The sequence below is a fragment of the Nicotiana sylvestris genome, chromosome 5, assembly GCF_000393655.2.
Source record: "Nicotiana sylvestris chromosome 5, ASM39365v2, whole genome shotgun sequence".
Classification (NCBI taxonomy): domain Eukaryota; kingdom Viridiplantae; phylum Streptophyta; class Magnoliopsida; order Solanales; family Solanaceae; genus Nicotiana; species Nicotiana sylvestris.
Window position 1 is genome coordinate 989,703 of NC_091061.1, and position 72,089 is coordinate 1,061,791.

Genomic DNA, 72,089 nt, shown 5'->3' on the forward strand with positions numbered 1-72,089 from the left:
ATTTTCATTATTTTTCTGCAGTAATTGCAGATTTACAAGTTCAAACGAGATATTAGAAGAGTTTACCATGTACGCTCAGCATGTCAAACGAAATTAATAGGCACAAATTTCTAAAAAACAAAATAGAACTTAGAATTTTGCATTTATGTCTTATAAAAAACTTTATAAAACATACCATAAATTTGCATATATGTATGCTTGGGAATCGATAATATATGTCGCAGTCGATCCAAAGAATAAAAAAAGAACAATACGTGTCATGAAGTTAAAGTCGTAATAATGATTCTATCTTATTCGTATTATAATTGACTAGTATTAAAACTCGCGCGATGTGCGCATCATATTAAAGAATTAGAATACTAATCATTTCAAATTGTGATCTTTGTTATTTGAGCATTGATCACTTTGCTTTGAAAAATAAAAATTCAACCTCCTTTTTATTTTCAACATAATATATCTAATAAAAAATTCTATATGAAAATTTTCTATTATTCTATTTTTTTATTTTCTAAATTAATCGTTAATATCTTCGTGTATTATCTACTTACTTCATTTTTTAATTAATTCAAAGTATAAATGTCCTCATATTATATCTATCTCATTAGTTATGCATTTTTTTACATCTATCGTAAAATTTTAATTAATTTTTCGCATTTAACCTTTTTACCTATAATCAAAATAATATCATATTTAGTACTAATTTGTGATATTGAATTTGTCCAGATTAAAATTAAAGAAGTTATTTTGTTATTTTATTGTACCTCTACTAATATTTTTAACAATTTTTAATTTTGTATTACTTGGCATAACCAATTAAAACTTTCTTCCCTTTTTTTTCAATACATAAAACGTATTTCACAAAAATTCTGAAATCCGAGGGAGAAATCACACAAATATTTTCTTTACTATTCTAATATATGTCAACAACATAAATTTACCTTGTCTCTTGCATTGAGGTCAAACCAGTTAATAAGTAATCTCTAAGAGTATTGCACCATCAGAATTATTTGTTTCTGTGCCAGATTTCAATTGATAAGCATACACAAAAATTCAAAAGTTAAAGTAGTATTACAAAAAATATCTATTAATAAATTTTTTGGATTCAAAAAATCATATTACAACTTTGTGGAAATAAAGGTCTTAAAACATGCCTGAATACCTGATCAAATTAACATATGCATAAGCACATGATTAATCCTAATCCATTACTATTCAAAGACATACAATTTAACAACCTCATTAAAAGCAATCAGAACCAAGATATCATAATTAAGTGACATGATGATTTCGAAATTGAAATCTTAAAATTGTAAACAATCTCTTAAAAAAGTATCAACACATACCTTTTCTCGTAAAGGATACTTGTTAGTTGATCCAATTGTATTCATTTACCTTTGAAAATCTAGAAAGGTCAAATAGTTAGATGTTCTATATCATTTGTTTTACAAATAAAAAATTCAAATAAAATAATGTCTGAAACACTATTTATAAAAAACAATGAGTACTCACATAAAATACGTTTTTAATTGAAATTTTTTACTTACCAACTACTATAACATTAACTCGTGATTCTATTCTCATACATAGACCAGCTGATAACCAAATCTCATAGATGAATATCTGCAAGAAGATTCAAATTTGCAAAATCAAAAACTAAATAGAACACATTTACTTTTATAAACCACCAATATCGCAATTCATGATTCAATCTTAAAGTTTAATTTTTATCTTTAACAATAATATATTATTGAAAAAAGCAAATTATTCATCTTTCCTAGAATCTCAAAATTGCATTTGGAACATAATCGTACCAATGAACCTCAAAATATTTCTTTCAAGTGATTTGGATTCTTCACCATGCGAGAGACTGCATCATTGTGGCCATTCGTTGCTTCAATGAATGGACTTGAAAAAATCTGAAAAATATAAACACTAAACTTTATGATCAAACCAAAAATCACAATAAGAAACTTAGAGTAGGAAAATAACAATCTCTAGTAATTTTGCTACATCTATGACACGAACGTATTTAATTGCCTTCTCTTGATTAGTTTGACCACTTTTAATTTGGACTCCTTTGTAATCTTGAGACTTCTAGGTAATTTTAGTACTCCTTTCTTCCTGAAATAAGAATCAGTCTTGAATCTTTTTATTTTTGCCGAATGAAAGATTTTAAACTTGAACATTTTTTTTCCTTTTGTAAAATATATTATTTCATAAAATCAGCACTGTAATAAATATTCTTTGCATAATTTAGTAATTCTTCGTTGTAGTAAATATCTCCTTGCTAGATTATTTCGTCTATATAATATTTTCTTTTCTTTGTCCTTTGATTTGAATTCCCAAGATTGCTTCCCTTTCACGATCTTTTAATTTGCCAAAAGTATGCTTTCCACCTAACTTTCCCCATTTATATAGTAAATTTAACATATTTTTAAATTTTATCCTAAAAGTTCCAAGTAACTTTTTCACTACGCTTAATATGAAGCTTGACTATCTTTCTTTTAATATAATATGAAAAATATGAAAGCTATAAATATAAATTACAAATTATGATCATTTAGTTTTTCATGGCAACATAATCATATATATATCTAACATGTTTCGAAAAAAAACTTTTTTCCGTCCATTTTTATGACAATATAAAATAATTTTTATATAATGTTCTCATTACCTAAAAATTTGGCGAAAATTGTATATTTCAAAAGAAAAAATATAAGAATCTCTCTTGCCATTCTCTTAACTATATTAACTCAAAGCATTAATTCAAAAAATTCGGAGAACCTTTGCTCAACAGGAAAAGGTATTTGCATAAATTCTATTTAAAGCAATAATATAAAAGATATATTAGTTTGATACAATACAAATAAAAAATAATATTTCAAAAACAAGGAATGTTAGATATGAACTATTGATTCTGCCTGGTTTAATAGTACTTATATTCTGTTATCCAATTAATGCTTACTTTATTTTATCTTTGGAAGGAAATCATGAATATTCATTTCCTTAATTAAACTATGAATACATTATTTTCTCTAATTAATACTTACTTTAACTCACCACTTAAAGTAAATCATTTGTCATATAATATTACTCTAAATATGGTAATTATAAGTTACAGAATATGCAATTCCTCATAGATATATATTTTAATTATTAATTATATCCAAAACTAAATTTTTTCATTTTAGCTTGCCACTTGGCTTAACCACATACTTCGCTACTATCCTTTTAATATAATATCTCTCTCTCTCTCTCTCTCTCTCTCTATATATATATATATATATATATATATATATATATATATATATATATATATATATATATATTAAAGCAAGAAAGTTACCATATATAATTGACATTATGGTTAAGCCAAGTGGCAAGCTAATAAATGTCAATAGTATATGGTAACTTTATTCTATATTTGACTATTTTAGTTAAATACAAATATAATATATATATATATATATATATATATATATATATATACAGAATTTGAATTAAAAGATAATTTTAAATTTATAGATAAAGTTCTAAAATTCGACTTTAAATTAAAAAAAAAAATTATCCTTTTTTATTATGTTATCATACTTAATTCGGTTAATGATCATATGCAATCATGTTAGGAACTTTTGTTATTTTTTATAATTATTTAAATACTACTTCGCCTCTAGCAAAAAAAAAAAACTACTCCATATAACAATAAAACTCTTTCACATTTAAAATCTTATAAGTATAGTTCTTTGAAACACTGTAGTTAGATTTGAATCAAATGAAATTCTTTTAAAATAAATGTTATATATATGGTACACGTCTATATTTATCTAAATAATAAAAAAGAGTTTACAAAACCAAATAAAAGTTTACTTACATATATAATAAATAAACACACATGCTGGAGAAAGAAACCTCACAAAATTAATCAATATTAAAAACAAAAGTTGCTTCTTTTTTCTTCACGAAGAACATTTGTTTGAAGAGTCAATTTGCATAAATGGACATCAAACAAATATCAAAATTTTGGCTATACAATTGCTATCATTAATTTTAATTTAGCACATTCAAGGAATTGAAGGGTATAAGCTGAAACCTCTTTATTTAGCTGTAGTCAAGCCAATATTGCAAAGGTATAATATTTTTTTTGTTGAAGAATATTAGTTTTTTTTTTATGTGAAAGGTTTTTTTCCCAAACTCAACAAGAGATAAATTGGTTTCTAACTGATAATTTCTATTGCGACTTTTAAGTGTAACAAAGAGTATATATATATATATATAAAAAAATTGGCATGACGTGATTTTTTTTTAAATTTAAATAAATTATTTCGAAAAAACTCTTTACTTTTGTTAATTCAAAGATAATAAAAAGATAAGATACTTTTGAGCATTAATAAAGAGTTTTAAAATTATTATAATAGAAGTTATATCATGGATACACTAAAAAAAACCAAAATATTTTGGAATATTTACATAATATTCTGCCATATTTATTGTTTATTTTTTATAGCTAATATAAATAGATGATATACCGACAACACACGATTATACATATATTATATACGGATTATATATAAATTACACATCATTCAATTTTTTAATTTAAGTGGTCGGGTGAGCACCTATTTAGGTTGATTAGATAAAGCCAAAAGAAAAATATGAGATAATTTCAACCAAAGACTAAAAATATAATTAAAGTTTGCATGCAAATAATTTTTATTAAAACTCATCCTTTTATAGTGAAATAAATTAATTTTTTGTAACAAAAGAAATAATAACATAAAAATAATATAAAAGAAAATAAATATTGAAATAAATGTTAGAAAGATCTAAAAACGAGAAATAAAAGATGACAACAAATTTCTTCATATGTTTCATCTTTGTTGAGTATAAAAAACTTGAAAGTTAATCTCATCGATTTCTAATATATTTTTTTCGACTCAAATACATAGATTATAAGATAAGGATATCTTCGAATATTTTTTTAATTTACATTATGTGTCGTTTTTAAAAAATCACTATTACTAACAAACTACTATGATATTCGAATTTGAATTGGAATTGCATTTGAGTAGTTTGCATTAGGTTTAAGCCAAGTATGTTGTCGAAAAATAAACTACTTGATAATTTTAAGACAATATATGCAATATTTTATAATAATAATCAACTAATTTAATATTTAATGATTTAAAGAACAAATTTTTTGTATATATAGGGTATTAAAAATTCAAATTCTGAGGCTAGAGATATCAATAAACTTAAAGTCGAGTCATATTGAAATAAATCCGGCCAAATAATCATTTAAATTTTTAGATAGCCGATTAAAGTGAATTTTAAATTAAGGATAATATCTTCACTTGCATCATTATAAAGATAATCATATTATAAAATATATATATATAAAGTTTTAGAAATTGAAATTTCAAAATAGAAATATTTTTTGAAAGATAAAATCATATCAAATAGGAGTTCAAGTCGTAGTATAAGAGTCACGTCGTAATCAAAAAATCGTTTATATCGTGTCAACCTTTGTGCTTTGCCATAAATATGAGTTATTATTTCACTTGATGGCTATTTTTAGGTTCCAATGACACCTATGAGAATAATGCAAAAATAAAATTATCACTACAAGAATTGAGAAAATGTTAGTCTTTTTTCATGTAGTGTTTCTTAATTAATATCTGACTTATCTATAATTATTTAGAAGGTTTAAATGTTAAGGTTATTTACATATAATTCAAATAACTCAGATAATTAACATGATTAATGTCAAATATCAAAATGGAGTAAAAAAATTCACTAGCCAAAGAATATTTTTTTATATTTTTAGATAGCCAACTAAATGAGTTTTGAATTAGGAATAATATTTTCGATTACATTATTACAAAAATAATTATTATTGAAAAATAATGTTTTAGAAACTGAAATTTTAAGAAAGAAATATTTTTTAAGAGATATCAACATACCAAAAAAGAGTTTAAGTAGTAGTAAAAGAGTTAATCTTATCCAAAGAGTCATTCATTGTCTCAACATTTGATTGTTATGCCATAAATATGAGTTATTATTTTTCTTCCTTATTATTTTTAGGATCCAATGACACCGTAAAAAATGGTATCAAAAAAGAAAAATAGAAGAAACGGTTAATTTTTTCATGTAATTAATATCCAATGGTTATCTATATTTACTGAAAAATATAAATTTTAAGATTATTTATATACAATCTAAATAACTTAAATATTTAACATAATTAGTTTCCGCACATTCGCACGGGTACTAATAAAAGTAGATTATAAGAACGATGATTCTTTTTTTCCTCCTCATTCTTGCTGTCCTTGTTGGTAAAGATTCTTGATATAATTTGATCTTTCTCATTTGCGTGGCCTGCGCTAAGCCGTCCATCAATCTTCACCGTTCATTGCATCCAAATCTAGCTCTGGACCCACATTGATTTTCTTACACGTGTTCCTCTTTCTGTATGACTAAGAAAGTGCTAGTCAAGATTCAAGAGTATTCAATAGTGACAGTTCAGATTGGTTGTGGCCATGGCCAAAGCTATGTTGGTCCAAGGATAATTAATTGATCGCTATTTGCCACAAAATTATATTATGTATAAGATAAAGTATTACTTGTTATTGATTAAAAATAGGCTTTAAATATTTTTGTATAGTTTACCAGTAAAGGGTTTAAGACAAGAGGGGTTGTTCTGATGGTAAACAACCCCCACTTCCAACCGAGAGGTTGTGAGTTTGAGTCTCCCCAAGAGCAAGGTGAGAAATTCTTGGAGGGAAGGATGCCGGGGGTCTATTTGGAAATAGTCTCTCTACCCTAGGGTAGGGGTAAGGTCTACGTACACACTACCCTCCCCAGACCCCACAAAGTGGGATATCGGGGGTCTATTTGGAAACAGTCTCTCTACCCTAGGGTAGGGGTAAGGTCTGCGTACACACTACCCTCCCCAGACCCCACTAAGTGGGATTATACTGGATTGTTGTTGTTGTTGTTGTTGTTGTTGTTTACCAGTAAAGGGTGTTCAAAATTTAAATACGCTTATTGAATTTTTTGGTTTCGCCACTAGTTGTGACAACTATCAAAATGCTAACTAAATATTGTATTGCTAATACTGAAATTTATGTACGCATTATAGTGCGTTATACTTGCAGCCAAATGACCCCTTAGTTTATGGTTTATTTATTATTGTAAATGAGATATTCTGTGTTCACGTAAAGTTTAAAAAAGGACCGCACGCCAAAAAATATGATGTAGACAATATATCTTAATATTAATAATTACTTTCACAGCTTAAATTGCTCCCCTTCAGATTTATTACTCCCCTTGTGGTCCGGCATGATCCGGCCCTTCTCCAAACCCCATGCATAGCGAGAGCGCACCGGATTGCCTTTTTATATTGGCTGCAAATACTTGTAAGATGCGTTTACAATATTACATGGCGGATTTGAAATGAATAATCTAATATGGTTAATTTTCTCATTTTAAGTAATTTTCGGAGAACAAACCACGTCAGACACAAAACTAGTGGTACAATTAATTTAGCCAACAAGACCCCACGTTATAAACACGTAATTCGAGTATACGAATGACACGTAAGATAAATAGTTACATAGAAATAAATAAATAAATAAATAAATAAAATACATGAATTTTAAACGTGCCACCTCACCCCCTTATAAAAACAACTCAGCACCTTTACCTACCGTATATACAAAATAATACTCCCTCCGTTTCAATTTATGTGAATCTATTTTTTTTTTGGTCCGTGCCAAAAAGATTGATTCCTTTCCTTATTTGGAAACAATTTACCTGTATGCAATGATTTATAGCCACATAAAATATACGTGCCTCATTCTACGCCACAAATTAAAAAGTGTTCTTTCTTTTCTTAAACTCTGTGCACAGTTAAAAGAGTTCACGTAAATTGAAACTATATGTATAATAGAGTAAGCTGGTTTAGATACGTACACGTGTTTGATGACGTGGATATTGCCTTGGCTCTCCCTCTTTTCTTCTTCTTCTTTACTCAATTTCTCTCTCTACAATTTTCTCATTTTCTCTCTCTTGCCATATTTTCAGGTATGTTCATGTTCATATTTGTATTTATGATAATTTTTCTTTTTGTTGTTTTGTGAAAAGTTTTATCTTTTGAAGGTGAATTATGTTGAATTTGCTGTACTATTATTACTTTCTGCTGTTTTCTGAGTTATGATTGTGAAATGAAGAAAATAAATAACTAAAATTTTAAGTTTTTATATACGCCGTCAGTTTAAGAAACTTTTAATTATCTTTAGCTGTTGTAGCATATAATCTGTCTTATTTTCAATATGAAAATGCTTAGAAATTAAGAAAGTTTGTTAGTCATAGGAATGTAATTTAGAATTCATGTAACAGTGTTTTATTTTTCTTTTATTTGATATTTTCTAGTTGTAAATTATGTGGGTTGATGAGGACTAGTTTGTCATTACATCCTAGGTTGTTTTATAGATTCTTGGGTTTTCTAAAGTTTGTCCCTTTACTTTGTTTTGGATGAAGACTATGAATGGACTATTATGCCCCTGCTTCTCTTTCCTGATTGAGATATATCAATAAAAAGCAACTAATTTTTACAGGACAGAAGCTAATATTTGAAAATCCTTTTAAGGTGTTAATTATAAGAAAAGAAAATTGGACCATTAATATGAATTCAATGGCGAAGCAGGAAATTCAATAAGGGTATTCAAATTTTGAACGCCCTTTGTTAGTGGGCATACTAGGATGTTCAAAGTCTATTTTTTAATCAATAACAAGTAGTAATATTTTACCTTATACATAGTATAAGTTTTCGGCGGCGAAGGGTGTTCAGTTGACCACCCTTAGCCATACATAGCTTCGCCCGTGTATATGATACTTTAGATTAGACCATACTTGTATTAAGAAAGAGGGAAGTTTTTTTATGCCATCTTTGGTCTTGTGAAATTTTGTTGCTCATTGTTTAACAGGGCTGTATTTTATGCAGTTGGCATAATAATCTCGGTCGGTAGCGACGAAAGGAAGTAATCAGTTCAGCAGTAATTAGTAGAGCATCTAGTTGCTTTCTGATACATGGGAAATAGCAAGGAAGGAAAATCTTGTAAGCCTGAGAAATCATCTTCGACCGCACCAGTAAGCGAATACAGTAATAGTTATTGTTCAATCTGTATTGTGTGTTTGACATTGTTCTCCTATGCTTCAGAGTATCTGTGGTTATTGTTAATCTCTTCTTTGAAATTAGTCTCTGAGTAGTTGGAAAATTTATTCTTGTATTGACAGGACCAGAGCAGTATTCACGTGTATCCTGATTGGGCGGCTATGCAGGTTAATCATTTTTCGCCTTACTGTTAGATATATTCTTAGAAGGGGAGTGTTGGAGCAACGGTAAAGTTGTCTTCGTGTGACCTATAGGTCGCCGTTTCGAGCCGTAGAAGCACCCACTAATGCTTTCATTAGGGTAGGCTATCCGCATGACACTCCTCGAGGTGTCGCCCTTCCCCTGACCTTGCGTGAATGTGGGATGCTTTGTGCACCGGCTGCCCCTTTTTTGTTAGATATTCGTACAGTAGCTCTAGTGGTTGTTGATATTTAACGTAATCCAGTTAAATGTTCAGGCATATTATGGTCCTCGAGTAGCTGTACCTCCTTATGTTAATTCTCCTGTTGCACCTGGTCATGCTCCTCATCCTTATATGTGGGGACCGCTACAGGTATTTTCCAGGCCGAATCTTTCTTAATAATTTTTGCGATTCGTTTAATCGAAGTGTTAGGTAATAGATTATCGGGCTTTGGCTGCATTAGTGCTAACCGAGATTCTCCTTTTTTTATAGCCTATGATGCCACCTTATGGTGCACCATATGCAGGAATCTACACGCATGGTGGTGTTTATGCGCATCCTGGAGTTCCTATCGTAAGTCTCCATTCCAGCATTTCCATTCTTTTTTCGATATCATAACTGCTTTTTGATTCCTACTTAGGGCATTGGTAAACAACTTATAACATATTGAGCTAGACCCGCTAATTTCTTAAAGGAACGAGAAGAAGTATCTGGGAACTAGAATGAAGTTATAACTATTTTGAACAATAGATCGAGAGTGAAAAACAAGCAGCTAACTGATTTAGAATTAAGCCCTGGCCAACAACAAATTCCAGTATCTACACTTTAGAAGTCTACTGCTCATCCGTTGGTAAGAAGTTGGTGTATTTTCTGTGTTCTTTAATATGATGGAGCAAGAGAAGCGCATCTCGATTATTAATTTTAAAGATTAGTTAACAGATTGGCTCAAGTGAATAGTGATCATCGGTAGAGGGTATCATATGAAAACTCGAACCACCTTTACCAGTTCCTTTTTCTTTGTGCGATTGGGGCATTTTCACTTGGTAGGATGTACGTGTTATCTCAAGTTAAAATTTTATATGGAACATAGGGAACTGATTTCTTATAAAAAATAAAATAAAATATAAGGATCTTATAATTTCTGAATATACTTGGTTTTGTCATCTTAATATTAAATCTATGACTGTATGTTTACGGAGAGTTACTGTAACATGTAACTCTAGCGCCAAAGAGTTGTGGCTAAAACGTGGAGCATGCTCAATTTATGGAATATCTGTTTATCTGATTCCAGGTGTCTCGTCCTCAGGCTCATGGAATGACATCATCTCCTGCTGTCAGCCAAACCATGGTATATATTACTTTTAGTTCTTTCAGTGTTTGTGAACTTATTTGTTCCGGAAATGTATGCTGATAAAATATTCTTTCCTTTAGCTCGATGTATTGCCTAATGGTGGGATTGAAGCTAAATCACTCTACATTGTGTAGGATGCTGCCACTTTGAGTATGGACACTTCTGCTAAGTCTTCGGAGAATACTGATCAACGCACGAGTAAGTTAAAAGGTTCTAATGGGCTTGGAATGTCAATAGGAAATCGCAGTGTTGACAATGGCGATGGCACTGACTATGGAGCTTCTCAGAGGTTTGTGCAATATTTAGTTATTTAAGAACCATGCTCGACTCATATAAATAGAATATTTGCAAATACCCAGTCCTTACATTCTGGAGAACACTTTGTAATCCTGTTTAAGTTATTGACTAATTATTAGATTTCATGTCGTGACAGTGGGCAAACTGAAGGTTCAAGTGACGGAAGTAACATACACACAGCAGAGGTATGATCTTCTGAGATCTATAAATCCATTTGTCTCATTTAAATTTTTTTTTTTTAAATTTGTATTGGAAACTGATTTTTTCTCTTCATGCTCTAGGTGGGTGAGAACAGTAAGAAAAGAAGCCGCGAGACAACTCCTAACGACTGTAAGAGTTTGGTCTCTTTTTCACTTTGTGTCCAAATTTGCCTGATTTCATCTTTTGATCTCTCTGTTCTTCAAACTTTTAACAGCTGGTGATGGAAAGACTCGGACACGAAGCAGTCCACAACCTAGGGAAGTAAATGGGGCTAGCAAGAAGGAAACTTCTATAGCTGTTAGTCATGGTAACATAGCAGAGAAAGTAGTCGGAACAGTATTTTCTCCAACCATGACTCCTACTCTAGAACTGAGAAATCCTGTCGGTACACTAGTGAAAGCTAGTCCAACTAATGTTTCACGAATCAGTCCTGCAGTGCCGGGCGAAGTCTGGTTACAGGTACATACATGAACCAGGTGAACTTTGCATGCTTATTTTGACATAAACTTCGGTATCCATTTTTGTACTTGAACTTCGGTGTCTGCATTGTTGCTACCGTTTCTTTTCATCTTTCTCGAGTCGAGAGTTTATCGAAAACAGTCTCTCTACCTTCCCAGCCCCAGGATAGAGGTAAGGTCTGCGTATACGCTACCCTCCCCAGACCCCACTTGTGGGACTTCACTTGGTTGTTGTTGTTGAATTTGGTGAGAACTGTGTTTACGTTCTTATAGTTAAATGAAACTATAATTTCAGAATGAACGTGAGATCAAGCGGGAGAAGAGGAAGCAGTCTAATAGGGAATCAGCAAGGAGATCAAGGTTGAGAAAACAGGTAAGAGAGGAAATGTGTACATTATAGAATATTTATCTTTTGATTGAATCTTAATATATGGCCTACGTTTTACTGCTTTATATACTAGTTCTGATACATGTACTTTCTTTATTTCCCTCCTCCCTCCCAGGCAGAAGCTGAAGATTTGGCAATACGAGTTAAATCTTTAACCTCTGAAAATTTAGGACTCAAATCGGAGATAAATAAATTCATTGAAAACTCTGAGAATTTAAAGCTTGAAAATGCCGCTTTAATGGTATGACTTTGTTTCTTTGTTGAGTACTCTTCGTCAATTTGGTGGTGATATGTATATTCATTGTTCGGGCTTGTTAAATATGGTCTGGATTGCGCAGGAGAGACTGAAAAATAAACAACGAGGAAATGCAGAAGAGGTAACTTTTGGTAAGATTGATGATAAGAGGTTGCAACCCATTAGCACAGCAGACCTATTAGCAAGAGTCAACAACTCTGGTCTGTTGGATAGAACCAACGAAGATAGTGAAATTCGTGAGAATAATGCCTCAGGAGCAAAGCTTCATCAACTTCTTGATGCTAGCCGCAGAACTGATGCTGTGGCTGCTAGATGATCCATAGTCACAACCGTGATCCCCTGGTTCGAGATCTTGAAGTATAGTTTGATTGTGTAATTTTGGTGCAAGTTTCAAACTTACTGTTAACGCGCAGAAGTACAGTACAGAAATGCAGAATAGGACTATTAAACTTCAGAAACTCTAATTTTACCTAATTGTAACTTAGCAATGGAAGCTGAGGAATGCTCCTCCCCCCTCCCCCATTTACTTCAGAGTGCCATATTGCATGGTCTTATTTAAATTGTTAATGTTAATCACACTAGAAAACTTGACTGAGGAGTGAAAAGATTTTGGTTTGGATGTCTGAAAGTATTGCCTATGGAAGCAGTGAACAAGTGATCTTTGTGATATGACTGATGCCTTTGTTGAAAAATATTCTTCACATTGATTAAAGGGCAACTCGGTGCAATAAGCTCCCGCTATGCGTAGGGTCCGGAGAAGTACCGGACCACAAGGGTCTATTGTACGCAGCCTTACCCTGTATTTCTGCAAGAGGCTGTTTGTACGGCTCGAACCCGTGACCTTTCATGCATATTCTAATTCTTTTGCCTTTTAACGTCTCTATCATTCTTGGTATTACTCAGTTTTTCTCCAACTCCCAATTATCAATGTAATAACATTGACCTGTCAATTCGGTTTCAATTTTAAAATTAAGCTTAATCTTTCATCTTCATGCTTCTATTTAAACCTAATTTATTAGAACTTATAGGTTCAATTCCATCAATTCCTGTTGAGGTAATTCTTACAACTACTCCTAAGAGGAATGATTTGTAATCTCCATACACTGAGACAACGAAGGAGCCTTAGAGTAATGATAACGTTGTTTCCGTGTGACCTATAGGTCATAGGATTAATTGATTAGATACTTCAGACCCATAATCTTTCTAGGAACAACTTCTACAACGATAGGCAGAAAGGCATAATTAGTTCTACAAATCTTACGCACTGACTATAGTAAACAAGTCCTTCTTACAGAGACTGTCCTATGTATAAGTTATGACCCATCCAAATGGTCTTGGAAAAAATCTTTCATTCGATGCTTCTGATTCGAATCGTGGAACCAGCATTAATGCTTGCATTAGGCTAAGCTGTCTATATCATACCCCTTTGGAGTGCCTTCCCCCACCCTGCGTGAATATAAAATGCTTTGCGTATTGGGCTATCCTTGTACCTCGACAACAAATCACCACAATATTAATCATTCATAAAAATTCGTATGTTTGCTCTTTCGTATATAATTATTTACTCAAAATTTTGTTCTAACAATATTGATAGTATTTTACAAAATTGTGTATTACATGACTAAATATACCCGAGGTGAGAGACTAGCAAAATAAAAGTTTGGCCGAGAAAAAAGAATAAACATAAGACTTTGGGGATAATTTAAGTTTCTTAATTTGTCTTTAATCTAGTCGAAACCTTTGCGCGTAAATCTCGGCTATTTAATCTTAATCCCCAACAAATTATCTGGTTCCTGTCTTGGTCATTACCAGAAACCTTTTTCCTCCATTTCCTCATTTTACCTCAGCAGAAATATCCTACAAAAGAAAAAGGAAAATTTTTTTTAAAAAAAAATCTCTTCTCCAAAACCCAAGTTTATTCTTTTTTTTTGTGGTTTCTTCAATTATTATTGCCACCTCAAGATTCATATTTGATCTCTCAAATTTATATAAAGGTTCAACCTTTACACATGATATCATATCCAAATAAAATGCAACAATGAAATCAAGTGCTCCCAGGTTTTATCTCTGATTCATTTTTATGTTTGTTTTAACCCCACATTTTCATCTTTAATTTCTTTGGTTTGATACACAATGTTATTTGCATTCTTTGAAAAATTTCTTTCTTTCAACAATTCTAACTGCATCCCATTATGTTATTGGGTTTTAAATTAACAATTTATACATATTCAATGAATTTTTTAAGACAAATATAAGTTTTGGACTAAAATAATTGGGTTCAGCCGAACCCCCAAATGCTATGCTAGCTCCGCCCCCTGCTGAAAACATAATTCAACAAAAGAAATGCTTCTTCATTCTATAACAATTTCATATCATGCATATTTGAAGCTAGTATATACAAATTTTCATCTATATTGGAAAATCTGACCATCTCATTTGAAAACTTAAGTCGCTAAAATAACCACATGACTTTTATTTTCTTAATTAAGTTTTCAATACGTCCCCTCACGTCTCATTTATTTTTATATCATGTGGCAAGCTTTACGCGTTAGCTTGTTTTTTTTTTTCATAAGTCAAACACGTAAAAATTCTTTTTTAATGCTAAATAAAAGTGAGATTCCAATCAAATATCTCCGCCTACACTGATATCATGTTAAAGAGTATGATAACCTAAAAAAATATATTTTTATTTACTTAACTATGTTTTCGACGTTTTATACCTGCATGGTGATCAATATCAAATTTGAATCCACATGCAGAAACAGAGAGAAATAAAGCGAGGAATTTCGAAGAATGTCTATGAGAAAACCTTTGCAGAAGCCACCTGGTTATAGAGAAACTGGAATACCAATTCAACGGCCGCCACAATCACCATTTTACCCAGAAAAAAATAATTCGCGTAAAAGGAGTTTCTGCTGCTGCTGTTGTTGTTACTTCTTCATCATCTTAATTTTCTTAATCCTCTTATTTATTGCTGTTGGTGCCATTCTTTATCTATGGTTTGATCCAAAACTCCCTATTTTCCACTTAAAATCCCTCGAATTCACTAAATTTAATGTTACTGACAGTCCAAACGGGCCTACATTGAATGCACAAGCAACAGTTAGTGTAGAGCTAAAAAATCCAAATAAACAGCTCAAGATTATATATGGAAAAACAAACATAGAATTGAAAGATGAAGATGGTGTTACTTTGGGTAATGAAAACATTCCAGGCTTCGTCCAGGGGACGAAGAATGTGACAGTGGTTAAATTTGATATTAATATGAATGAATTGTTATATAGCGAAAATGTTGCGAAAGTAAGAGATGGATTAAAGAATAAGAGTTTGAAGGTTTCTGCTGATGTTGGAACTGGTTTTGGAATTGGATTTAGTGGTTGGAAAAGTGAAACAATTGGAGTTAGAGTAAGTTGTGGAGGTTTGAGCTTGAAGCAAATGGAAAATGGAACTTCACCCAAATGCCAAATTACTGTGCTTAACAGGTAAGTAACAAGATTACTTGTAATAAAAATAAATTAAGAAGTTTGGTACGCGAAATATATTTCCTAAGAGTCTTTTGATATTGTGGGGGATTTGTATGTCAGTAGAAAATATAAAGAACGTCAAAATGGATCAGAGCTAAATGGATAACGATGCTTAGGTAGCTCGCTCCGACTAGGTTGAAATTGAGGCTTAATAATTGTTGTTGTATGAGATTTAGTGAATCAATTATAATTTTTATACATTAAGTTAAAGTTATTTTTTCGTGAAATATAGTTATTTCTATGTACTATATTATTGGAAAGTTGTTCTCTTAACGAACCTTCATTGTTTGATTTGCAGAATTCATCTAGATTGATTATTTTTTTCATGTTTATGGGCACGCATTAGAGGCAGAGTCAAGATTTGAAGCCAGCTCCGACAGACAGGAGGAATATGAGTTACTACAGTGTTATGTTATACATGCATAACATACTACATATATATACTTATGTACATATTATGATTTATGTATATGATTTTGGATAACTCAAGCCAAAATATATATAACCCTATAGATAGTTAGCTGCATATATTGCTTTAAACACCTGGTATATATATTATAGGTGAAGAGAAATGGTAAGGAGGAAAAGAATGAAGTATAGTATTAGTTGCATATATAGAACTAGGGGTGTTCTCCCCATTTCTTAGTAGATGTCTTTGTACAAAAATGTCAAGTGACTATGTATACTAGGAAAGGCAATATGATTATGTACTATCACTAAAGTGTAATATAGCAGTATTTTTTACGCAAAAAAAAAAAAGGAAAAAGAAGAGCATTATATAAGTGTTCATATTTTTTTTGGGAACCCCAGAAAACGAACCCGCAGTCGCTACAGCTTCTGCCATAGCCTCTGCCCTTCGGGTGAGCACTCTGTGGAGAGCACTTTGTGCGCACTGGGTAAACTCCCACTGTGTAATAGCCTGCAAACCACACAAGGGATTTAAACCGCACTAGGCAAGCCCCATGCGACAGGCTCAGATCCAGAGCGGCATTGAGGTGGTTCGAACCCGCGTCGCCCGTGTGACCAGCGCCCTACAAACCCAACTGGGCTGTCCCTTCGGGACATAAGTGTTCATGTTGTCACGTATTAATTGGCCATCTCTTCTGCGTGAAACAACTGGCGTGAGTGTTGAACGGAGTGTTGAAATTTATAGTTCATGAGTTCAAGCCGTTGAATTATAGCAGATTGTCTACATCACACCCTTGAAATAGGATCTTTTTTTTTTTAAAGTTACATGAGGGAGAAGGGAGGGGAAAAGGGAAAGGGAAAGGGGTTTGAATCTTTCACCTCAATTGTGGAAGACAGGAAAGATACTAAGTGAGTTAGCCCTCAATCCCAATTAGGTTCTCGTGAAGAAAGTGAAAATATTTAAGAAATAACTAAGTTCATTTGCAACTTGAACCTCAATCTAGTAGACTAAGGGGTTGTTTGGTTGGAAACAAGTTATTTCGGAATCAATTATCTCGGAATTGGTTATCCCAGAATTAGTTATTTACCCTCCCAAGGATAAATAAACACTACAATTCCAGGAACTAATCTCGGGATTAGTTATACCGCAATTTTATTTCAACCAAATATAAGATAAACTCATCTCAAATTTAATCTCGGGATTAATTATCCATTATACCTTGTACCAAATGAGCCTTAAATTTGAAGAGCAGCCTCAACAGTTTTAGTTGTTAACTCGTGAACAAGCCATGTTGTAGACATACTCTCCAAGCATATCGTTCTCAAAATAACACAAAAAAATATATGTATGTATGTACACACACATATATATACACACAGAGGCAGACCTACGTTGAGGCTTGAGGGGTCACGAGACCCCGTTAGCCTCGACAAAAATGATGTATATATATCTCTTTGCATACAGCTGTGACCCCTTAAATATTTTTCGTGTGCCCCCAAATTCAAAAAGGTAAACTAAAGGAGCGGTTTTGTGGAGAACTTAAGTTTCGACTTTTGCTAGATGTCGTGGGTTCAAAACCCATTATCTCTTTCTCCCCTCTTTTTAGTTTACTTCTTTTAATTCAACTAATCTGTACACATAATAGTCAACTTAACTTTTTTTCTTTTTCAAATCTCTCCCTTAAAATTAAAAGTCTCAAATTGTAATATATCGCGCTTCAGAAGTAGAAAAATACAAATTCTTTTGCCACAACTTTCTTCAAAAATCACTTTGACAAAGTAGCGGATATCCGTCAACTCTGGCTCAGCAATGACAACTAATTAAGAGTTTGAGACTTTTCTTCAGTTCTGTAACTATTAGCACACTATTAATCTAGATTTGTTTAGTATGTTTTTTGATAATTTTTGAAGTTTGAACACCTTTTTGATCATAGACCCCTTATTAACTGAGAAAAAGCTAGAAATTTTAAAGTTTGAAACAACCTTAAATCAAATACCTTCACTTTCCGTAGCACCTATTTTGCGAATAAATCTCTCTCTTTGTTTGATGATTTCTATTTCTTTAGAACTTTTATTTATTTATACTTGGATGATAAGTCATCATAAACATTAAGTATTCAAAGAGTTGCCCCACCAAATTTTATCGCTAGTAATTAGCATACAATGGTGCCCCTGTCGTGCTCGAATCCTGGGTCCGCCTCTGCACACACACACACACATACATATATATATATATATATATATATATATATATATATATATATATATATATATATATTCTTTATGTTGTATGCAAAAATTATATAGATTTTATATATACTTTCAACTATCAAATATAAATAATTTCTGGTGCGGGCTAAAAGTGAAAAAAGTCCTAATTTTTCTTCATTGATTAGATCCTTAATTATCATGCATCCATAAATAAAAGTTGTCACGTTTGAGCAGGGGCGGCCCTTCTATAAAGCAAGTAAAATAACTGCCTTAGGCCCCACATTTATGAGGGACCCATTTTTTGTTATACTTAACAGACTATGTATAAGTTTATAAAAAGGTACTGTAAAGTGAAAAAGTTTGATTTTTTTCTTTAACAAGTATAGAGAAGAAGGAATTTCAATGTCCGTTACGATTTCTACCAAGAAAATTGCACTTGAAATGAATATCAAATCCGAATTTCATAAGAAATGCATGATATATAGGAAGTAAAAATTTGATGAGAATGTTGATAATAAAATCTCAAAATCTTTGGAAGAGTCCTTTGGAGTTGATTACTTTATACATAGTAGACAATGCTATTTTTTTCACTTCAAAATAGATTTGAGCAATTCGAAGCATATGAAAATATTTTTGGTTTTGTATTTAGCGGTAAAAATTAGGATCACTAGATGATAAAAATTTGGAAAAAAATGCCTTAATGTTGAATGTTCCTTAAAGCATAATAATCAATTCAATATTGATGATTTAGATTTATTTTCGTAATTAAAAATATTATGAAAAATAGTACAATTAGAAGATAACATTTTAATTGATACACTCGGTCAAATAAAAAAAATTGATTCTTTTTCCAATGCATATATTACTTGTGGAATAATATTAATAACTCTTGTTTCCGTCATTTCAGCGGAAAGAATATTTCAAAATTAAAATTGATAAAATCTCACCTAAGATCAACAATGTCTCAATAAAAGTTAAATGGATTAGTCACATTATCAATTAAAAAAGACTTATTAGGAGCTATTGATTATTAGAAAGTTATTGATAATTTTGTATCTAAGGAACGCTACAAAAATATACTTCAAATAAATAAATAAATAATTTTTTTTTTAAAAAAAAAGTTAAGGTCCCTCATAAAATTTGGCTTCAATCTTGATTTTAGGCCTTACTGCTAGTAAAATATTTTGTAGTCCACAACCTTTCAAACTTGTTTCATATTTTATTTTATTTTTACTTTAAATACAATAACTTTAAACAGAGCTAGAACTTGAAGCTTATAAGTTTAAGATTTTAGTATTAGGGTTCTAAATTATTAATCTTATACATAATCACTTTTAAGATAAATACAGAGTTTGGACTAAAGATTTTGGTTTAGCCGAACCTACAATCGAAAAGCTAACTCTATTCTCGCACTTATAAGTCTCAAAGACGTGATTTAGTGATCAATGAAGTGAATTGAGAACCGAAATCTCATAATCAAATCCTAGAAAGAGAATAAATTATTTCTTTTTTTTTTCGTTGGAAAATTATGGATAACATTAATGTGTGGGGCCATGAGAAGCGTCCCAAAATCCCAATCACACAAGACTTCAAGTGGGCTCAAACAAGGGGCAGCCACAGCCGTTGAGTATAAAATAAGTAAAAAAAAAAAAAGAAATACAAAGCAAACAGCGGCAAATAAATAAAAAGAAAAAGCAATATATTCCCCAGAATTTCATCTTCATTCGCGTAAAAAGTCAGCAGCTTTTTCAGTTTCGAATTTCAATTCTCGCTAATCAGGTAATTTTCGCCTCTATATATTTTCCAATTTTTTGTTATTGCTGAATATAGTCGTATTCTGATCTAGTTTTTGGTTTAATTTTTGGTCAGAGTAAGACTCAGATTTCTTCGATTGTTTGGTTTTTAATGGCTTCGAAACGAATATTGAAGGAGCTGAAGGATCTCCAAAAAGATCCTCCTACCTCATGCAGCGCCGGTAAAAAAATTGATTTTTTTCTAATTTTATGCTCCTATTTTTTGTAATTTATATGAATTTTTGTGTAAAGTTTTCATCTTTTGCCTGTTTGGTGGTTGATCTATAGATTCTTCTCGATGCACGAGGATTTACTGTTTTTAGATGCTGAAATTTCAATCTTTACCTTGCTCAGATGATTTTTTCTTTGTTTTTATGTTTTTAAATTTAATTGTTATGATGTTTGATTATTCTAAGGGGTCATTTGTGAGATTATGGATTTCTGTTGTTTTTTCAAATTAAGTTATCTCAAGTCAAGCATATCTAGCTAGATTTAGTGACTAGTCTAGCTTGATATTTGAACCCTAGTTTCTCGTGGTTCATTCTAGCTTCATTGATTGCTAGGTCACTCCCTTCAATGCAATTGCATATGCTGAATTGAAAGCTTTTAGCTCTTTGCTTACAATGTTGTTTTTTGCCATCTATCACTTCAGTCGTCCTTTCTTTTTCATCAAAATGTGAATGACTCAAATGCCTTTTGCAAAATATAACAGCTTAGGTCTCTTGTGTTGAGCTGTTACACATTGGTGGATTGAGGATTAAAGCCTTGATGTGTTTAACCTTTAAAATTCATGGCACTGAACTCATTATATTTGTGAAATTATGGGTTCAAAATATTACAAGGGGACAAAACTGTGAGTCTCAAAGTCCTTGAGGTGCGGCGCAAAAGGGATCGGGGCAAAGTAGATAATACCTTGACTGTTGGTCCTAGGATGTTACGAGAGGAGCATAATATTACATAGTGCTCTCTGACTTCTGTGGAATAGTGAGCTTGTCTTCACCTAATCTATAATGTAGCTTCTAATATTTTTAGCTTAATTTTGTATTGTTATTAGTAAATACCAGTGTTTTAAAAGGCAAAGGCATGATGCGAGGCGTTTTACCCAACATGGGACGAGGCGTGAGCCCCAAGACATGGGGCATAAGTCCCATGGATCTTCAATTTTACAATTTTATAAGTAATAAAATAAGCTGTAATTATTTATAAATAAAATTACACAAAAAATTGTAGAAAACCCACAAAAATAAAAAAAATATAGGAAAATGATTATAATTATATGAACTAACTACACAAAAATATACTAATACATGAGATACATCTTAACAATAAGTCAATAATGTGTTACATGAGTTTTAGTGATTAGTGAAGCAAAGAGCTCCTGTATTTGAGGAGAAAGTTCAAGGTTCTATTGAGTATGGACAATTTCTTCACTGTCTAACGAGGTTAGGGCTTTTTTTGAGGAGAAAGTTCAAGGTTCTATTGAGTGTGGACGATTTCTTCACTGTCTAACGAGGTTAGGGCTTTTTTAAAATGTGGTGGGGATAGATTTGGGATAAAGCAAAGAGGGGTTTAAAAAATATAAGGAGAATTGTCAAAGTTATCCCTTAATTTGCTAAGTTCCATATGGCGTGAGCCTTGGTCTTGAGTTGAGTCGTGCGCCTAAGTGTGCACCTCACCCCTTGGGGCGTGCGCCCAAAGGATCTACGCCCCGTATTAACGCCCTGTTGCGGTTTACTTGCGCCGTTCCCTGATTGCTCCCTGGGGCTCGCTCCGAAAATGCCCCTGAAAACACCGGTAAATACACGTGAAAAGAGAAGATTCCTATCACACCAAGCTTTATACATGTCAGACTTTTGTTTAATGGGTTTTCATGACAGAACTTACGCTGGTGGCCAGATTAATTTTCAAAATGATCTGAATTTATTGGTTATATGGCAACGTCAATTCATCATGCACTTTTTTCATTCTTTAAGTTTCTTTGTGCTAGTTTTCCTAATGTCATTATGTCCATACTTTTAACTTCTTTTTAGTATAATGTCATGTGCATTGAAGCCTGGAAGATATTTAGTTTCTGCCAGGAATCCTTACAGAGATGTTTCTTTGTCCACATTGTCATGCTAGTCCTATAAGCCAATCATGAATCCTTCTAATAAATCTTACCTTATAAAAAAACAAAAAGAAAAAAGAAATAATTATTCCTTCTAATCTATCTTTCCTGTGATACTGTTGTATGATGCTATTCATATTCCACGTTGTTCAATTATTTATAGCCATGATAGTTTATATGTAATTTTTTAAATTTGCTTCTATATCTCAGCGTATGACGCATGCTTGACTATTTTGATACACTGCCTCCCGATTTGGCAACACTCATTTGAATTATAGTGATAGGGCATTTTGGATATTCTTCGACAAGATGTTGTGCAGATATTCCATCATCTTTTGTAGAGGAGATATATTCTATCTTATTCATCATTTGGAGATGCATGCTAAATTACAGTTGTATTGGCCTGCTAACATTTTTGTACCATGTGTTAACAGGTCCTGTTGGAGAGGACATGTTTCACTGGCAGGCTACAATAATGGGGCCCTCTGACAGCCCTTACGCTGGGGGTGTATTTTTAGTCACTATCCATTTTCCTCCAGATTATCCATTCAAACCTCCTAAGGTATCTTATAGTTGCAAATTACTTTGTGAGTCAAGTTGTTCTATTTGCAGAGTCCTTATTTGGTTTTTGCATATTGGAGCATAATTCTCTTGGACTTTTGACTCCCGTCTATTCTTGCATTGTTTGATGATGTTGAAACAGATTTCCTGGTAATGAGCTTGTGCCAAGTGCAATGTAGAAGAGAAGTTTTTTGTTAGACTGTCACCTTGCCTTAGAAACAAATTCTCAAGGTTGAGGGAGGTGTTAGGATACTTAAATACACATAGTACATATGCTTGTGTAGACAATAAATTTGCGTTGAGAAAATAAAATCAAGACCAAAAATATCGCAACAATCGTAGTATTTTATTTCGAATATTTGAGTGTTACAATCTCTATGGATCCTCTGATTCTTCTTTTCAATAGTAAATAAATTCAAGGGCCTTTGAGCTTGATCTTGAATCTATATTTGTTTTCCACGAACGATGATCTTGAGCTTGATTGCTTGAACTTGACCTTGATTCGTTCTTCGTTCTTGAGCTTGAACTTGATTTGTTCTTCGTTCTTGAGCTTGAATTTGATTGCTTGAAGCTTGAAACTTGTAGAGAAATTTGTGGCGTTTGATCCACAAGCTCTCTCTTGCTTCTTATTATAACTTCTGGTGTCTTTTCTGAGTTATGAAGACCCATATTTATAGTCGTGGAAAGGAGGAGTTGTGATAAGAACAAACTCTTTCCGACCAATCAAATTGAAGTATGACATAGCTGCATTTGATTGGCCAGAACATGTCACTCGCACACGTGGCATGGTTTCATTGGCCTTCTAATGTGACTTGACATGCCTTGTCATTTTGACACGTGGCATGATCCCATTGGCTCTTCCGTTTGACTTGGCGCGCCACTTCATTTGACACGTGGCACCAAACTAGGCTTCTAGGAAGATGGCATATTGGGCCTCATAAAGTGGGTGCATCACTTGTAGCCCAATTAAATGGGCTAGCCCAGTCAGAATTTATTGGACTTAAGTAATTAATCCAATTATGTAGACCATAATATTAATTCGGACTAATACATTTAAAAATAGTCCAAATTATTTTATTGAATTTAAATTCAATAAATTTTGCATGCCTACAGCTTGTTTTTGAATTTTGGTGTCAGATATGGTGATTAAAGATGAATATGGATTTCATCTTTCAATTTGTATTTTTTTAATATTGCCTTGGACTAGCCCCTAGGGCTTTGGTCCTAGTGTAAGAGCGCAACACGTGATGTGTGGGTCAGGCGCATGTCACGGGTTCATACCTTGCCGCAGACAAAAGCCTGGTATTTACGTGGAGAAGGATAGAGGGGCCAGCTCATTTTCCACCAAGTTTTGAACTGTGCACCATTGACCCTTCGGGATTTCTTGGTGATAAAAAAATTGCCTTGGATTATTCATACTTCATACGTCATTTATAGAAAGAAAGAGCAATACCATTTTGGTGTGGGTTAAGAACGAGGAAGATTCGGGTTTTTTAGAATGACATCATGATCGGTATCAACTAGGTGATCTGCAGGACTAAATGCATGTTTTATACAGATGTACTCATACATGAAGCATTTGGAAAATTTCTGTTATTGTCAGAAAAGCTGTTTTTTGGTCAATTAATAGTTGGTGAACCTGAACATGTTCATGTATTTATGGTTGTCAGTTTATAAACTGGAGTCTTCCACTAGACTTTATTGTGTTACATTCTGGTTAAATCCTTGCAGGTTGCTTTTAGGACAAAAGTTTTCCACCCAAATATCAACAGTAATGGGAGCATATGCTTGGACATACTGAAGGAGCAGTGGAGCCCCGCCTTAACTATTTCTAAGGTCCTTTCTTACCTTTATCTGCTAAGAAATAATACAAGCTATGAAAACATACTTATTCAGTGGCTTGGGACTCATAATATAAGAGTTTTTTCAAATCAATTTGGATGCATCAGCTAATTGTTGGTAATCTAAAGGATAGGTAATAAAGATATAGTGACTCCTTGAAAAGGAATCAACATTTTATTGGACATTTTATGTTATAGGTGACCTAATCTTATTAGCCTTTTCTAATTATTCCTTTATAGCTTTAGGAAGCAACGGTGAAAACATTTTAACTGTCTAGCTTGTCCTTCATAAAGTGCTTTGGTTTCGGTTGCCAGCATATGATCTTAACTCTGACTGTGTTCTCTGATGGTATATCAATTGTGTCTGTGGGAATTATGTGTTGTGTCAAATGGTTTTCCTAGACCAGTAGAACTGGTTGAGTTTCACGAAGTATGTTGTGTTATTTGTGTTTCTTAAGGTGGGAAAGGTTTCTGTATTACCTTCAGGTTTTGCTTTCAATCTGCTCACTTTTGACGGACCCAAACCCTGATGACCCTCTGGTTCCTGAGATTGCTCACATGTACAAGACAGACAAGGCCAAATATGAAGCAACTGCCAGGAGTTGGACCCAGAAGTACGCCATGGGCTAACTATTGCCTATGGCCGCTTGAATTGATATAAAGAAAAACAAATTTCAATGTCTTTCTTCTCTGCTCTCTCCATTAACATGTTGTACAATAGCATTAAGCATTGCCCTCTGCAGGAAGACTAATGATGCTTTGAATTTTGTTTATATAGATTCTAATATTTTATGTGGGGAAGCATATATTTATCTGGTTTTGGTTTGTTTCCTTTGGTTTGACACTATTTGGTGTAAAAAAAACATGTATTTTGTACATTCTATCATGTTTATTACTATTAAGGATAACTATGTGAGATACGACTTCATCCTCGAGGTGGGGTTAATCTTATCGTAGTTTAGTTTATCTAATTAACCTTGGCCTAAGATTTTAGGAAAGATGAACGGATGTCTTTATTTTTTTCTTTTCTTCTTTATCCCCTGTTTCCTATTTTCACACCTTGAACTACTTCTCAAGTATTTGGCATACTGTGAGAATAATGTGGTGCACACTTCATGTTAAGTTGGAGTATGATTAACTATGCTACAGCATTGTGAATTAAGTGGCATCTGAGAAAGATAGACAGTACTGGTTATTGGTTCAAACTCAGAAGCATCATGTAATGGAGCTTCCACAGTTCAAAGGAGTTTATGTAGTTTCATTGTTCTCGAACTAGTCTATATTTAGCATGGAGTAATCTGAAACCACCCAACTATATGATGCTTATGTGCATCTGCTACCAAAGTTTTGGCTGGAAGAATTCCCTTAGTTTCATCTCTATTGAAATTACCTTTCCTAAGCCGAGGGTCTACCGGAAATAGTCTCTTTGCATTCTTGAAGGTAAAGGTAAGGTCTGCGTATACACTACCCTTTGTTGTTGTTTGTCATCTTTGTTGAAATTCGAACCTTGGTTTCCATATTGTTATTCTGACTCATAAACCGTTTCACCATCTACTATAGGGGGTTTATTCATTGCACCATTGAATGTAGGAGACTATCTACTATAGTGGGTTTATTCATTGCACCATTGAATGTAGGAGGCTTATAGCCTGTTTGGCCAAGATGCAAAAATCAGCTTATTTTGAGAAGTATTTTTTCTCAAAAGTGCTTTTGGTGAGAACCAGTTTGTGTTTGACAAACTTATTTGAAAAGCACTTATGAGCAGCAATTAGTGTTTTGCCAAGCTTTTAAAAACTGCTTCTAAGTATATTTTTTTTAAAAGTGTTTTTTAAAAAAGTGATTTTGAAGAAAAGCTACTTTAAACTGCTTCTACTCAAAAGCACTTTTTTTGTCTAAAAGCTGGCCAAACACTTAAACTTTGGAAAAAAATCACTCAAAAAAGTGCTTTTGGCTTGGAGAAGCTTGGCCAAACAGGCTATTAGTCTTCTTGATACTTTGCTTGGATCATAAGCTTTCAACTTAGATAACAGGGAGTAAAAAAGGTGAGGAAAAGAGATGAAAATCAAATTCGTTATCAAGTTGCCAAAGTATTCTGAAAGTTACAAACTTGGTAAGCACAAAGAGTGAAAGAATCTACTTTATTACCAGCGTGAGTCACATTTTACCAATGGTTTTCTATCCAGAAGTTGAAATTCTGAAATTGAGCTCGTATTTTTGTCTTATCTTTTTTGTAATGTATAATATGAAACCTATATTGATGTAAATTTGAATGATTAAGAAGTTACCAAATATTCTAGTCCCACTTTCTGGTTCCCCTGAACACCTCAATGCTAGATCAGCCATTAAAACGCATTATATATATATATATATATATATATATAAATTTTCCTTCTTCATCACTTGTTAACGAATGTTCTCCCCATCACGTCAATCCCACGAGCCTCTTATCCATTCTCATTGAACGACGGCGGGAAGCAAATCCAACTAGAAAAACTCACATTGGGCTTAGGGATAGTCAGGCTCGAACTGATGACTTCCACCACGTAGCCGATTCCAACTTCCTTTATTTACTATAACTCATTTTGAATCACCTTAGTGAAAAATTTGGCTCAGGGAGCATATGTAACACATTTTGATGGAGCCTACGGGGCCATTTCTCAAACTGTGCGAATACGAGAGAGAGTGTGGGACAGGAAACAGCGAAGGATTTCAGCAGCAGACAAACTTGCCATTAAAGGAAAACCACATGCAAAAAAAGAGAAAAAGGGTCAACAAAAAAACAAAAAGATTAGCTTAAACACCAAATACAGACCACTAAAGAAGGAAAAGAACTCTACCTTGCATTCCAATTGGTCTAAAAAATATTCCCAACCTATGAAATCTGAAAAAAGCAAAGGCAAGAACGCTTTTTTAAGTATAAAATGAATTGATTGGTGGTGCATTTCTTTTGGTTTGATATTATTGTATATTATATGAAGATGAAAAATACTTATAAAGATTTGCATAATTTGACAGAGAGAGCAGGGATTTTACATTATAAAATCACTGAAAGAATTAATTATGAAGGATTACATTTCTGTAGAGATTGTGCTAAAAATGGTCGTTACTGTGGAATTGCAGACCTTAGAATAGAAGATAAGGAGAAATTGATTGCCATTCGAGACTCATTGAAGGAAATTCAGAACATGCTTGAGTTCTACCAGGTTTTACTTTTGGTTACTTTCCTTTGTCTAAAATGAGTTCATTTTTTTTTTGTTAATTTATTCTAAATGCATGATTAGTTGAGATGTCGAAGACATAATTAAGTATAAAAAGTGTCCGATATTTTTAATAACTTGCAGTTTTAGATGAGACGGTCACACGCAATTCAACAAGTATATTTGACAAGGAATGGTTCTTGAGGTCGAGTCTCTCGCATACAATGGCATTAAACTACCTTTGCCACTACAAGGGGATTTAGGAGCTAATGTATATACAGTCAAATATCTCTATAACAACCTTTATTTCGGATTTTTTTGGCTGTTATAAAGAAGTGTTGTTATAGCGAACATATATTATAATATAACATGAAAATTGGTTTCATCAAAAACTTGACTTTTATAGTAAATGGCTATTATATGATGATGTTGTTATAGAAAGGTCTGACCGTATATATTAAAAAAATTATTTATGCCCTATTAGCATAGTACAATTTTCCAAAGAAAGTGATCGTGATGTCGTCATTGCTCGCATATGAGAGGCAGTATTGAAGGCATAATTAAGTATATAAATGTCGTGTTATGTCTAACGGTCAGAGACTCAAGTTCACTTGCAAGACGAGTTAGGACAATAGGTCGACAATGCTTGTGCAAAATCCTGCATGCAAAACTATCTGAATACAATCAAACCTCTATAACAGCCTAATTTTTTCCGATATTTTTTGGCTGCTATAGTGAAGTTTTGTTATGGAGGACATATATTATAACATAATATAATAATCAGTTCCGAGAAAAACTCGGCTTTTATAGTGAATGGGATGCTGTTATAGAGAGGTCTAATGGTAGATGTAATTATTTAACTTTTACTTGTCCAATCATTGCAGACATTACAGTCACGGCAGCAGAGACTATACCATGGAGCATTTGCCCGTTTAGAAGAAAGCAGAATGCTTCTGCTAGAAAAAATAAACAAGTATCCAACATGGGGAAGTAAACTAGACTTAATTGAAGAATTAAGAGAGTGTTTAGTTGAAGGAAGAGTTGCATTTTCTGAGAATTTGGCAGAAAAAAGAGAGAAGAAAATTGAAGATGAGAACAACAAGAAGAACAGTTCAAGTTTCTTGGTCATTTGCATAAGAGGTTTATTTAATCCATGGAACTGGTTTCGTACTACAAGAATTGCTGCCGTAGCGTTGATTGTTGCCTCTGCAACCATTTCTTCTCCAGTTAGCTTTTACAAGAATAGGCTGCAAGATAAGAAGATCATGCTTGTACCAAGAATGAATATTGATTATTTGGATCGCCAACTAGCTGTTTCAGCTGGAAAGGGATGAATATGATCATATCTAGTATTATTTTTTATCACAATTTTGTCGGGATACCTTGCTGATCGGGTTGGCTAAGTACATGTTGTTAGAAGATGTACAGACGAGGCGTAGAGATACATAGTCAATCAGGTTTTGATTGGATCATCGATATAGAAACGCCTGGTATGCATGGTTTCAGACTCTTTAGATGTGATTATCCTCAAATACAGGTATAGCAGACTTCAGTTATAGACGTTATACGTATCATAGATTCATATACAGTCAGAATCAGTCGCAGAGGCAGGATTTCCGTTAAGGGAAGACTGTGGCCAGATGAACCCCCTTCCTCCCCCCCCCCCAAAAATCCGTCCCTGATCAGAATACAGATTCAAATGTGAATTTTCATAATATAGTAAAGTACCAGAAAAAGTTTCAGAAACAATTTCAGCTCTCAGTATACAAGAGATATGTATTAAATTTGCAGTATTGAATTGCATGTTGCTTTTCAACTCTTACTCCAACAATTACGGATGGTTATAACCATCTATTCACTGCCCTCAAGGGTGTGGCCTAATGGTCAATGGAGTGGGTGAAAACCATGAGCAGAGGCGGATTCAAGATTTGAAGTTTATGGATTCCTACGATAACTTTAAGTAAATGTCCAGACATATACGCTATCTGGACAGAAGTTACTGGCTTAACGTGAACCAGTATGTCATAGGTAGATCCGCCCCTGACCATGGGTGATAAATATTTAAATCCCAACAGAGACGAAAAATTGTTTGATGCTTATTTCCCATCCGTGTAAGTCTTGGTAGTCAGATCTCAAATATCTGTGTTTGCTGGAGGCAACAATGGAATAGTCAAGGCACGCGGAAACTCGCCTGGACACCATTTTATCATTTAAAAACAATAAAAGGGCTGCAGAATTAAGGAAACTGATAAGCTAGCACTAACATATTGAAACCTTATTGAAGACTAATCATCATACATCATTATTCTAAACACACTTACTAATTCTAGTTAGATTAAAGCTTGCATAATCATCCCATATTTTTCTTACTCCTACTAAAACAAACTTAACACAAAACATATCAACATTATAGTGCTACTACAACAACTATGCATCAATTCCAAGAAGTCGAGATTTGCTATGAATCCTCACTGTTCATGTCGCAGATTTATTTAAGTCCATCTTACTTCAATATTATGATACTAAATTACAACAACAATAAACCCAGTGTGGTCCCATAGGTGAGGTCTGTAAAGAACAGTGTGTACGCAGACCTTACCTCTACCTTGTGAAGATATTACGATACTAAATTAAGTATCAAAAAGGTTGTAACAAGAAGTAGAAGGAATTTTAATTTAATAAGTCCAAAGAAAAGCTCCCATAGCAAACTTCCTCTTGTGTTTTACATCTCCAAGAATAGGAAGTCCATATTGAGTAAGCAAACAATCCAACTTCCATTCTGGCATATTCTCATACTCAGCCTTTGTGTATTTTGGATAATGTAATGGCATTTGAAACCCAAATCCATAACGTTCTTTGCTATTTGATCTTGCCATCGACTCCATAGAAACACCACTCATTTTTGTTTCTTTATATAATATGCTTTAGTTTGGAAATATATGAATATGGTTTGTGTATTTATAGAGGAAGATAGGGGGTTTGTTAAGCAAATTTAATGATGGTATTCTCGAGGTAGGTGTGGTATATTTTGAAATTAACGAAGGAATTTAAGTTGTTTTTCGATATGATTTATGTGGTTGAATACATACAAAGAATAGGGAAAACCAACTTGTCCAAATTTCTCATTCTATTCTAGATTCCAAGGGTTAGGAAGTACTCCCCCGTCTCAAATTTTCTGTTGTACTTTCTAAAAATAGTAATCTCAAATTATTTGTCATTTTAGAAGTTCATGACAAATAAATTACTTCCTCTGGTCCACAATAAGTGACCAATTTGCTTTTTTATTTTGGTCCAAAATAAGTGTCCATTTATATAATTAAGAAAAAATTCAATTTGTTTTTCCAAATTTCCCTTATGTACGTATCCCTAAAAAGTCATTTACTCCTCACATTTGAGAAGAGAAGTAAGTGCTACTATAACTATGGTGCAACATTTAATAAAGGATAGTTTAGTCACACTAACTATTTTCGTCTAGAATTTAGTATTTCCTTAATAGGTGTGCCCAAATCAAATTGGTCATTTATTGTGGACAGGAGGGAGTATATTTTTCCCATCTTACTGGTAATAATAATTGTTCTTAAAAAAGGAGATAACACATAAATAGAATAAATATTTAATGATGTGAGATTTTATCTTAAAACATAAATAATGGTAAAATAGTCTACTCTTAATTAATGTTTTTTAATGAATGTGTGGAAGAGAAATACGACAGATAATTTGAGATGGAGGGGGTATATATTGAATTTATTAATGACAAGAATGATTAGTGTGAAGTTTCCTCTTGTGATTATCTTGGATTTGTTTTTTGGTTAAGTGTTATCCATAATATGTAAAAACATATACACGTTATAACAAGCTATTAATTTGCTCAAAGTTACCAACTCATGCTTAGGGTAGAGTTTTCCCTATAGTTGTCTTTTATATGATTTTAACGTGTAAAAATAGAGTTTACATTTTAGTCTAAAAAAATATATTTGCTCATAATTTATTGCCAATGCAACCAAAACGGTGACATATACAAGTGGTGAATACAAGATTTTACACAAGTAATACCACTCTATTATCACAATTTACCTTGTACGTAAAAGCGAGTATATGACTATGATATCTCAAATTGATATCTAATTTATGTATATACACATATATTGTTTTTAAAATATATATAAAATATTCATTGCTTTTCTTTACATGTCTTTGCTTGGATTCCTTTTATACTGCTACGTTTTTGTTTTCCTTAAGCCGAGGGTCTATCGAAAATAACCTCTCTATCCGCAAGATAGGAGTAAAGTTTGCGTACATATTACCGTTCCCGGGCCTCACTTATCGGATTACATTAGGTATGTTATTGTTGTAGTATTTAATGTCACTCATTTTAAAATGGTGTCTCAGCCACTAATTAAATCAAAATTCAGATCAACATTAATGTCTGCTATGAATAGCAAAGAATTAGGAGCAGTAACGCAGACAAGTGGACTGACGGCTTAACATATACTCCATTAAATGCAAGCAAGAAAGTAGATACTATGTTCTTTCATATGCTATTCACCACACAAATCTTGTTAATGGAGACAACCAAATTAAAGTGCATATATAGCAATTAAATTCTCAAAAGCATTAAATGTTGATCACCAGTTTACTACATTGTGGTGTATAGGGTGTAAGAAGGAAACCGACAAACCGCACCAATCCGATAATCCGAGTCAACCCGAGAAAAAAAGCCCGACTATGGTTTGGTGTTGGAAAAAAAAACCCGACCATACTTGGTTTGGTTTGGTTTTAACTAAAGAAAGTCAAACCGAAACCAAACCAACCCGACATTACATATATAGAAATTTTAGATATATTTAATATATAAATATACTTATTGTGATGTAATTTATAAATATTTCTTAAAAAATTTCATAATTTTATCTTTTAAGGTATTATTTCAAGGTTGGACTTAGAACTTTTAAATGTTCCAATAAGTTTTATAGCCATTAACATTAGTAAATTAAATAATGCTAACAAAAGCCCAAACCAAAATCAAATCAATACTAATGTTAACAAAAGACATTCAATTCAATGCTATGAACGGGAATGTATTGAATATCTATTTTTTGTTTTGCAATAATTTAGATAAATATGCATTACCTATTTTTATTTTTTCTTTAGCGTTTAGTCATGTAATTAATACTCCCTTATTAGTCTACTTATTTTAGAATGACTTAGTACTTTTAGATTATATTTATTTTTATTATGGCTTTTTAATTAGCAATATTTATATTACATAATTTTATTGTCTTTATTGTTGACTATTTTAGGATAATGCCATGACACATCTCATATTTTGTATTATTTTCTTGGAAAATACTTTATATAGTTGTATCTTACTAGGATTAAAGAAATATTTTGAGCACAATTTGTATGTTTTGTTCTACGAAGATTTTACCCGAAAAAAACCCTGAAAAATCCGAATAACCCGAAAATCTGAGAAAAATCGAGAGTGAAAAACCCGAGTTTTATTGGTTTGGTTTGGTCTTTAGATTTAATAACCTGACGCAATTGGTTTGGTTTAATAATTATAAAATCCGAACCAACCCGACCTATGCACACCCCTAGTGGTGTATATTGATTCAAAATCACTATAATTGAGAGCAAGGCGTCCTACTTGATAAATTTGTGATAGTAGATGATCATCACTAGGAAATGCCTACTTATAATATCTTCAAAACCACACATGGTGGCTTGACTTTGCATACCATTGCTATTTGTCGGTCGTGGACAGGCTCTGTGCATAGATGCGGACAGTGACGTACACAGAATTTTTTATAAGTGGTGTTATAATTTAAAGAAATGAACAAATAAATAACTTATTATAGTTGTAAGCGGTGTCATTTTCTATATTTATACCTAATATTTTTATTTTTCTTATACATAATTAGTAAAAAATTTCGGCAAAGCGGTGTCCCGTGATACTGCATAGGACAAGTTGTATATGCCCCTGGATACAGATTCAGAGTTTGAGATTTATGGGTATTTATATCAATTTCAAATTAGTAGTTGAGTTCACAATTATATATATATAATAAATTTTTAATACATATATAAGGACTGTGCAAAAGTTACTAGATTCCCGAGAATGCGCTTGTTGGCCTCTAGATCCTCTACTCTCTGTGCATGTGGATACTTGTGGTATTAGAGCATATTGTTTACATAAATTATGATGGATGGATCTTTTCTAAATCGCTCTTTATATTTTGATCTCGTTAAGAAATATTTTTAAAAAATAGTCTCGTTTCAGTACTTTAAAGTAATGCTGCATCGTGGGCCGGTCCTGAACCGGACCGGGCCCGCGGTCTTAACGGGCCTCACGGCCCTGGTGGGCCGGTCCTAACGGTCCCTTAAAGCCCGAGGCGGGCTGGTCTTCCGTGTTAAGCCCACGAGCCCGGGACCGGTTAGCCCGGGACTGGCTGGCGGGCTTGGTCCCGGCCTAACGGCTATAATTTAAATTTTTTTTAAAAAAAAAACAGCCCAACGGCCATATTTAAAAAGTAGCCGTTTGGAGCTTTTTTTGACCGTTTGGTAGTTTCTAAAATAGCCATTTGGCCCCCAAACTTTATATAATTACACTTTTCCCCATTTCTCAACTATAAATACCCCCTAATTCTTTCATTTTTACTCACCAATTCATCAATCTCTCTACTAGAATTGCTTATTTTATTGTTGAAACTTCGTGAAAAACTGTGAAGTTAGTGAATTGAAGTATTCAAGTCTTCAACGATTTTCAATTTTCAAGAAGTTGTTCGGCAATCCGGTAAACTCGTTTCAACTCTTAAGTTTTAAGAATATATTGTTGTGTGTTTTAGTTTGCATAATTGTAATTAATATGACATTTTCTTTAAAAAAAAATGTTTGGTAAGGGAAAAGATAAAACCGGTGAAAGTAGTGGCCAACCAACTACCCTTCCCCCGGCTCCCCGACCTAGAAAATATAAGCAAGTTGAAAGTAGTCGTCAACCTAGACGTCCTCCTCCTCCCGTAATTCTTGATAGTGATCACCCTTGTTTTCAATTTACCGATAGTGAATTTTGTCATAATGTTGCACCAGGTGAAAGATTAGATGATGAAATTATGAATGCTCTTTATCCTAATGAAACTATCTCAGAAAATAATGAGGAAAATGAGGATGCTGATGAAACACAAGAACCGGATTTAGATGATACACCTACTAGTCCTCTTAATAACCCAACTGATGCACCGGTCGACCCACCTGTAGAAACTCCTACTTTTAATAGAGAACCTGCTAAACGCCTAGAAACATCATTAGTTTGGAATTTTTTTACTCAAGTAAGAGAACAAAATAAGGCTAAGTGTAAAACTTGTGGGAAATTAATGGCGCATAAATATACTGGAGACCGTAGCGGCACGGGTAGTTTGACTAAGCACATAAAAACACACCCTAGAGATAAAGCTAGATTTTTACAAATGAAAGCGCAGCTAGAGGGGACAAGTGTAGATTCTACAGTTAACCTTAGTACAGGTTCAAATCTAGTTCAACCCGGAATTAACACTGTCACCGGAGGTATTTTATATTACGATCCTAATAGAGATCGTGAAGAATTAGCAAAGATGATTACCGTTATGTGCTTACCTTATACTTTTGCTTCTAATCCTAATTGGATTCATTATATTAGAAGAGTTTTTAATCCTACTTATAAAGGTTGGCCTCGCGCAACAGTTAAGAGCGATATTTATAAATATAAACATGAATATGAACAATATTTGCAGTATTTATTTACTCATATAAGTAATCGGATTTATATTACTACTGATATTGGTAGAAGTGGTAATGATTGTGATTATCTAACTGTTACAAGTCATTGGATAGATGAGGAGTGGACAATGCAAAAACGCATTATTGTTTATAGCTAACACTGTTGCAGATATTTGTAGATATTTTTGCTTTAGAGATAAAATAATGTCAATTTCTATGGATAATGCTTCTAGTAACACTAGTGCTATATGCATACTTACAACAACACTAAATCCCGCATTTAGAAATATATTCCATGTTAGATGTATTTGTCATATTTATCATTTAATTGTCGGTGATGGTATGCGAATTTTAAATTTAGAAATTGAAAAGGTTAGAATGACTCTTAATTGGCTTTTTTATTCAAACCGTAGAAGTAGACTAAGAGAATATTTTAAAAAATGTGATGAATATGGCCTTAGAGAAAGAAAGGTTCCTAAACCTTGCCCGACTAGATGGAATTATATGTACGAAAGTTTAGTAGTTGCATATGAATATAGAAACCCAATTAATGCAACGTTTAATGCTCGGGTAGGTGGTGAGGATGATGATGAAATGCTTACTACTCAAGATTGGACGAATGTTAAAATTCTTATAGATTTTTTAGAACATTTTCAAATTGCTACAAATGCATTTTCTGGGCAATATTATCCTACTATTTCAAACTGTTTAGTTTATATTGCAGCACTATGTGATTTGTTTGTTGAATTTTCGGAGGGTGGGGAAATTTATCAACTTGCTATAAATGCAATGAAAGAAAAGTTTAAAAAATATTTTTTCCACATCCCTCCTATTTATGGTGTTGTTGCAATGTTAAATCCTACAATGAAATTAGGAGGTCCTCATTTTTGGTACTCAAATATTTATAAGGCTTTAGATCTTTCAAATGAGGAATTTGCTACACTTGCAGATGCAAAAGCCTCAATTAAAATTAATGCTCAAACAATTTATAATGATTATCAACTTGCCTTAGAACATGCTACGCCAAATGTTCCTACCCCTACTTCGTCTAGTTCACAATCGTCTAAAAGAGTTGCGGGCTTAAAAACACTTAAATCTTGGACGGAGTTCAGGGGTTCTCAAGGTGATAATTATGATGAAACTTCACATCTAAATGAGCTTCAAGTTTATTTGTCGCAGGGACTTGAAAAGGAAAATCCAGATGGCACTTTTGATCTTTTGGAATGGTGGAAGGCAAGGGAAAAACATTTCCCGGTTCTTGCAAGGATGGCTCGGGATATTTTATCTATTTAAGCTTCAACTGTTGCATCAGAGAGCGCTTTCAGTCAAGCAAGACTTCAAATAGGTGATCATAGAGCGTCAATGAGGGAGAGCTTGGAAAAATCTGTACTGTTTAGAGATTGGATCCGCTCGGAAAGAAGGAACTTTGGAATTGCGGAATCACAACCGGCGATAGATGAAGCTTATGAAGAAATGATGGCGGAAATTGCGGAGGATGCTGCTTCGCCCGGAAGTGGTGATGAACAAGCTTCTTTTCCACCACCACCAACGCAACCTCCTCCGAACCTTGAAGGATTTATGAAATTTGTTAGAGATACAATGTAGATTATGGTGTACCTTGTACTTTGGCATATCTTCTTTTAGTTTTTTTCCTTTTAATGGTGGTATTAGTACCTTGTTGTGCTCATTCCATTGGGGGGGAGGAAGACTAAGAAAGATATGTCATTTTTGGTAATAAATATTATAAGACATGCCCTTAAATATCTTTTTGCAATATTTTTTGGGTCTTTAACTTGCAATTATTTATAAGCTATAATATATATACATAACATACAATATATACTACAAGAAAATATATAAGGGAATATATACACATAACATACAATATATACTACAAGAAAATATATAAGGTAATATATACACATAACATACAATATATACTACAAGAAAATATATAAGGTAATATATACACATAACATACAATATATACTACAAGAAAATCTATATATATATATATATATTATATACTATACTAGTATACTATAGAAGTCTTCAAAACAAGATTTTTCAAAATTCAAAATGAGGGCCCCACCTCCAATGACCACCAACGACCATATTGCACAAATAGCCATTTATTTTCAATTTACAAAAATGATTTGATTTCTATGTATTGAAGCACTTTAATAATTTGATTTCTACATATATATTATTTATATAGCCATGATATGATTTACAATAAATTGCCTTAAAAAAACACGGAAATCAAAAAGCCCGTTAGGCCCGCTAAGCCCACGAGCCCAGCCCGTTTAGCCAAGACCATATGGGCTTAGGCCCGTCACGGGCTGGTTCCACCCGTTGAGCCCACGAAGCCCGGGACCGTGAGGCCCGGGACCGCCAGGCCCAGGCCCATTAAGCCCGGCCCGTTTGGCCCATTTAGGCCCGGGCCCGGCCCAAGGTACATCATTACTTTAAAGCATGTTGGATATGATTTTTCTCGATTACTAGAATTTTAAAGCACTATAAATTTTGACGATCACCAAATATTTTTAGCCACAATATTGAAAATTATTGGTGATACATTAGGGATTAGTGGTAAAATTCTGACAATTACCATACTGCTGCATATTTTAAAATTTCGTCCAACGTACTTTAAAATTCCGGCACTAAAGAAAAACCTTGTCCAACGTGCTTTAAATTTTATTCCATTTGCTTTTTTTAAAAAAAAAATATTTATGCTACCGGATTAAAATATTAATAGTCGCACAAAAGTATCCTATTTTTGTCATTTGTTATAGAGATTTTTTCCTTCTTATACCATATATGAAATTTTATTACCAAAAATGTGCATAGTTTCATATTTACCCGCCATGTTCACAGTTTTTCTACAATTATTATACCATTCATTAAATACTAATTATTAGGAGCTGATTCCTTCTTAATTCCTTACCAGCTTTTGACTGGTAAAGATTCTGTGCACCATCGAATTGCCGTAGATGCCCTTCATCCCTGTTTTATTTTTTTTCTTTATTGACTTTATGAAGCTGAACATTAAAGGAAAGGAAAAGATAATGAACAATTACTTTATATTGAGTTTTTGAAACTGAACATTACAATCAACATCTCAGAACAGTTAACTTTATTTATATCTTCATCATTTGTAAAAGTAATTTAGTAAATCTACAAAATCATTAGTAATTTGCCAGATCATTAGTACAGAAAATTATCCAAATATCATATATATATATATATATATATATATATATATATATATCTGACTTCTCTCTACATCTCTTTTATTTCTCAATCGCAAATTCCACTAATACAAAGCAAATGAGAGCAACAATTCCACCATTAACATCCATTAAAAAGCTTGAATGCTTTGAATTCAAATTTGGGTTTTCAAAAATCATTATTTGTTTGGATTGGGTATTGTTAAAAATAATCGAGAATATGGTTTGGAGTTTATATCTCAATTTTGAGGGGTTTTGGTGAAGATTAGACTTGGTTTTAACTGAATTTCAGATTGAAACTCGAAGAAGAAGAAGAAGACATATTGCAAAAATTGTAGATAAATTGTATATTATTTGTATTCTGATTGTAGATGCTTTATTTTCTGTTTTCACAAATAAAAAACGGCTAAAACTTCTACAAATCTTCTGAAAAAACGCAATTATGTCAAAAATCCCAATTATGCTACAATTGAATGGGAATTGGGATATAAAAATTCAATGTACCCAGTTTGTAGATATTTTGTAGATAAATTTTAGAGTATTTGTATTCTAATTGTAGATGCTTTGTTTTCTGTTTTCACAAATCAAAAACGACTAAAACTTTTATAAATCTTCTGCAAAAAACGCAATTATGTCGAAAATTCCAATTAAACTACAATTGAATGGGAATTGAGATATTAAAATTTAATATACCCAGTTTGTAGATATTTTGTAGATAAATTGTAGATTATTTGTATTCTGATTGTAAATGCATTGTTTTCAATTGTAGATGTATTTTTACATTCCTACGCCACATAGGAATTTTTACATTCTTCAATTATTGTCAAGAAGATGTAGTTGATAGCTTTGGACTAAAAGATAAACTGATAATTAATAATCCATAGTGGAAATATTAATATGTAATTAAATAAAGAAACAAACAAATATTTGTTTATCAAACTTAAGTTTAGATTTTACAATATTAATACTCTCCATCACATGGTTGTAAGTAGCCCAATGGTACGACTAGAATATAAAAATGATTGTGATATCTGCTCTTCAATTTTCTACAAAATTTGAATTCTCGATCCATGAAAAGGTGTACGTATTATATTACTCAGCATTCCTTTGTCATTGTCATTTAAAAAAATTTATGAGCTGGACTCAATTAGGTGACATGTTTTAATATGTTAACAAAAACTGCTCAAGGTAAGGATGCTAGCTTTTTAGGTTAAAATATACTATGGTATAGAATTGATGATTTGTTATACTAAGTGTAATTAAGTCAAACCTTAAACATCGAGGGTAATAAGATTTCCTATGTGGCAAGGAATGTAAAATCCTTTATTATATTGTTTATTGGTTTAATAAGTTGGGTGCATCGTTAGTGTAAAATATATTTATATTATCAGATTATTTACTTGGTAATAACATATAAATTTTTATAATAAGCATTAATGGATAACTTGAAAAAAATAGTAATTGACCTACTAAACTATGTTGATAGATAAAAAAATGGTTACACTGCCGTTGCGTATAATTTGAATTCATTCTTTTATATATATGTGCCTTAAATAAAAGGATAAATCATATAATCCTAATTAGGTGGTGTTAATGGTTCGGCCGATTATTTTATAAAATTAGTTCCATACCAATTTTTTGCTTATTCTATTATGTATAATCAAAATTAGACTTTTCAAAATCGTCCCAATCATGTTGGTTTCTCTTCGGTATCGGTATTGGTACGGTTCAGTTGATTTTCAGTATTTTTTTAAATGTCATGTAAAAGTTACTAGTAGAAGTATAATGCAATAACGTACGTATTTTTATTGGATTTAGCAAAACTCTCTATACATTTTTACTATTTAAAGGGTGATGAATTAAGAACATAAAAGATGGTCAGAGTATAGATCCATTAACAATTATACAACGGGATAAAAGAAACTAAGCAAGGACAAAAAAAAAATATAAATCACATGAGTAAAAAGATATTAAACAAGGTGAGACTCAAGAATAAAGTCTATGAAAGGTTAAATATTCAAACAGATAAATTTAAATCATACGAAATAAAACGTATTCAATACATTGTAGTTTGCTACTCATGATCACTAGAATACCTTGTGTCTTGCTAGTGAATATGCTTGAAATAATCTAGTTTTAACATGAGTAGCATAATAGGTTAGGAATTAGGATTTTGAGTATATACCCATATATTGTTTTAAAAAGAAACTAATTATACACATAAATATAGGAAAAAAATATCCATTGCTTCTCTTTACATGTTTTGCCCGGATTCCTTTTATACTACTATGTTTTTGTTTTTCTTGAGCCGAGGGTCTATCGGAAATAACTTCTCTATCCACAAGATAGGAGTAAAGTTTGCGTACATATTACCTATTACCGTTCTCAGGCCTCACTTATGGGATTAAGTTAGGTATGTTATTGTTGTAGTATTTAATGTCACTCATTTTAAAATGGTGTCTCAGCCACTAATTAAATCAAAATTCAGATCAACATTAATGTCTGCTATGAATAGCAAAGAATTAGGAGCAGTAACGCAGACAAGTGGACTGACGGCTTAACATATACTCCATTAAATGCAAGCAAGAAAGTAGATACTATGTTCTTTCATATGCTATTCACCACACAAATCTTGTTAATGGAGACAACCAAATTAAAATGCATATATAGCAATTAAATTCTCAAAAGCATTAAATGTTGATCACCAGTTCACTACATTGTGGTGTATATTCATTCAAAATCACTATAATTGAGAGCAATGTCTCCTACTTGATAAATTTGTGATAGTAGATGATCATCACTAGGAAATGCCTACTTAGAATATCTTCAAGACCACATATGGTGGCTTTGGCTTGACTTTGCATACCATTGCTGTTTGTCGGTCGTGGATAGGCTCTTATTTATTTTAAGTTTCTTAATTTTTCATTAATGGAATTTTTACCTCCTGTAGCAAAGGTTAACACCTTATTTATTTTAAATAATACCATTTAAAAAATTATATTTTATAGATACCTTTTAATGTTTATAGCAAAATATCTAATTTGGCACTAAATACGCTATTCAGTTACACTATTTTCTTTCTCTCTCTACTTTGATACATGTCATTCTCTTCCCCCATTCCCTAAAAACACGACGCTCAATCTCAAAATTCCTCTCACCCATAGATCACACTCTCTCTGGTCTCTGCACTCAAATTCAACGACCCCTCGTAGAATAATCTTCAATGCGAAATATCGGAAGTTGTCACTGCCAGGCAGCAAGTGTCGCCCCGGCCAAGCCGGAATATCTTTCATGACTTCCAGCATCACATCTGCAGAAATTTTCAAAAGAAAAAGCTAAAGAACACTATACTTCTGTCATCTTCAATCGCTTCCAACTGGATTGTGATTAAGTATGCTACTGCATCTTACTCTTATTTAGAGATTCACTTCGCTTCGCTTCCAACTGTAAACAATTTTTACTCTCGGAATAGATCACTTTCACAGTAGCATTCTCGGAGATTCAGGGTTTTTGCTCGACGGCGGATTCGCCGGAAATTAGGGGTTGTTCTTGAACAAAGACAACGGAGTTTGGGGCTGAACAACTTGTTTTTCTGTTAATATATTTCAATGTATTTTCAACGTATCCTGCTATATTTTCATGTATTTCATTGTATTCATTGTTTTTTTTTCACTGTTATTCAATGTATCTCGCTGTATTCCATGTATTTCATTGTATTCACTGTCTTTTTTTCATTGTATTTCAATGTATCCCGCTGTATTCTATGTATTTTATTGTATTCACTCTCGCTATATGCCATGAATGTATTCATATGTTTTTTTAATTAATATAATTTATATATTCAGATGTATTATATAGTTTCTCTGAAGATTGATATGTTTTTGGGGTATTTTTCGGTTGAGAATCTTTTTTATAAATGGAAATACAAAATTTGTGTGTTATAATTGAGTTTGTTGAGTTATATTAGGAGTCTATTATGTTAATTGATTCACTTTCCATTTAAAAATAGTATAATCCCTTATTTCACGCCATGAATACAGTCGAATACAATAATCTGTTCAGCTGTAATCTCATGTTTCACGCCATGAATACAGTCGAATACACTCGAATACAACAACTAATTAGCTGGACTTCCCTGATTCACGCCTATTTTTGCTATTGTATTCATGAATACAGTAGCTTAAATACATCTAATACATCTTATAACAACAGAAAAGGTATCTACAATCCGTAATATAGCAAATGGTATCTATAGATAGCTAATTACTACTAAAAGATAGTGCTTTATGAAAATTCTAGGTGCCAATTTGAAATATTATATAAATAGTTGTTCTCAGACGGCTATTATATGGAATATTAAGAAGGCGAAATACATAAATGACCCCTTTAAGTTGCCCACAATGATCAATTGAACACCTTAACTTGGCGTCTGACCAGATAGACACCTCTGCTTGATAGAAGTATATTCTCTTAAACCCCTTACGCTGACATGACAAATTTTGTGTGTTACACTAAGATCTAAACGCGTGAAGATCTTAAATATTAGAATTTGCGTGAAGACAAATTTTGTGTTGTTTATCAGTAAACAACAAAGCCAAAATATGAATCAAAGCCATCGGAAGGAACTGTTTAGGTATTCTAGGTCTCAATTCGTGTCAAACTCCTAGGTTCATTCTTAATTGAATTCAGAATTCCAGGACATAGGGACAGCCTGAATTGGCGAGTCAAGACAATTGAAAGGGCACTCAAGCACACAAAGAATGTTAAACAAGGTAGCTGGCTCATGGCAATTTCAACAGAACTCAACGCGACTTTGTACCTAAAATACAATGCTTATCAGAATGGACAAAGGCATATAGCTCGACTGGCAAATGTAAAATGATCTCAAAGAAAGCAAATCCACACTATTACACAAGCTTCATATGATATTCTGTTTAAGGAGTTCAATGACAGAATTTACATGCTAAAAAAAAACATGAACACCAACTGATTCTTTCAACATGGTGAGCCTCAAAGAGCAAATATTATCAAAAGGGAACTTCAGCAGCTTCAAACCAGCAAAACCTTGCAAAAATGATCATGAAATCAGAGAAAGGGGAAACTCTTCAGTGATTCATGTCGAATATATTGAGACCAAGACATAAGATACGAGCAAATATCATTGAATATCAAAGCATGTCATATGCAATAGAAGAAACACAAGGAAAGCTCATCTTATGAAGCGATCTTTCCTTAACAACATGACCAAAAATTCTGACCAACAAAACTTTGAAAAACCAACTACTCGAATAAAGAGGTTGGTTCTAGTTTAAAGCTTCTAGTAGATGAAGAAGATTTCACAAGAACAAATCATTTAGAGTCCGGAAAACAAACATCACGAGAATAAGCATCATAGATTCATGCTCGCTTAAAAATCACAAAAAACTGAACACATCGTTCATTTGAAAGCGATAAAATCTTGACTCAATATATTTCGACCCCATAATAACAATTACAGCATATAAGGAATAGAAGACAACCACTCAAATCAGCTCCTATTGACTGAACAATGCTCAACACATCAAACCAGTGAGAAGGGGATTCATTGGCAAAATAACATATCGAATATCGCTTTCGAATACGAATCGAGACTAAATGATCAACCCAAGCTCGACTCCTCCATGAAGTTTGATCACAGAACAAAGACCAAACCATTCTAAAGACAGAAATCCCATCGCTCAAGAACACCTAAAAAAAACAGAGTTACAGAGGAGAAAAGATCAAACCTGAAATTGCAAACTTCCTTTATTAATTATAGAATCAACAATACACCTTTTGACTCCAAATCCTAGCAAGGTTCAGCAGCAAATTAGCAGGACAACAGTAGAACAAGAAGTCGACGAACTTGAACCTCACGAACAATCAATAGACCTTAGTTCATTTTTCATGTCTTTGGAACCCAAAGTCAGATTAACAATTAAAAAGAAAATTTGTGTATTCTTCTTCAAACCTTTAAAAGAAACTTTCAGAGAAAAAAATGAAAAGCCAAAGAAAGAAAAATCCTTCAACCTTTTCTCTCCCCGTTTTCCCCGAAAATCTCTGTCCTTTACAAAATCGGATGAGGTCCTTTTGAAAACAAGCATCTGATGAATGTGAGGCTCGGATTGAGTGAAATCGATCCAACACCTCTCACTCATCCAACGCTCGTCCTCCAGAACCTTCCAATCGCGTGATATAGCTCGAAATCGGGCGAGTGAGGGGGAGTTTGGGTTCACTCGCCTGAATTTTGGCGAGTTTGGGAACGAATTTTGGGCGAAGAAGACAGTGAATAGTACTTAGCGCCGTTTGGGATCAGATTTAGGGTTGGGGTGTATTTGTTTGTATCGTATATTAGGGAATGTGGGGCGGGTCAGGAAATGGGTCGCGGGTTAGGGTCACAGGTCTTGGGCTGGGGCGGTTTAAATAGTATTTGGGCTGGGGAAAGTATATCAATCTAGTGGGGTGAGACGATTTGTGATTTAATTTTGAGAAAGAAAAAAAAGAGAAATTTTCATAAAGCACTATCTTTTAGTGGTAATTAGCTATCTATAGATACCATTTGCTATATTACGGACTGTAGATACGTTTTTTGTTGTTATAAGATGTATTTAAGCTATTGTATTCATGAATACAGTAGCAAAAATAGGCGTGAATCAGGGAAGTCCAGCTAATTAGTTGTTGTATTCGAGTATATTCGACTGTATTCATGGCGTGAAACATGAGATTATAGCTGGACAGATTATTGTATTCAACTGTATTTGACTGTATTCACGGCGTGAAACAGGGGATTACACTGTTTTTAAATGAAAAGTAAATCAATTAACATAATAGACTCCTAATATAACTCAACAAACTCAATTATAACACACAAAATTTGTATTTCCAGTTATAAAAAAGATTCTCAATCGAAAAATACCCCAAACATATAGCAATCTTCAGAGAAATTATATAATACATCTGAATACATAAATTATATTAATTAAAAAATATATGAATAAATTCATGGCATATAACGAGACAGTGAATACAATGAAATACATAGAATACAGCGGGATACATTGAAATACAATGAAAAAAAGACAGTGAATACAATAAAATCATGAAAATACAGCGTGATACGTTGAAAATACATTGAAATATATTAACATAAAATCAAGTTGCTCAGCCCCAAACTCTGTTGTCTTTGTTCAAGAACAAACCCTAATTTTCGGCGAATTCGCTATCGAACAAAAACCCTGAATCTCACTGAGCCGAAATTCGGATCTACATAGACAGCAACTTTTGAGAGCAGCTCAGTGACAAGAGCTTTGAGATATATGTCTATATTAATTATCTGTTCTCTTTTGTTAAAACAAATTGAAAATTAAAATAATTTTGATATGCAGAAAAAGTCAAGGGTGAAAGATCAGCGTCGGTCAAGGAAATACAGTTTGGAGAAAAGAAGATTAAAAGAAGAGGAAGAGATGAAGATATTGATGGGATTAATAGACTTAAAAGTGGTGTCAAGAGTATTGAGAATGGGTGAACTGAATGATGAACAGTTGCATTGGTGCGAAGACAAGATGAGCAAAGTTAGAGTTTCTGATGGAATTGAAAACGAGGATGAGAGACACGAAACGTGGGATTTCTTAGCATTCCTTTTACCACTGTGATGAGACATCGTGAACTTGAAATCACCGTTTGTGATTAATGGTAGGTGATATGGATGAGAGGAATTTTGAGATTGAGCATCATGTTTTCAGGGAATGGGGAAGAAAATGGCATGTATCAAAGTAGAGAGAAAAAAAAAATAGTGTAACTAAATAGCGTATTTAGTGGCTTAGGGGTAGAAAGTAACCAAAATTAAATATTTTGCTATAAATATTAAAAGGTATCTATAGAATATAATTTTTTTAAATGGTATTTATTTGAGAGAAATAGTGGTTAAAGGTGAGAATTTTTGTGGTATTTTTGGTTGTGTTACAGTGGTGAAAAGGAGCAACGTCCATGGCGTTAAAGGTAGAAGAAGCTGACTTTTCTTTGGTGGTTTATGGCTTTTTGGTTATTTTACTGTGGCTTAAGTGATGGTTTTGGTTGGGAGGTAGAAAAGTAGGGTCTTTTTCTTCTTTTTTAATTAAAATTATAACTATTTCTTAATATAAACCATAATTTGTTTAAGAAATACACGTGGCAATCGATAATTTGTCAATTTGACATGTCATCAGCGAGTGTAACTCACACACGAGACTTGTTGAACTGGGGTGTTCACGAGACACACCTGTGTCAAATAAAAGTGTTTATCTGGTCAGATGCTAAGTTAAAATGATCAATTGATCGTTGTGGACAACTTAAAGAGGATGTTTATATATTTCACCTATTAAGAATGTCTTTGATTTCTAAAGATTTAACTGACAAATGTGCAAACCCTGAGAACTTAGGAATATATGATTTATCCTTTTATTTAAGGCATATATAAAAGAATGAATTTAAATTATACGTACTGGCAGTGTAATGGTTTTTATCTATCAACATAGTTTAGTAGTTCAATTACCATTTTTTTCAAGTTATCCATTAATGCTTATTATAAAATTCTATATGTAGTTACCTAGTAAGTAATTTGATAATATAAATATGTTTTACCCTAACGATGCACTCAACTTATTAAACCAATAAACAATATAGCGAATGACACAAATATGGTACTTATGTGTCACTATTGATATTTTGACACCAGTAATAGAATTTTTTTTTTTTTTTTAAAAGAAGCAATATGGCAGAAATTTTAAAACATATTGGGCAAGATTTTTCTTTAGTTCCAGGATTTTAAAGTACGTTGGATAGAATTTCAAAATACGTAGCGGTATGGAGATCGTCGGAATTTTGTCACTAATCCTGACGGATCGCCAGATTTTTTCAGTATTGTTACTGAATTTTTTGGTGATTGTCAAAATTTCTGGTACTTTAAAATTCTAGCGATTGAGGAAAATCATCCAGTGTGCTTTAATTTTCGATGAAGGACTATTTTCCAAAAGATTTCTTAACGGGATTAAAATATAAATGGTGGTCTGGTAAAGATCAATCCGTCATAATTATGTGTACACAATATGCTCTAATACCACAGGTACCTAAGTATTGGTGGAAAATGAACTCACCACGTGGACTAATATTATATTGAGGGGCGGTAGGGGAGTCGAAGCAATAAAGAAGAATGATTGATTTGCAAAAAAGATATGAGTAATACCTATAGGATCGTTTACGAAAGCACCGTGCCTGTTAGCTGAAAAAGAGAAAATAGCTACGGAGTTGATAACTATGGACATTGGAAGCCACAGAAATGGAAAGATCATTAATAGCTACAAATATGGAAAGAAATCAGCTAAATCCATGATTATGCTCGATTGGCTATTATCATTTCAATCGTTACAAATCACCCACATAATGGGTAATTAATATAATAAATATTAGTAACGAACATGAATCAAATAAGGCAAGCGGTTACAAATTGTACTCTTATATAAATCTCATTCTCATATCTTGTATCTCCATCGAGAAAATTATAAAGCAATACTATTAATTTTCAATATTTTTATTATTTTCTGCCATTGGAAGATCTTGTTCTTTCCTATTGGGAGAAAACTGTAATCAGCAATGAGATTTCTGTTTCCTTACTCTCCCAATATCAGTTTTCATTATTATCATTCTTTCATATTAAGAAAAGTGAATTAAAATTGATTGTTAGAAACCCGAATTATTCTTTTATTTGCTTTGATAACAAAAAACTATTTTTTTTTTTTGGTTAAACAATCTAGAGAAACTTTCAGAAACCACTATGTTTTAGTGGTTATTAGCTAGTTGTAGCTACCATTTACTATATTACTTCCTATAACTATGTTTTCAGGTTTTTTAGAGTGCATTCGATGTATTTAAGCTAATGTATTCATGAATACAGTAGCATTTCTAGGCATGAGATAGAGGATTACAACTAGACAGATTTTTGTATTCGATTGTATTCACGTCGTGAAACAGGGTATTACAGCTAGACAGATTGTTGTATTTGACTGTATTCACGATATGTATTTGTAAATACAGTAACGTAAAGAACGTAATTCATGGTCTATTCAGCTTTTTTTAAACAAAAAGTGAATCAATTAACATAATAGACTCCTAATATAACTCAACAAACTCAATTATAACACACAAAATTTGTATTTCAAATTATAAAAAAGATTCTCAACCGAAAAATACCCCCAAAACATAGCAATCTTCAGAGAAAATATGCTGAATATTTTTTCCAGCCGATTAATACAACAAAAATAGAGCAATTTGAATACATATATATATTTGAATACATAAATTATATTAATTAAAAAATATATATGAATATATTCATGGAATACAACAAGATAGTGAATGTAATGAAATACATGGAATACATCGAGATACATTGAAATATAATGGAAACAAGACAATGAATACAATGAAATACATGGAAATATAACGAGATACATTGAAATATATTGAAACATTTTAATAGAAAATTCAAGTTGCTCAGCTCCAAACTCCGTTGTCTTTATTGAAGAACAATCCTAATGTCGTCTCGTCGAGAGGGCCGCGATTCTAACTCGAAACGCCACTGTTCCTGTTACCATAATACCCTCGCGTGCGCTTCAAAAAACCTATTCTTTACAATTGAAACAGTCGGAGCCACCGTCAGCAGTCCAAAGTCTCGACGGAGTTTACAAGCACCATGGGCACAAGTAGTCCACGACGGCGGCGGTGAGGTTGAAGCAACATCAGTATCCAGTCCTCGCTCGCCGTCACCGTTGCCTCCGGTTGTCGTTGTTACGCCGGAGAAAATTCCATATCGGATGATTGCTCAGCAGCCCAAAAGTCTTCGCCGAAAAACTCTAAATTTGATGTTTTGCCGGAGAGTTCTGGTAGTAAGATAGAAGGTGGAAGATGAGAGAGAGGGGGGGAGAACAGATATGGGGTAGGGGATGGATTTGAACGTATCCATTCCTTCAACTGGATCGAGAATAGAGGGAGAATACATTAAACGTATCCCTTCCTTCAAATGGATGGAGAATATAGGAAAAATACATTAAACGTATCCCTTCCTTCAACTGGATGGATTTGATGCTTTGCCGAAGAGTTCTGGTAGTAAAATGAAGGTGGAAGATGAGAGAGAGAAAGGGAGAATAGATATGGGGTAGGGGATACGAGAAATTTGAGAGTATAGGAGAAATTTGAGTAGAGAGAGAAAAATAATATAAAGCTTATTTTATGGCTTAAGGGTAGGAGGTGACTATAAATAAATATTTGGCTATAAAAGATCAAAAGATAGCTATGAAATATAAATTTTTAAAAGGATATTTATTTAAAATAAATAAGGTATTAACCTTTGCTATAGGATGTAATTAATCCTTTTTTTAGCACCTGCAGCCCATGTATATTTGGACATCCTTAAGGCCCAAAAAGAAATATTGGGTTTTATATGCTCAAAAGTTTTGGGATCTTTACATAAATAGCCGATCGAATTTGTTATTTATTTTTTCTAGTCAGTATACATAGATTGTACACTGATTATATATATATATATATATATATATATATATATTATATGAATTATATATAGATTACATATTCACTTACTATTTTTAGTGTACGTGTTTAAGTGGGCGGCTATTTGGGTTAATTTTCTAATACTACATATACTTCCGCTTTTAATAGATTTTGTACTTTACTCAAGTATTTCAGATTGTTTAAATGAATCAAGACAATTTCTTAGCAGATATGAAGTTCCAAAATTTTAAAGTGGCAAGTTGTTTGGGTTTTTGCAGAACTCAGACGATTATTCTTTTCACATTTGCACGAGTATTTTTGCAACCATAAGTCGGATTATTTGCACCGTATCACCTTTTTAGGTCATGTTTTAAATTTTATTTCCGCTAATCTAGTGTGCTAAATTTCATCTTTAAAAGTAGTTGGATGAATTTTTCTTTTTGCAGACAAATTTAGCCTCTTGATAATGGACACACGATTTAAAAGTGGCATCAAAAAGGCCATTTGTGCAAATGTCCCTAGCTAACAATTTATAAGGGGGGAAATTAAAAAATAGCCAGATTTACATTTATAAGGTATGGTTGGGTCACCTAATAACTTGGGCCTTTCTTCTGAATCCAATCTTTTTATGGGCTAGCTCATGTCGGCTATTTATGCAAATATCCCATTTGAAAACAACCAATTAGTTGTGCTGTTTATTTGGAAAACGAAGAAACTTAGTGAAAATAGCACGGGCTAGCCAGTTTTCGGGCAGCTAATTAAAAAATAGTCAGCGTTTGCAAAGTTATTAAAAAATAACCACTATTTTGCTGCAACACAAAAAGTTTCAGCATAATATACTGGAGATTGGTGCACCTGTGTATGGACTTCCAGCATATTATTATGCTGGAAGTTCACATGTAAAAAATTCGAACTCTAGTATATTATGCTGGAATATTTTTTCGGATCTTGAACTGTGTATTTGTTCAAATTAATCTTTACATGAAAAAGTGCGAAATTTTGATTACTTTTGAAACTATGGCCATTTTTCAATTATCACTTATAAATCTGGCTATTTTTGAATTTCACCCGGAAACTAAGGGAAAGGTATGAGACCATTTTATTGTTTGACATCCAAATAAGCATATGTACATAGCAAAAGCAAAATTGTTAAGGCTAATACATATTTTCTAACTTTTTATCTCTTTTCAGAAAAAAGGAAGTAGAAAGAAAGTATATACTTTTTCTCTTTCAGAGATTATATGAAATTATCTTTTTATAAACTGCACATGTCCGAGAAAATTTATAAATTTTGGTTGTCCTACTAGAGTTAAGAACTAAAAAAAAAAAAAGGCAGCCAGGTGAACAAAGATCCCACTATGCGCCGGTACGAGAAACGGCCGGACCACAAAGGTCTATTACATAAAACTAAAAAAAAGGGCAGTCAGGTGAACAAAGATCCCGCTATACGCGGGGTACGAGAAACGGCTGGACCACAAGGGTCTATTGCAGGAAAAAAACTTACCCACACCATAGGAAATAAAATATTCTACTAGAGTTGTTTTTTTTTTTTGTTTTTTTTTTTTGTTTTAAGAAAGGTAATAAATGTTAAAGCTAATAACTCTACTAGAGTTAGCCGTCTACAAGAGTTCTTTTACTACAATATTTACTAAAAATCCTTTAGGGTTAGCCGTTTATACATAAAATTGTGAACTAAGAAACCGTTTCAATGAATAATGATTGGATTTTGTCATGTAAGAAAAATAACTGCTTTTGTTATTGTTATCTTTTTTTAATGAGTAAAACTGAATGTTGTCATTACTCTTCGTATTTTTCCGATTTAAGATTTTCAGGTTTTTGGTTAAGTTTATGAAACTTATCCGGAGGAACGGTGATAAAATATGATGGTATTTATAAAGGAGCTCTTAGACATCTTGAATAATATTATAGGATACTTCCTCCGTTAGATAAGTTTTCTTGTAGTTAACTTAATATCTACGTGTTAGAGTTTAGTAGAACAATTATATTGTAAGCTGCCTTGTTGAATGCCTTTAACAATGATTAGTTTTGTGATTTTATATCTAATTTTTATGTTAAAAAAGAATTGAATGATCTACTATAAGTTAGTGTAGAGAGGTGGAAGCTAGTATATTTTTTGGCTTTATAAGATCCTAGAAAAATTAATGAGGGTGTATTTGTAGCAAAATTTTATTTAAGAAGAAAGAATGATAATTTGGGTGGTTAATGAGAAATTTGTTAGCCTTGATTTGCTCCCTTACGGTATTTGTCGTGGAACAACAGAATAACTAGAATTCTAATAAGATTCTTATTATATTTATATTATTTAAGATTACAAAAAGTAGATGAACTTAATTATGGTTACATACTACTAATTTATAATTAAATAAGATGACAAATGTCATTTAATTATTGGCTTGGTGTATATACCGGGTGCGGGAAAGTTTTTTCCGTCTATTGCATGCAGCCTTACCCTGCATTTCTGCAAGAGGCTGTTTCCACGGATTGAACCCGTGACCTTCTGGTCACATGACAACAACTTTACCAGTTACGCCAAGGCTCTCCTTTCACTAGAGTTAAGAACTATTTTCACCGAAACCAGTGTTTAAACAATAAATTGTGAGTTTTCATGATTAGAAGATTATTTTTCTCTCTCTTTGGTTTCTTACTTGATATCTCGTATCTGCATCATCGAATGAAATACTTTCATTTTCTAAAATCTGTCGTACCCGTTTCCCGTGTGTAATTGTTACTTTAGAAACCTTGTTGGAGGCTGTGTAGGTTATGTCGTGAATATCTTCTCCCCCACTTATCACATTCACTGTTCTCTTGGGTGAAGGAGGCTTTGGTGGCTCTTGCCTATTTTTCATATAGGCATGTTTACCTTTTTCACTAAATAACTCAGTGAGGTACCCTTGCTTCAATAGATGGTCCACTTCACTCTGCAAGAATCTACATTCTGAAGTTTTGTGCCCGTGATCATTGTGGAATTCGCACCAATGATCTGGATTGCGTCTATTTGGATTTGACCGCATCTCTTTTGGCCACCGCACCTTATCTCCCATACTTCTCAAAACAGCCACGAGCTCGGAGGTAGTGACATTAAAGTTATATCCGCCGAACCGTGCCTTTAAACTTCTGTCATCATCTCGTGACTCTTGTCTGTTCCGATCATTTCTGAATTTCGATGAAGAACTAGAGTCCCTATTCTTCGATTTTTGATCATATTGTTGGCTATCTTGTTTTGACCGTGGGTCTTTTCCTACAGGTCCCGTATATGGATCGTACCTGTTTTTACTTGATCTTTTTTCGGTTTCTGATCTTCTGGAACCACCCCTTTCTTCATGATGAAACTTAGGTACGGTATCTTCTTCAATTCGCAGCTTCGTACTATACCTGTTGTAAACATCATTCCACGTGGTTGCAGGGAATTCTCGAAGGCTTTCTTTGAGTCTTCTCGTGGCTTCAGAACTTTTGTCATTTAAATTACTTGCAAAAGCTATTGCAGCCCAGTTGTCAGGCACACGGGGTAGAGTCATTCTTTCACGCTGGAATCTATCAACAAAGTCTCTGAGCAACTCTGAATCTCCTTGTTTGATTTTGAAAATATCTTCTATTCTTTTCTCAACCTTTTGTGCTCCCGAATGTGCTTTAATAAAAGAATCTGCAAGCTCAGCAAAAGAATTTATAGAATTTTCAGATAAAAGAGAATACCAGGTTAATGCACCCTTGGTGAGTGTTTCTCCAAATTTCTTGACCAGTACTGATTCAATTTCTTGTTTGGTCAAGTCGTTGCCTTTTACGCCTGTTGTAAATGCAGTCACGTGGTCACATGGGTCTGTAGTACCATCATATTTCGGGATGTCAGGCATTTTGAACTTTTTCGGAATTGGAAGGGGAGCAGCACTTGGCTTCCAAGGTTGTTGTGAGTATTTGTCCATGTCAACTCCTTTTATTACAGGTGGAACTCCAGGGATTTGCTCAATACGTTCATTTTGTTCCTTAATCTGTTTCTGCAAGGTTAGTACTAAAATTTGCAAATAGGAATTATTTGAATTACCTGGTTCCCCTTCTTGTGGTTCACTGGTGGTTCCTCCATTTCCAGAATTAACAAGACCAGAACAGGGATTCTCCAATGTATTATTATTAGGAGTTGGTGTGGGTGGTGCAACAGGCAATCGACTAACTAGAGCCTGAAGAGCTTCGCCAACCTGTGCATCAATTAGCTTTTGTAAAACTTCATTTATACCACCTTCAAAATGTTCAGATTGTTCTTGTTGATCAGCACGAGATTCAGGAGTGCCTTCACGAGATTGACGTGGTGAATTTTGAGGGGAGGGAACCACTTCAATGTTATGTAAATCTCCTTGATTTTGATGGATTTGATTTTCAGGGTTTCCCAAAATGTTTTCATTGTTATTGTTGGTGTTGTTGTTTGACATGGTGATAACAATGGACAAGATGTAGCTTAAAAGAAAAGATTATCAGATTCCCGGTAACGGAACCAATTTGTTTAAACAAAAATCTGAGTCTTTGGTCAAAGCTAGAAAGAAATTCGGGTTACTGATAATCAGGAGACGAAAATAAAATATTTTTGAGAATGACGGTAAAGCAGTAAATAGTTTTGTATTTCAGTAAGATCTCAATCGTATTTCGTGTCCTTACATATGTTGAGTCTTTCCCCTTTTATAGTTGATTCTAGGAGAAGATATAATGCCTTTGTCTTAATGAGACAATTATGAGCAATAAATAATATTTAAAAGAAACGTTACACAATCATTTCTATTTAATTCAGATTCTCTAACGTATTTGACATTTAATGCTGTATTTGGATTCTTTTACGTCATCAGATTCGTATCTTCAACTTCTTCTGATCTTTAATCTTTAAACGACTCGAATAAGTACGAGATTCGTACCTATTTTAGTAACGGTCCACACCTATATTGCTTTCTTTTCCCCCTATCTGTTGTCTCCTGTGCCTCTTGGCTATTCATTGCGTTTTGACCTTTTGACCAGTCCACGTGTCATGACACGTCATCTTCAATATTCAGACTCAGTTTTTTCCCAATACAGTACCGGCATTAGCATTTCTGACTATTTGGGATTCGCGCGTAAGGCCAATAAAGGAGAAATCAGTACTCTATATTAGAATTTTCTTAATTCAAAGGGGCTCGAATCAAAGTCATCTGGTTAAAGGTAAATGAATCTTATCCATTCCACCACAATAGTTGGTGATAATAAAAAAATAGTTTGAAGCAAAAGCGACCTCATGTAAATTGCCCAAAAAAAAAGTCTAATTTATTTTAATATGCAACAAGAACTCATGTTCATTTCCCCTTGCTATTTCTTGGATATTCAGAGGTTAAGGGCGACTCATGACTCATCCTTTCGCCCTTTTCACTATACTATTATTTTATTTACCTTGAAAGTGAATGAATATATATTGTATGATTCTGCTTTGTGTGACCTAACACAAAAATAAAACAAGAATTTAGGCACGTCTTGTCTTTCAAGAAACATATTCAAAATATAATAAAAAATATACATCTTTCTTTTGATTCTGCTTTGTGTGACCTAACACAAAAATAAAACAAGAATTTAGGCACGTCTTGTCTTTCAAGAAACATATTCAAAATATAATAAAAAATATACATTTTTCTTTGCTTTTATGACCGAAATAATCAGATATCATGCGGAAGCTAATAAAACCAATCTTTGAACGACAATAAATCAGACAACAAAAGACAAATATATCCAAAAAAATACAAATATATAATATGGTTCGGTCAATTGACCTACGTCCATGACGGAGATGAACAATCTACTATACAAAAAAGAGTACAAAATATCGAGAGAACAACCTCACAAAGAGGCAAACATAAGTGGCACACTAAAACTTGTCCCGAAAGGTTCTCCCCTACATATTTTTTGAACTTTTTATCTCACTTCAGGAAAAAAAAAAAAAAAGAAGGAAAGAAAGTATATACATTTTCTCTTTCAGAAATTATATGAAATTATCTTTTTATAAACTGAACATGCCCGATAAAAATTGTAAATTTTGGTTTAGTCCTCCTGTCACTAGAGTTAAAAACTATTTTCATCATAACGGGTGTTTAAACAAATTGTGATGTTTCATCATCAGAAGAATAGCATTTTTTCTTAGTTTCTCGCTTGATATCCGGTATCAGTATTAGCGTTCCGATTAGTACAGATTCGCGCTTAAGGCCAATAAAGGAGAAAGCAGTACTCTATATTAGTATATTTTTCATTCTGAGACTCGAATCAAAGATATCTGGTTAAGGGTAAATGAATCTTATTCATTCCACTACGACCATTGGTGGTAACAGAAAATTAGGTTGAAGCCTCATGTAAATTGCCCAAAAACGTTTTTAATTTATTTTAATATAACATGCAACAAGAACTCATGTTCATTTCTCCTTGCTATTTGTTGGATATTCAGAGGTTAAAAGCGACTCATGACTCATCCTTTCGCCCTTTTCACTATGCTATTATATTTTATTTACCTTGAAAGTGAATGAATATATATATATATTGGTTTGATTCTTCTTTATGACATTAAGACAAAAATAAAACAACAATTTAGGCACGTCTTGTCTTTCAAGAAACATTTTCAAAACACAATAAAGAATATACATCTTTCTTTGTTTAATATACAATCAAATGTATGTATACTGTTGGAATGAAAAGGGGAAAAGATTTATAACTGGATTAATTCGGCTCACTTTCAATATTTGTTGTCCCTTTCTAAAATAAAAGTAACATATTTTAGCCCTTTTGGCTTTAATTACTTGAGAGACTTTTAAAATTGACTGACAGTTACTATGATGTCTGTAAGATGAATATGGATCAAATAGCAATCTGCATGTTAATGATTGTTTGCTTTTAACGTACTAAATATAAAAGTGAAAAACCAAAAAGATGATAATAAACATAAAAAAGTTGCGCTTGATTCAAGAAATGCGTTGATATCAATTTTAAAATACTCCCTTCTATTTGTTTTGCCTTTTTCTTTTCTTTTTAATCTCAAGGAACCTTCATTTCAACAAAATAATTCTTCCATTATTTGCATAAGGAATTTGAATAACAAATATACAGATTTGAAAATTTTAAATGACGAAGGGTGTGTTTGGTATAACGGAAAATGTTTTCCAAGAAAATGTTTTCTTGAAAAATAAGTAGTAGTTTTATTCATTTTCTGGTGTTTGGTACGTAGATTAAGAAAAATAATTTCTCAAGAGTATTCATAAATAATTTAGATACAATAAACATGAAGCTGACTTTCGAACCAACAACCTTCCGAACCCACAAATTTCACAAACTTCCGAACCGCTAAACTTTCGAAACCGCGAACTTTCGACCCGTAAACTTTATATTTTCTAAACCCCTAAACTTCCAAACACATAAACCTCCTAATTCATAACTTTGAAACTTGTAAAATTTCGAAACTTTAAACCGAAAGATGAAAAAACTAAAACTGAAAATATATAAAAAAATATTTTTTTTCGGGGTGGGAGGGGGGCTGGGCAGGGGCGTGGGTGTGTACTAAAAAACAGAATTTGAAATTACCAACAAAAAGAAATTGTGCGGGTAGGGGGTGGGCAGTGGGGTAGGGTGGGTGGTACAGAAAAACGAAAAAACAGAAATTTAAAAATTACAAAAAAAAAAAGTAAAAAAAAATTTTTGTGCGGGGTAGGGGGTGGGGGTGGGGATGAACGGGGAGGGGAGAGGGGGAGGAGTGGTGCAGAAAAACGAAAAAATAGAAATTTGAAATTACGAAAAAAAATAAAAAAATTCAGGGGAGGGTAGCAGGGTGGGTGGTGACAAAAAAATTAAAATTTTTTTAAAAAAATGCCTTTTTAGAGAAAGGAGGGTGGAGTGGGTAGGCGTGGGTGTGGGTAGGTGGATGGGTGTGGGGTAAGTTGGTGAGGGTGGAGAAGAAGGTTGAGAGGAAAATGTCAATTGGAAGAAAATGAGTTCATAAGAAAAATATTTTCCAAAATATTTAAGCCAACAAATATGAAAAATTAAAAAATATTTTCCGAAAAATATTTTCTTTCCTAAACATACTAAGACTTGAGAAGTCTAAAATATCAGATGTGGACATTACAAGAATTGGCCAACTTTTGATTCGCCGAAATCAAATAAAATATTTAAGATTTTTGAAAAAAAAAATATTCCAGAGGAAATATTTCTACATACATAAGTGATCACACCGACCATCTATATTTGTTTCTCCCACAAAATAAAATTGCAACCAAATTTAATTTGAAGGAAATTAAAACCTGCTACCGTCCATTATTCTTAGGATAAATTAGGGACAAAAATAGAATGATTTTTTTATTTTATCAAAGTCCGACAATATATTCGATCTTCAAAAAAATGTGCTAGTAAGTTTTGAGTAATGATATTGATCATAACTTTAGTACCAAGACGAGCAACATTAAGGAAAATTAGATATTTCCTATCTTTAACGGTAGGTTGATTCGTTACCGTAAAAATGATGAAAAAGGCACGAACTAGTCAGTTTTTGAACTGGTAATTGAAAAATAGCCAGCGTTTACAAAGTCATTAAAAAATAGCAATTATTTTGCTGCAACATGAAAAGTTCCAACATAATATACTGGAGATTGGTGTACCTGTGTATGAACTTCCAGCACATATTATGCTGGAACTAAACACACGGAAAGTTCCAGCATAATATACTAGAGATTGGAGCACCTGTGTATAACTTCCAGCATATAATGCTTGACCAGTATATTATACTGGAACTCTAGTATATTATGTTGGAATATTTTCCGGATATTTTTCGTCTAGATTTATCTTTACACGAAAAATAGCTAAATTTCGATTATTTTTGAAACTGCAACTATTTTTTAATTACTACTGGTAAATCTAGCTATTTTTGAATTTCACCTGTAAAAATACTTAATTATTATTTAAACACGTTTAATGGAGAATCTTCGCAATTCAAACTATAGTTTCATGAGTTGGAGTTCAATACCCTTAATTAAGGTCAGTAATTACTAATGCAATTGTATTTTTCCTCATTATCTATTAACTCAGCAAAAGAAAAATATCTCTTTCAAAACTATTCCTACTCCACTACTTTTCTTTTTCTCAAAAAAGGAAAACGAAAAAGAAAAAAACCTTCGTACACCTCCTGCTGTGCAACTTTATCGTATTAAAGCAGATAGATATTTTGGGTTCGAATCTCACACATTATCAAAAAGAATTTTTATATGCTTGGCTCATAAAAAAAATAAATCAAACCCCCTTGTGAGGGACGTGTTGAAGACATAATTAAGTAAATAAAAATATGTACTCTCTAACAGCTTAAGCTTTTAGATGAGATGGTTACAAACTTCAATAGTTCAATATGATATCAGATCAGACATAGGTCCTAGATTCGACTCTCACCGCCACCAACACCAAAAATAATTTTCACGTGCTTGACTCATCTAAATGAATCAAAGCTGCATGTGAGGGGCATATTAAAGACATAATTAAATAAATAAAAGTGTGATTTCTCTACTAGCTTAAGCTTTTACACGAAATAATTATATTACTCACCTCAAAAAAGAAAAATATATCAAACAACTCAAAATCTTTCACCGTAAAACTAAGGAATATGATTGCTTAATTAAAACCAGTGAAGTTATAACCAATTTAGATTTAGGTATGCTATTACATCAAAGTAAACTTCGTAAAGAAAAAAAAGTTGAAAAGGAAAGAAAGCATGTCGGCAGTTGTGGAAAAGTAATAGATATCATGGGTCACCATATGCAAAAAAAATTCGAATAAAAATATGTGAATGTTATAAGATAAATCTTATGGTGGATGTCTATTCCTCCTCCGTGATTTTTACAAATGTTTAATGACATATTAAATGACATATTTTTTTCACTTTTCATGCCTATATCTACCTTGTAATAGATAGGAAAATACACACAATTGAATAAATTCTCTTCCTTCTTTCTATCTCTATTATCTTGTTCAAGTTTATAGTAAATTGCTTTTAGTTTCATAACACGTTATTAGCACCATTGTCACCTCTATTTTTCACAATCACATCCTAGTTGTGTTCGATTCTCCTTTAGGTATATCACTATATATTCTTTTGGTTTATGGTAATATATATGCACCAATGTGCTATTTATTAACAAATTCATATACTGTTAAGCATTTATTTTAGTTGATCATGTTACATAAGTTCTCTTACCTTGCTTATTGTTAAAGAAAATATAAGATATAGATCTTAAGTGCGTTAAACTAACAAAATAAAATAGTGATAACTAACGTGACTAAATAATAATTGTACATACTAGTTTAAATTGATTTACAATTGGTGGAAAGTAATATTTGAATATATTCACTCTTATCACCATATATGGTTATTCCTCAAGTCCCCGTTTATAATAAATTGCTTTTCTTTTACCATACTGAATGTATATGTTTATGTTTATTCATATACTATATAATTATTGTTTATTTGACATATATATTGTATGTTACTTACATTTCTATTTATATTACATGTTTGAAGTGATCAACTTCTTAATTAGTTGTCTGATTTTTTTTAGAAGTATATTTTCATTGAAAATTATTTTTATTCTTTTTAACCCATTTATTTTGTGATTAGTTTCACTATGTCAAACTTGTCAAAACTTGAATTCGTGGCACTAGACATTACCGGAAAGAATTACTTATCATGGGTCCTTGCCGAAATTCACTTTGCTGCAAAAGCTCTTGAAAATACTATTATACAAGGAAATGAAACATCAAGCCAGGATAATACATTCCAATCTATTTTTGCAATATTTTGCAAATGAATTATCTTTTGAATCTCTTGTTCACATTGATTTGTTCGAGGATCTAAATGAGATAGTGATAATACATTCCAATCTATCCCCTTTCTCAGCTGCTTATTTTCTCCCCTAATGTTGGGTATATTGATTCATAAAAATGACAATCAAAAAATCTCGCTGTAAATAAATCTCCAGTCATAGGCTCCAGAGATTTTATAATAGAAGGAGATTCATACCCAACATATATCCCCAACCTTCTTTGGGGGCCCATCTCTGTGCATTGCGGTGGAGCAATTGGAACATATACTACACAACCAAAGATTCTAAGATGGAAAATATTTGGCTCCTGGCCAAAAGCCAATTGCAATGGGGAGATTTTATGATAACTTGTGTGTCACGACCCCAACTTTCCCTCCATAGGGTATCGTGACTGCACCTAGTCTCTATGACTAGGTAAGCCTGTTAACACACGGAATAATGAAAATAACAATTAAGACTCTCAAAATATCCACCATTCATTACATAATAAAGTTCCCAAAATCCGGTGAAAAATACAAGTCACAAGCTCTTAGAAAGAGTTCTAACATAGCTCTAAACATCGGAGTCTAATAAAGATAAAGAAACAAGATAGTAAAGATAGATGGGGATTCCGAGACCTGCGGACGCTGGCAGGTATACCTTGAAGTCTCCTGGTACAGCTAGCTCACTGATACCTGGTCTGATAAGAAGTACCTGAATCTGCACACAAAAAAAAAAGTGCAGAAGTGTAGTATGAGCACACCACAGCGGTGCCCAGTAAGCGCCAAGCCTAACCTCGGTTGAGTAGTGACGAGGTCAAGTCAGAGCCCTACTGGAAAATAATAAAAGACAAGGCAAGAAGTTCAACAATATGATAATAGTAATGACAAATGGGAACAAGTCACATAAGAAAAATATCAAAATTTAACAACACAGAATAAGAGCAAATAATAATAACTTACTAAAGGGAAAGCTTCAATTAAATAAATAAAAATGATAGAATAACTGGAAAGTAAATGTAGCCATAAAGAAATATCAACAGGGGCACTTTCGAGGTACCGCTTCGTAGTCCCAAATCATAAATAAATTCACAATATCTCATTTCCTCATATCACCGCGGGAGCCTTCACATTTACTTTTAAAGAAAAAAAATATTTTTCCTGAAATAGCATCCCACGTTTTAGCCGTCCTTATCTCACCACATGACTTCTAGTAGTTCCCTACTAGCCACGTGTATCAAGCCACCCTTATCTCACCACATGCGTTTCAATACCCAGACCTTATACCACCGCATGCGTATCAATATCACAATTTGCACCTCAAGTGCTCAAATATTTCTACTTGCCAAAATAAATTAACACCTATATTTTCCACAATAAGGAGCTAGCGGCTCAATCACAATGAATATAAAAATCTCAACAAATAACGATTTCCCAAATTTAGCACCTTGATTCCATACCGATTTTTAAAATGCCAAATACTTCATATATAAAAAAAATATTTAAATTAAGAAAACACAACCTTCAAATAATGAACACAAATAAAAGAAACAAAGTTTCAATTTAACAGATAGGCAATTAGCAAGAAAAGGTCAGACTAGTTTCACATATATAAAAATAATTTAATGACAATGAATAAAAAAGGAATAAATGATTTAATTAATATGCAACAGTGATATACACAAATTAAAAGTATAATCTTCCACATTTAGTCGGTGTACGCACTCGTCACCTTATGTACACGACTTTCATTTAGCACATTAATACCAATTCTAGGGGAAAGTCCCCCACGCAAGGTTAGACAAGTCACTTACCTCAAGTCACGCTAACTCAATCCACTAGTAGGCCTTTCCCTCGATTATCCAACTCTGAACGACTCGAATCTAGCCAAAATAATTTCATACTATAAATACAACTATAGGATATTAATTTGAACAATAAAATTACGATCTTTACGAAGAAATAATAATAATTCAACCCAAGCCCACGCCTCGGAACCCGACTAAAAATTTGCAAAAATTCGAACATCCAATTACGTGTTGACTTGCCCCTCCAGTTTCAATTTTCTCCAGATCATGTTAATATCCCAAACAAACCAAGCTCAAGCACACATTCTTATGGATACTGAGATACTAAATTCATTATTGCTAAGTTCTAGCCTTTAGGATTTAAAAGAATAAAGAGAATTCAACTCCAATAGTAGTCTACAGCCAACTTCACATCAACTTTAATAGATTAGAAAAAAGCAAAATAGTGATAAATTTACTTTACATCAAATATATTGAATCTGTTTTACTTGAAGATTGAAAAAGGACGATTGAGGAGGACTTTTAGCTCATATAATTCATGTTCCAACCCAAAAAAAAAAAGTAAACACATGGAAAATATCTTTTTTTTAGCTTTAAAATAATAAAGAATCGTATGAATATCCACTCCCTATTTGACTAAAAACCAAACCAAATGAAAATCCAGTGCAAAATAAGTTCACTCAATCCTAAAATAAATCCATAGATAAATATATGAGATGCTGAAAATAGTGAACAAAATTCTAAGGAAACTAAACAAATCTCAACAATTATTGTAACCTTAATCCATCTTTTAATGGCTCTCCTGAGACTAGATTCACTCCAAATATGATTAAATGAAGAAGAAGAAGAAGAAAAAGGAATTGAACCTGCTAACCCAAAACCGTCTTTAACACCATTAGAATAATCGAGGAATGTAATATTTTGCCTTCAGAATCCAAACAAAAGAGAGACAGCAACAAAAATGAACATGAATCACAATCGGAACTCACGAACGGTAGCTAGAAAAATTCCGACCCCAAACTCGAACAAAAATCAAAATAGATTCGACTCAATCATATTCCATATTTTGGAAGCTATATATATCAGAAACCAAAGGAAAAAGCATAAGTGTATGTTGTCCTATTTTTATTTTCTAATTTTTCTGAAATCTAAATGAAACTTGAAAATCAAAAAGATAATGGAGACCAAAAGAAGAATCCACTTTTGTCTGAACACTACCTTCTGTCCAAATTTTTAATTATTTGTTTTTTTTTTTCTTTCAAATTTTCGTCATTTCAAGCCTAATTTAGCTACGGACTTCGAAATAATATCCGGACACACTCCAAATCCCAAAATCACCATACAGAGCTATTGGAATCATCAAAAATCTATTCCGAGGTCGTTTACACATATTCCACCTTCCGGTCAAATTATTCAACTTAAGCTTTCTTCTTGGAGACTAAGTGTTTCAATTCATTTTAAAACTTCACCGGACCTGAACCAATTATCTCGGCGAATCCTATAACAACTGTAAAGCAAGAATTTAGTAGTAAATGAGAAAACATGATTGTACTATTCAAAATGATCGGTCGGGTTGTTACATTGTGGGCCTTATCTGCACAAGTGATGCCGCATGCAAAATAGCATGACCCCATACTGAAATGGGAAGTTTTGTTCTCATAAGCATTGGTCTAGCAATTAATTGGAGGCGTTTGATCAATGATTCCGCTAGACCATTTTGTCTATGAACATGAGCGACCGGATGCTCAATTGTTATCCTATACAATAATTATTAAATGCTTGGGATGTAAATTACCGACATTATCAAGACGAATTGTCTTAATTGCATAATCTAGAAATTGTGCTCTTAGCTTTATTATTTGAGCCAACAATCTCGCAAATGTCATATTGCGAGTTGATAGTAAGCACACATGTGACCATCTTGTAGATGCATCTACCAAAACCATATAATATCTGAATAATCCAGATGAAGGGTGAATGAGCCCACATATATCACCTTGTATACGTTGATGGTCTAATAAAGTAGCAAAACCAATGAGCATATGCAACTGTTAAGATTCGAATCCCTCACCTCCTCCTTCAATTATAGGGGTTTAACCAATGGACCAGGACACGCCTCTTGACAAGCACGGTCTTTTTATCCTTTATAACGACTTTTTTAAAATATTATAAATTTATTAGAATATATTGGAAAATTTTCGCATAAGAACAACTGAGTTTCCTACTTTTCAATTTTGTAGCCCATATTTCAATTTACAATTAAATAGCCTAAAAATAATAGGCTAAAATTTCACATCTAACTCCAATAGGTTCTTAAAATTACTATTTAATTTTTAAAAAGATTGCTCAAGCGTTTAAGTTAATTTTCAAATCATGACTCAAATATTAGTTCAACAAATCAAATCCATTTGGATGGTAAAAATTAGATTTTTAACAAGCTTAAATATGTGGGTTTAAATTCCGAATTTGATTTTGTGAGAAATTTGGAGTGAGCGGTATTTAGACTTGTTAGAAATAATATAAGGAGGTTGTATATAAAATTTGAATTCATTTAATGGAGATTTGCACTAGTTTTGAACAAGACTTGCAACTGAAAATCGTGGAAGAAGTTCGTCTACAGAAGCTTGTATAAAGATGTATAAAAGTGTATAATAGTGTATAAGATGTGTTTATACACTCATATACAAGATTATACATAATTATACAAAATACTAACTTCGTCTTCTTCCTTGCGTCTTTTCTGAAATTTAACTCAAATCTTGCTCAAATCTACTCCAAATCACTTCAAACTTAAATTGTGAACTCCTTTTGATATTTTCAATCAATTGGAACAACACCCAATCCAAACAATTAACAAACTCAAAAAGACCTATTTTCGAAAGCAAAGCTTTAAATGACCTTCAATGGTGGACTTCTACTCTTTAATTTTTTTACATGACAACCAGGTGACATAGGGGGAGAAACAGTAATAGCGGACATCTCCTTGAAGCATATGTAAAAAATGTGAGAAGAAGAGAAAGTGAAGACAATGGTTGTGAGAACACAAATTTAACTCCATAGCTTTTAGAAGTAATGATTGTAAGAACACATATTTTGAATTTGCAAGAGCTATTGTTTTCAAACTATGTACAATATGGGCTAGGTCGGGTAAAACTAAAAAATATGAGTAATTTTTTTATTATGGTGTGAAGTCATATGTATTTTTTTGTAATTATTTCTAAATATTTAATGAAATTTTCGGACCTGTTCTTTAATGGTATTATTTCCAAAAAAAACAAAAGCTGATTAGCATTTTTATTTAATTTAATTGGTTGCGCAGCCCTTTTTTTGTTGCTACTTTGCTTTCCTTATCTTTTTTTCTTTTGGTGAACCCTATCGCTCAATAGCATTATTGATGTGTAGGGTTTGCAGATTGCAGTACACTCATTTTTCTCTCTGTTTACTTTTTAGGGGTATTATCACTTCTAATCCACGTCAGAAATTATTTATTTCTGATAACCAAAAAAGTATATAAAATATGTATAATTTTTGTATATAACATATATAATATTTATATATAAAAAAATATATAATTTTTATATATTTTTTCGATTATTATTTTTATAGTGGCTCTACAGTATCATTTTCCCTAATTTTTATGGACGATAAAATCAAACCACAGATAATCTATAGTAATACTAAAAAGCAAGAAATCGGACACCACGACTAAAAAAAAAGAAGAAGAATGGTTTGGTGACTCTGTGTATATACATAAAATAATTTAGTTGAAATAAAAGTTGAGTGATTATCGAAACCCCCTCCCCCCTTGCTATTTCTTTTTTGGTTTCGGAATCTATTAACCGGACTAATTTATATTCACAGCTCATAGTGTACATTAAAGAGAAAAGGTTCATATTAGAATTTCTTTTCGTATTCAAGATTCAAACTGAAGACCCCTAAGCGAAAATCAGGGGCGGAGCTAGAAGCCGAGATACAGATTTAACCGAATTTAGTAGCTTCTGTATAGGTCAAAATCTGCCCTAAAGTATTTAAGACGATAACGCTAAAGGAAGAGTCTTCAAGCCGTCATCAGTCGAGGTCGACCAGGAAGCAGCGAGATTCGTGGTCAAGGTGTCAACAATGGTCGAGGTCGAGCACCGTTGATAGAGCGGTAACTATGAAAAAATAAAGTTGATTTTTTGGAAGAGTAAAAATTATAATTAGAAGAAGCTTCTAGAATGTTATGGAGTAATATCTTGGATATTTGTTGTACTTAAGAAATATCTAGATATTCTAGAGTCTTGGATATTTAAGGAAGATATTAATAGAAGGTGATAAAATTGTCTAGATTATTTTTGTATCTAGAATCATCCCTAGACAAGTATAAATAGGAGTAGCCTTAGACATTTATATGAAGCCAAATTCAAGAAAGCTTTCTTTCCTAAACAAAGTTCTCCTTTCAGAAATCTCTCTTCTCTTTTCAAGCTTCCTCTTCTTTAGTTGAATCCTCTAATCTTATTTAACGATCTTGGGCTAGCAGAAGGTTTCCAAATAATACTCTTTTTCTGATATTCTTTACATGGTATCAGAGCCATAAGGCGGCTTCTGGATTTCAAGGTCGGGTTAGTGGTTGATTCAACTGGTTTCTCTAAATGGATTGGGTGGTCGTGTTAATGGACTGGGGATAGAGTTATTGAACCAATCTAACTACAAGGTATGGAAGACTTGTATGGAGTCATACCTTGTTGGTGATGATTTGTGGGAAGTTGTCAATGGAAGTAACACAAGTCCTCATGCTGACGCACCAAAAAATAGCAATGCACGTAAGAAGTGGAACCAGATTAATGCTAAGGTGGAGTTCATCCTAAAGAGGTCTATCTCTCCTAATTTATTTGATCATATTATAAGGTGTAAATTAGCTCATGAAATATGGAGGACCTTCGATCGGCTGTTCAACAAAAAGGATAAAGCTCGACTACAAATTTTGGAGAATGAGTTAGCTAACACCACTCAAGGTAATCTCTCTATCGCCGAGTATTTTTTTAAAGTTAAAAATGTGTGTTCCGAAATTTCTTTATTGAATCCGGACGAGGCTATCTCTGAAGCACGAATAAGAACAATTATTATTCATGGTTTAAAGACAAAATATATTCCTTTTATTACATCGATTCGAGGATGGGTTCAACAACCATCTTTGGAAGAATTTAAGAATTTGCTGTCATCACAAGAGCTACTAGCCAAACAGATAGTTGGTGTATCTATCAAAGAAAGGGAAGAAATGCTCTTGTCACGGATAAGAGGAACTTTAAAGGAAAATCAAGAGATAGCATGCACTTTAGATCCTCAAGTGGTTCAAGTTCGCCAGGAAAGAAGGGGAAGTCTTCCAGTAACGGTAAAAAGCTTTTAAAATGTTACCGTTGTGGCAAAGTCGGGCAAATAAAAAGATATTGTCAATCCAAAGAGAGCAATATGTCTCAAACCAAGAAAGTTGCTGAAGAAGAAGAAAAAGAAGAAGACTGGGGAAAGTGCCTCGCAGCGGAGACTCGAGCAAAAGATGTCATGGCTTCCATAAATTTTGAAAGAGACTGGATCATGGATTCAGGATATGGGCACCATCTCATGGGAGATCAATCCAAATTCTCCACTTTCGCGAATACAATGGACGTGATGTCATTGTTACAGCAGATAATACCATCCATAATGTAGAGAAGGAAGGCACTGTTGTGATCAACGAGAACTCCTTCATTTTCAGGTTATTCTTATATGCTAATTTTTATTGATAATTTTACTAGATTCACTTGAGTTTATTTTGTGAAGCACAAGTCAGAAGTTTTCAGTAAGTTCGTGGAGTTCAAAGAAACAGTTGAAGGTGAACTCGATTCCAGAATAAGGTGGTTGTGAACTGATAATGGCGGTGAGTTCACGTCAGATGAGTTTCTTTCCTTTTGTCGTCAGCATGGCATTAAAAGAGAGCTGACATGCGCTGATACGCCACAATAAAATGGAGTGGCTGAAAGGAAGATCCGACATTTAACTGAGACATGTTAGAGTTGGCTTTATGCCAAGAATTTACCTAGAGCCTTGTGGGCTGAAGGTATGAAATGCGCAGCGTATGTGATTAACAGGATGACACTTTCTCCAAATAATATGAAGTCTCCCTATGAATTAATGTTTGGAGAAAAGCCTAATGTGAAACACCTCAGAGTTTTTGGCTCTATTTGTTATGTTCACATTCCAGATTCCCAACGGAGCAAGTTGGATGCCAAGGCAAGAAAAATGCATATCTGTCAGATATGATGAAAGAAAAAAGGGATGGAAGTGCATGGATACTAAAACTCATCTCTTTGTTGTTTCAAGGGATGTCATATTTGATGAAGTCTCTTTGTATTATGGAGTTGTGCAAGAAGGGGCAGGTTATAAACTTTTGAACCCTGAAGCATCAAATCTGCCCATTAAAAGTACTTCTTTAGATAACACAGTTATCAAGGAGCTAAGAGAAAGGAGGAGTTCGAGAACTCAACGACATGAAACTCAACAAGGATATGATTCAAATGTTTTAGGAAGGCCAAAAAGAACTATTATCAAGCCATCTCGTTTTAGAGATGAAAGTTTCGTCAGCACATACTCATGTTTCTTTGCAAGACCAATTAAAGAACCTTCAGTCTTTGAGGAAGCAAGATGAGCCAGACAAATAGTGTTGATATCTTCACCAAGACACGTCCTAAAGCATCAGTTGAGTTCTTCCACGACAAGCTTGGGATAGCTTCCAAAAAATCACTTTAAGAGGGAGTGTGAAAAAATAAAGTTAATTTTTTAGAAGAGTAAAAATTATAATTAGAAGAAGCTTCTAGAAAGTTATGGATTAATATCTTGGATATTTGTTGTACTTAAGAAATATCTAGATATTCTAGAGTCTTGGATATTTGAGGAAGATATTAGTAGAAAGTAATAAAATTATCTAGATTATTTTTATATCTAGAATCATCCCTAGACAAGTATAAATAGGAGTAGCCTTAGGCATTTGTAATGAAGCCAAATTCAAGAAAGCCTTCTTTCCTAAACAAAGTTCTCCTTTCAAAAATCTCCCTTCTCTTTTCAAGCTTCCTCTTCTTTAGTTGAATCCTCTAATCTTATTTAACGATCTTGGGCTAGCAGAAGGTTTCCAAATAATACTCTTCTTCTGCTGTTCTATACAGTAACGACTAGTTTTCAAAATAGATTTTTAAAGAGAATATTCTAATGAATATTCTCTGCTCTTGTACTATTAGGGTTTGTTGGGAATATATCTCATATAAAGAGGGAAAGAGACAATGATGTAAGGTGGGTGATATTCGTTTGCAAGAACACATTTTGATAAAAAGATTCTCTCTCTTACTAAGATATAAATAACACCTTTTTTACCAAAATTCTTGTCCACATCATTCCATAGTTTCTACTAGATCTGAGGATAATTCGAACCTTCAAGGATCTGTATGTCATTCATCATTGTTAGGAGGAATAACATTTGTTTCCTCCTTTAGTGGTGAATCATTTCTTTATTTACTTGATTGCCATTTATTATTGCTCATTGTTATTTAATGCTCCATTATTACTCACGTTACTTGGAATGATTATTACACACCATTATTATATTTTTTATAGATCTGTCCCATGTTAACTACGCATTTATAACTCACATCTAGAAATATTATTGTTAGCTAGGTTTAACCCTTAATACATAAATTTAATTAGTTGAGCCAAGAGTTGTACTTTTTGGTCAAACAACTTCTACTTAAATAGTATATTTATAGTAAAAATTCATTATATATGTAGATATTAATTTATAATCCAGTCATTAGCATTTGAATTGTCATTCTAAAATCTATAACCCGTACAATTTTTTTTTGAATCTGCTTGGCATTGTGCCTAGAGCTGAATTTTATATATATAAAGTTAAAGTACAACAAGGAAGGAGACATAAACCATACCTCCGAGTAAGTGGTTGGTATCATATGACTACTAAATCTATAGCCATTTGATAACTTACAAGAATGTGTAGTCAGACCTAAATGAGTTTACTATTTTGCTAATCGCAAATAGTAGCCTAATGATTTATAAAAACTAGGTAGAGTTAGGTCAACTATAAGACTAGAATCGGAGGACGCCTCCAATATACCTTTCCTCATATAATACAATAGAAGACATGTTCTCCCTATGTGAGGTGACAAAAACATAATACAACAACATAGGGTAGGTAGTAAAGGACGCATCAAAGTTATCTTCATGTTCGCTTGAGCAATGAAGGAAGCCATTGTGAAGGTAACCCAAGTAGATGCCAAAAATTGTGCAGAGAACTGTCCAAAAATTGTGTTGCATATTGTTGATTGCCCAATTGCAATCAACTCCAAAAATTCAGAGAAATTGATGCTACTTGGTTGTTGTCTTGTATCATCTGTGACACTGCCGAGTGTTGAGAAATGCAATGACCAAAGGGGCTTGTTGACAGAAGAGAGGAGCATCAGTTATCTCGGTGATTCTGGTGATTCCAGGTAAGTGGAATTTCCCCACCACATTGGTATACATTCAACAGAATAAGCACATACTGTGTTGATGCCACACCTTGAATGTATATCAATGCTGTGGGTTTACTTCTGGTACCTACAAAAAAAAATGTCAAAGTTAGGTAGAAAACTGTCTGGTTTCCATTTCTGGTTGGAATGGAGGAGAGGCTGCTGCTGCTGGACATATTGCTTTGGACAGATAGGTTAGCTCCCATTGTTTCAACAATATCAACCATATCGATGAGAGGAATTAGAGGTGCAAGCAAGTTGTTATGGGCATATGATCCTACTGGTTTTTTTGTGCTTGAAGGCAAGGGTGCCTAGAAGGTCCTGCTGAATTTGACCTCTAATATGGTTGGGGAGAGATTGAGTGGAGTAAATAACCCAAACAATTAAAATTCTCACTCTGCCTCTTATAGTTGACATACTAGACGA

The 72,089-nt window shown here is 33.0% G+C and overlaps 4 protein-coding genes and 2 long non-coding RNA genes across 8 annotated transcripts; 4 read left to right on the forward strand and 2 right to left on the reverse strand.

Annotated features, from left to right (window-relative positions):
- Nucleotides 1-7,968: 7,968 nt before the first annotated feature.
- Nucleotides 7,969-12,973, forward strand: LOC104236419 (transcriptional activator TAF-1-like). The gene is made up of 13 exons (XM_009790339.2): nt 7,969-8,082; nt 9,002-9,147; nt 9,295-9,339; nt 9,630-9,725; nt 9,846-9,926; nt 10,645-10,701; nt 10,839-10,993; nt 11,138-11,186; nt 11,283-11,331; nt 11,417-11,661; nt 11,956-12,033; nt 12,164-12,289; nt 12,387-12,973. Exons 2-13 carry the CDS (start codon nt 9,088-9,090, stop codon nt 12,618-12,620), a joined length of 1,275 nt encoding a protein of 424 aa, XP_009788641.1. The 5' UTR covers nt 7,969-8,082; nt 9,002-9,087; the 3' UTR covers nt 12,621-12,973.
- A 1,241-nt stretch (nt 12,974-14,214) lies between these two features.
- On the forward strand, nt 14,215-16,549 carry LOC104236436 (NDR1/HIN1-like protein 6). Of its 2 annotated transcripts, none has more exons than XM_009790358.2 (3): nt 14,215-14,362; nt 15,064-15,786; nt 16,127-16,549. In XM_009790358.2, exons 2-3 carry the CDS (start codon nt 15,098-15,100, stop codon nt 16,140-16,142), a joined length of 705 nt encoding a protein of 234 aa, XP_009788660.1. In that variant the 5' UTR covers nt 14,215-14,362; nt 15,064-15,097; the 3' UTR covers nt 16,143-16,549. The 2 variants fall into 2 exon arrangements, with proteins under 2 accessions (XP_009788660.1, XP_009788668.1); XM_009790366.2 differs by having other exon boundaries at nt 15,070-15,786.
- A 3,504-nt stretch (nt 16,550-20,053) lies between these two features.
- LOC104236450 (ubiquitin-conjugating enzyme E2 28-like) lies at nt 20,054-25,720 on the forward strand. Its single transcript, XM_009790375.2, has 5 exons — nt 20,054-20,226; nt 20,317-20,422; nt 22,782-22,909; nt 24,640-24,744; nt 25,236-25,720. Exons 2-5 carry the CDS (start codon nt 20,353-20,355, stop codon nt 25,377-25,379), a joined length of 447 nt encoding a protein of 148 aa, XP_009788677.1. The 5' UTR covers nt 20,054-20,226; nt 20,317-20,352; the 3' UTR covers nt 25,380-25,720.
- An 89-nt stretch (nt 25,721-25,809) lies between these two features.
- Nucleotides 25,810-30,645, forward strand: LOC104236476 (uncharacterized). 2 transcript variants are annotated; one of them, XM_070174158.1, is made up of 3 exons: nt 25,810-26,859; nt 27,870-27,952; nt 28,831-30,645. In XM_070174158.1, exons 1-3 carry the CDS (start codon nt 26,805-26,807, stop codon nt 29,278-29,280), a joined length of 588 nt encoding a protein of 195 aa, XP_070030259.1. In that variant the 5' UTR covers nt 25,810-26,804; the 3' UTR covers nt 29,281-30,645. The 2 variants fall into 2 exon arrangements, with proteins under 2 accessions (XP_070030259.1, XP_009788700.1); XM_009790398.2 differs by lacking the exon at nt 25,810-26,859 and having other exon boundaries at nt 27,207-27,952.
- A 13,041-nt stretch (nt 30,646-43,686) lies between these two features.
- On the reverse strand, nt 43,687-45,249 carry LOC104236483 (uncharacterized). Its single transcript, XR_713436.2, has 2 exons — nt 44,694-45,249; nt 43,687-43,992 (listed from the first exon to the last, which is right to left on the reverse strand). It is a non-coding gene; the product is annotated as an uncharacterized lncRNA (long non-coding RNA).
- A 16,539-nt stretch (nt 45,250-61,788) lies between these two features.
- Nucleotides 61,789-64,241, reverse strand: LOC138868222 (uncharacterized). The gene is made up of 3 exons (XR_011400011.1): nt 64,002-64,241; nt 63,142-63,210; nt 61,789-62,048 (listed from the first exon to the last, which is right to left on the reverse strand). It is a non-coding gene; the product is annotated as an uncharacterized lncRNA (long non-coding RNA).
- Nucleotides 64,242-72,089: the final 7,848 nt, after the last annotated feature.

Coding starts and splice junctions, on each gene's coding strand:
- LOC104236436 (XM_009790358.2), top strand. CDS start 15,098: ATGTCTATGAGAAAACCTTTGCAGAAGCCACCTGGTTATAGAGAAACT.
- LOC104236450 (XM_009790375.2), top strand. CDS start 20,353: ATGGCTTCGAAACGAATATTGAAGGAGCTGAAGGATCTCCAAAAAGAT. Junction 22,910..24,639: donor ATCCATTCAAACCTCCTAAG/GTATCTTATAGT, acceptor AAATCCTTGCAG/GTTGCTTTTAGGACAAAAGT. Junction 24,745..25,235: donor CCGCCTTAACTATTTCTAAG/GTCCTTTCTTAC, acceptor TATTACCTTCAG/GTTTTGCTTTCAATCTGCTC.
- LOC104236419 (XM_009790339.2), top strand. CDS start 9,088: ATGGGAAATAGCAAGGAAGGAAAATCTTGTAAGCCTGAGAAATCATCT. Junction 10,994..11,137: donor GACTATGGAGCTTCTCAGAG/GTTTGTGCAATA, acceptor ATGTCGTGACAG/TGGGCAAACTGAAGGTTCAA. Junction 11,187..11,282: donor GTAACATACACACAGCAGAG/GTATGATCTTCT, acceptor TTCATGCTCTAG/GTGGGTGAGAACAGTAAGAA.
- LOC104236476 (XM_009790398.2), top strand. CDS start 27,722: ATGAAGATGAAAAATACTTATAAAGATTTGCATAATTTGACAGAGAGA. Junction 27,953..28,830: donor ACATGCTTGAGTTCTACCAG/GTTTTACTTTTG, acceptor CAATCATTGCAG/ACATTACAGTCACGGCAGCA.